Genomic DNA, 71778 nt, shown 5'->3' with positions numbered 1-71778 from the left:
AATTACCTTAAGCTAATATTCAGTTTATTTGTGCATTTCAGTACATGGTTTTCACAAAAAAAAAAAAAGCATCGCGATGTCACACGCACTTTTCGCTAACATGCATGGTTACTGCTGTTTACAAGCAAAACCGACTGCGGTTATCGTGAACGTAGCTTTGCGACTTTGATTTGCATCGTTAACCGATAGCGCCTCGGTATGGAACGGAGTCACCGGTGTTCGAGCGCGAAAAGTGCACGAGTTGTATGATTCAGAGTAGCGTGCATTTTTCACACGAAATCATCTCCGACGGCGCTTCTATATGCAGCCTAAAATGTCCAGCTGCGCAGCTCCCACGCACGGCAGCATCGTCTCGTCTTCACAGCGTTTGCTTGGCGTGTAGTTGTAACACAGTGTCGAAAAATGTCCAGTTTCCGCAGCATCACGAAAGTAGGCGAGAAGTTCGCAGCGTTCACAGCACCGGATGCTACTAGCTTTCCGCTGTATGCCGCCCGTGAGCGCCCGTGAACGGCAGAGCGCGCGGGGCAGGTAGCGCTTGGCCGTGCGCTCCTCCGTGGTCGTCGCTAGGCCTATAGTTTGTTTCGCATCGAAATATCAGTGGGCGGCGTTTTCGTATGGCCAGCTTAATCGGATATATGGCTCACTTGTGGCACTGCCTTGAGAGAAATGAGAATAATGATAGAAACGTGCAATTCAAATCGACGACTCCTTAGGAGCGTAGCTAGCGTATACGTGTACTACAAGGGTGAGCTGCGCCGCGCCGCCGGCGACGATGGCTCTGAAGTAGTGAACAGAAGTTTGCTTGTATCGCAGCTATTACTCCTGCTAGCGACTCGGTACGGGTCAACGATCCCCAACAAGGATTAATTTCTGACATTGCTTTACTCCAGGGATTATTATTTACGGGAAAAACTAATTCTCGCACACTTTTCTTACGCCGGTGACAGCGGGGCCGGATGCGCCGTAAAGGTGCTAGCTTGGAGCTGGCGGCTTGCGGGAGCAAAAGCGGTGCTGTCTTCGGCCGGCGCTTGAGCGAAATGCTGCCGTGTCAAGTGACGACGCTCTAGAGATTGGGTTACAAATAACTCCAACTTCGTTGATGCAGCTTGAGATACCGCCTACCATCGAGGTGCAGCAGCAGACGAACGCCTTTCTCTTAGCGCAAGCACTTAGAGTGAGGGTAGCTGTTCAAGTGTACGCATTGTTTTTAGTTGGTGACAGCTTAAATCCCTTGCCTAATAATAGAAACGCTCATAAAATTACGATAAACATTTCAAAACATTGTCATTCTCAAAAAATGTATGAGTAATATGAAGTGTCCTGCTGTCGAGACTACACACTCGCCTGCCGGACAAAGTGTAGTGAGTTCCCCAAACTCACTTTGCGCTGAGTGTGTTCGGCAGCGAGTGTCATTAAAGTTCATCGTGTGGCACGATGCGAATGACACTAAAGGCGAGTGCACTCGTTGAAAGTGACACTAAACTTGCTCGTCTAACCTTGCCACGTATCAATATTATTAATTTTCAATTTAGAGGGTATGTTGTTTTTTTCAGAATCAGAGCTCGTCCTTTGCATAATATAGCCGCGAAAAAAGAATATTAAAATAAATAGTCACCCTTATACCCTCTTTACACGGCCGGCTTAACCACGGTTACGCTTAACCGAGGTTACTGAACTTAACCACGGTTAACCGCCAATCGCGGTTAGCTGTGCTTACACAGCTCGCCGCCGTTCTCGGTTACGGCCGCCATTGCCCATAAAGTACAACCGAAGCGACGCGGTGATCTGAGGAACGAAGCCGCATTTACAAACATTTTATTTATAATGTAGTTTCCGGAGTGCCGTCCGGCAAGGCGTCAACAACGCGGTGAAGCCCCGCATGATGGCAAAACCTCATTGACCATCGTAAACACCGCCGCGTTGGCCCCTCCTCCCGCAGACCGTACGCGAACGACACGGCGGTTCGCTAGCGCCGACGTCAGAAACAAAGCGTGCTAAATTTATTGGCACCTGGAATACTGAGCCGAATATCAGAATTGAATCACTCCTGATCAGTGACCAGCGGCAAATTGCTAGCAAGACCGATAACCGCGATACTACCAAGTTTCTGTTCAAGACAGCTGCCGCCGGTACTTACATTGCGGCTCACCGTTCTGCTTATACTAGCTCTGCGATTAATGTATCGCCAAAGTTTATCATATCGTTATTTTACGGCGGCAGAATAGGATCCACAATAAAGATGTTTCATGAGTGCACCATTTCGACAGCGTTGATCAGTTCCAAAGCACCGAGCGCCGCGGCTTCGAAGAGAAATAATTTAGTCCTATCGACGACTAGGGGGTTACGCACTCCGCCGTAGTTCGCCGCGCTCGCTCGCTTCACCGCCGCGGTAAGTGTAACGTACCTCAGCCTGCTCGCAGCATCCCGCACTGCAAGCGTTGCAAATTTGTGCACTTTCACTATAAAGCTAAGACCGCGCATTTTTTGACGTTCCGCGCTCAGCACCAAGCCGCACAAACGATACTGCAAACAGGACGGGGCTTCAGTGCGCAGATGCTTGGCTGTAGGCCGTAACCGCAAAGACGCCGGGCGGCACAGTAAACACCGGATATTCAATACGGGCAAACGAGTACACTGCTGAAGCAGACACGCTCGTACGCTTCGCGCACTCGAGTGCCGACGAGCAGCCTCCGTCAACAGACGCCGCCATCGACGCAAACCGAGGTCGCCAAACTCGGTTTGCGATAACCACGGTTAGGGGTGTAACTGTGGTTTGGTCTGCCGTGTAAACGGGCTAACCACGGTTTCGCGTAACCGCAGTTACGCTAACCGTGGTTAACTCTGCCCGTGTAAAGAGGGTACTTCTACAGTCACACGCGCCGTGTTAATGTGGCGAAGAAGCCTAGCTATTAGGGTTATTTTGTCGACAATTGTAATTTGTGCTACAATTTCCTGAGAAACGTTTTTACGCGGCTGTACTATTTACAGCCCACGAGCTCTAATTCTGTAAATACAGCATACCCCTTAAAATAAAAATTAAGAAAGGTAGTCAACATATTTAAGTCATTATAATACTAATTTAGGCATTCTGCCTTGCACCTGGTGTCCGCCATAGCCCCAAAATGGATAGCCCTGGGACTAAAACTAATCTGAGGTTAGTTATTTTTTTTTAATTTTGGACCTTCTAAAATAATGCCCGCTATAAGATAAGAATGTGTAACGCATTTGCCTATATTAAATTCAGTTCTTGTAAAACGCTTATAAAGCATATTTTTGAATATGACGTTATAGTCGGGAGTATCAAAAACTGTTAACCAATTAGAGCATGTCCAAGGCTGGCAGTATGGTTTGTTTGATTAGACTAATTCATTATTCACAACCAACTACAAGCGCTGCCAATCTATCAATCAAGCAAATTTAAAAACTACTTAGAAACTACTTAGAAAACTTAGAATCACTGAAAATTAAAGTTTTTGTACCTCGTATTTCACGGTGCCGTTAGATATTATTTGAACAATACTGACACTCTCCTTTCCAGCATTCATACAGAAATTCCCACATCAAATTAGCTCGAAAACTGTAGTAAGCAGTTCAAATATATACCAGATAGCTGCTTGTGGCTGTCATTTCATATCAGAAGAAATTGCTACAAGATGCTGTAAAGTGCACATCCGTAGATTAAATGGTAATCGTATTGAGAAAATAGATTTTATGATTGATCTGCCCTTTTTTTTTTTTTCAGTGTATTTAGAAGAAAAGATATCAACAAGAATTTTTCAAACACAGGTACGGGGCAGAAGAGGTCTTATATATGATAAATAAATGTCACGCAGTTGTTCTAGCGCAGAAAAGGAGCCTGTTTAAGAGTAAGCAGTGCAGTTTCAATGGCAGGCAACGATATTCTGGTTCAGGCCAAGGCCAAACATATTTCGGCTAGCTCTGTCAAAGGAGCTCATGCCCAAGCAGTGCCAAGTCAGAGCAAAAACATCGGCTTACTCATGTATATCTTTGTTTCTCATATCTGAGTGTCTGAACAAATAACAATCCGGGTACGTATAAGTACAGTTTGTACCAGGTATGCAGGTAAGCGCAGGCTGATTACCATAGGGTTGCTGAACTGCCACGCCCTATGGCTACTGCGGTCACGGGTACGCGCTCATTGTTATAATGTTGTTTCTGTGCTGTGCTTTCCGCGCCATAAGTCGCCAGGATGGCTCCTTTTTTTTACCCGGGGGGAAAATGTACTGTGATAGTCAGCACTTCAGCCATCGACATGCACCTGTGCGTTGTGCGACGAAGATAAAGAAGAAGTACGCTGGGCTCGCCGTTGCAAGGTCCTGTCCTCACAGCTCTCCATCTGAGCGTCAATAAACGTCCTATTACAGTATGTATTTACTCATTTTCCTTCTACATAGAGAAGCGGGGGGGGGGGGGGGGATGTCAAAAGGAGGAAAAATTTATATAGGAGAAGCACTCTCAATGGCGCCCTTTGATGCGGAAGAAGTGTTATTCGGCGACAGTATACAAATATATTTGCATACTAGCTGTGTGTGTTATAGTAAATTATCCCCTGCCCCAAACCGCCCTTCCATGTATTATTCTGTCTTATGCATGGTAGGCATAATACATCTGTTGCGCTGATCGTGCAAACTACATAAATAAAATGGACGAAGCAGTTGTCAGAGCTTCACACAATTATGAGGGGAGCTACAACAAAGCAAAAGAGTGCAAGCCAAATAAATATAACAACGCAGGGAGCAGGCGGAAGGCAAAAAAAAAAAAAAAATCGAGAAGAAAGGCGGAACATGGCTCAATCACGGCCGGATCACTGCTGTAGTATAGCTGTAGGCAGCGGCTGCAGCGGCGCGCATGGAGGAAGGGCACGGCATCAATGGCGTAGTGACTGCTATAGCGACCTTCTCCCCCCTCATCTTTCTTCCCTCCCCCTTCTCCCACTATCTGCACGCTGGCGGTGTCAGCTCCGCCGGAGGGTGTTGCCCGTGCACTCCCCTTCTTCATCAAGCAAGCAAGCCTACCCTCGCCTGACGAGCGTCTCCCCCCTTTCCACACCTGACAGTTTACGTCACGCAAAAGAGGCCTACACAAAAGTTGCGTGCAGCACGTTTTGAACCTACGAGCAGCGCGTGTGCATTGACAGCGAGGCCAAAAAGGCAGTGGCGTCGCGAAGGGAGTGCGGTCCGCACCGGGTGCAATGCACAGGGGGGGTGCAGCAGTTAGATGGGGGAAGGGGTGGGTGGCGAAATAAATTTTGTGTAAAGACACGAAAAGCCGCGCATTGGTGGAGACACTGAATGACAAGTGTGATCTCCTCGTAAAACGAATTATTCTGTTGTGAGGAGAGCTTGAAAACACATTGCTTAGTTTATGCTAGAGAATCCAAGCCATTTTAACGTTGGACCAGGCCTATGTACTGCGTGTACCCTGGAAATACTAGCCTTAACCCGATACCCATCGGGAACCCCCACACCCGTTGGCGGCTGCGCGGAAGCACCCGTAGGCAGCTGCGCCGCCGCATCGCCTCTTTTTGTTTGTGTGCACCTCACTCTCCTTTCCCAAGCTAGGACCGCTGGCAGCATCTCTCCACCAGTCTTTTGTATTTTGTCTTGTTCATTTATCTCCTGTACCTTTCTCGCTCCTCGGCCCAGTCACACATCCGCCTCACACTTTCAAAACGCCGAAAGGCACGGAATGCCTGTTGCTCAGGGGATGGCAAGTCTGATCACTACGCGCTGACTAGAACAAGAGAGAGAAAAAGGGTACCTGTTATTTGCACCTGTGGTGTTCACTACTTGACCAAGTCAATGCTGCGCAACTGTATTTGCAGACAAAAGGACTATCCCTTGAAAAAGTAGTAGCAAAGTTGGAGACCCTAAAGCTTTTTGTCGAAAAGGAACGTGGTCGCCTAGTGGAAAATGCTGTTGAGCAGGCGCTCATACAATGCAATTAACTTGGAATTGCAGTTGAGAGGCGTGTCAGGTTAAGGAAGAACGAACAAGCCAGAGATTCGGGGCTTTCGTTGCAGGAAGAAAATAAGAGGGCGATGCTGGAGTGCATTGATAGATTTTATGCCGAGCTCTGCACAAAATCCAAAAGCGATGCGAGATGTGGCAACTCTGGACCTGTTGAAGCAAACCTTCTTTATTCAGCTGAGGAAGAGCTCAATGTTTCTATTTCGAAACTTACCGAATTCTATGACGGACTGTCTGACACCACTCTGCTTATCGAAATTGCTAGAATGAGGAGACACCTCAAAGCAGCCGAAATTGCCCTCGAAGTCCACAACAGTTGGGCAGCATTGGACTTCTTGGCATTCACTACGGAGTGGGATTTTGAGATTGCTGGAAAACGTATCAACAACATTAGATATGCGGATGATACCACTTTATTCTCAGATAGTGAAGTGGAACTCAAGAGACTTCTGATGCGCGTACAAGAAGAGAGTGAGAAGTTTGGGCTTAAACTGAACATTAAAAAGACAAAGATCATGGCGTCTTGCCCTATCAAGTCCTGGAGCATCAATGGACAAGAAGTGGAAGCTGTGACAGATTTTCTCTTCTTGGGCTCCAAGATTGCCTCGGAAGGAGACTGCAGCCATGAAATTAGGAGACGCCTGCTTCTGGGAAAGAGAACAATGGTTAGCCTTGACCGCCTAGTAAAGAGCAGAGACATTACACTGCCAACCAAGATCCGTATAACTCGTGCTATGATCTTTCCAGTTGTGATGTATGGATGTGAGAGTTGGACTGTGAAGAAGGCTGACCGCCGAAGAATTGACGCGTTTGAATAGTGGTGCTGGCGAAGACTCTTAGAGTTCCTTGGACTGCCAGAAGATCAAATCAGTCGATATTGTCGGCCATAAACCCTGACTGCTCATTGGAGGGTCAAATTCTAAAGTTAAAGCTCAGCTACTTTGGTCATCTGATGAGAAGAGAGGAGTCGCTGGAGAAAGATTTGATGTTGGGAAAGGTTGAGGGTCGCCGGAGAAGGGGTAGGCAGCGAACGCGATGGTTAGATGGCATCCTCGAGGCACTGCAGATGAAGTTATGTGATGTTAGGAATATGGTGAGAGACCGGAAAGCGTGGCGTGACATGGTCCATAGGGTCACGAAGAGTCGGACACGACTGAACTGAACTGAACTGGGATTTTGTAGACTCCCTTCCCAACCTGTCATTAGGGCTGTAGCTATTTCTCACGGTATGTGTGTCTGTGCGAGAAAAGTTTTTCCAAGCTGAAACTAATGAAAAACTATTTGAGATCTACAATGAGTCGTTTTAGGCTACCAGATCTGGCATTATTACCGATTGAAAGTGAGCTTGCAAAAAGCACCGATTTTGATCACGTGATCAGCAGCTTCGCAGTCCTGGAATCCATGCAGGAAAGCAAAATTTTGATTTGAGTTTTGATTTTTCTTTACACTCCGCGAAAATCTGCTTTTAATATAACAGAGATTTTTTTTTTTTTTTTTGTTACAACTTCCATGAACAAAAATGTTTTTAAGTGCTCAAACATTCTGTAACAGTAGAACCTCGGTTATACGAATCCCACGGGGTCGAGAAAGAATTCCTCTAAGTTCCTGTAAGAAAGAATTCCTATAAGAATTCCTATAAATAATTCCTATAAAACGAAAGAGAATAAGTTTGCACAATCAGGGGAAAGACAGTTTCGCAGAGCTGTTTAAGTCTGCGAAGGGTTATTACGGTCGCGCGCTCACAGCCCGCCACTCGCGGCGCACACAGCGCGACAGGCAATCGCGACGTCGGCGTCTTGCAGAGAAACGTGCTCTTCTCGAGCCTTGCCGTATGCGTACAGCTAGAAGAAATATTAAAGGGAACACGGGCGTGCGTTGCCTCCAGGCTTTGCAAAGCGCTGCCACCAACACAAGACGAGAACAGGGGGCACCAAGGGTATGCTCCGAAAAAGCAGCCAACCAAGCTTACTTTGGACGCGTCTTTACCACTGATTCTTATCACCTGCCGGTGACAGCACATTTGAAAGCGTGGAGGCCACGCGCTCTCGTGTTCCCTTTCATATTACTTCTAGCTGTTGTCGCGACGCCGGACGCACAGGGCCGGAGCCGAGGGTAGCGTTGACCGGCGAGGCGTCGAGGAACCGCAGAGACGTGGAGCTTTCATTAGAGCTGAGTACAAGTAGTTTATTTACATGCGTACACTTTGAAGATTTCAGAAGGAAGCCCTCTCCAGATGTCGGACACCAGGTTTTCTTCTCTTGGGTCTCCCTAGATCCCTAGGCAGGGAATTAGTTCATCTTTGGCACGGGCCAATCGCAAAGCGCGAGGTGACAGTTTGCGCATTGCATCACTGAGCCCCGCCCCGCACATTCTTGCACGTGTGCCACTACACTTTAACAAACACGTCGCCAGTTCACAAGCGACCCCCCATCGTTCTATTCTCACGGCTTGCCTCTGTTTTTGTCCGTTTGGTCCGGCGCCTTGTGGGTCTCCCCCTCAGCGGCAAACACTTCAGCCAGCAGGCCAGAGCTCGCGCGAAGCCGACGATGGCTTCTCCCTCCGCTTTTGTCCAATGTCGAGTACCGTAACCCGACACCGCGCGGCTCCAACGACGGTCGCTTGCTCCGCCGCCGCCCCTCTGTAGGTCATTCAGGCCAGGCTCTTCTTGGGAAGTCAGGCCGTTTCTTCACAAAGCGACCAAATCGGCACTTCGAAATGGCCATGGGTGAAGACAGCGGCTGTTGAGGCGTGCGTTCAGACCGGGTGGGCATCTGCAGACGAAGCTTGCTGAGATGCCCGTGGAGCGAACGCAGACACACCGACGCCTTCTGAGCAATAAATTAGCTCGGACACAGCACTGTACATACAGCGCGGCTGGCGTAGTGCTCAAGGTTGAGGTCGCAGTTCGCGCGTTCGAGTTCGCATAGTAGCGCGGGAGAGTTACCGGAACATCCGAAATTTTGCACATTGTACACAATGCATTCCGGCCGGGAATTGCGGGAATTCGTATCATCCCAAAATTCGTATCACCAAAATTTTACTTACATAGGTCAGTTCTTGATTCTACTTTCGTCTTGCACTCTGCATGAATGTCCCCTTTTAAAATACCCGAGATAATTTTGTTATAATTTACACGAAGAAAACCGGCCTTAAGTGCTCAAATTTTTTGTATATCGGTCGGTTCTTAATTGTTTCACGAATTCGTTCGAGGGATACGTGTAAGCCTTTTAAATTTTGTATATGCGGTAGACATATTATTTGCTCCTTGTGACTTTTGCACGTGTCGTGCTTTCTAACATGTCCATTAAAGGTCCTGATTAACGGCTTGTCTGTTTCATGTTTCGCAATCGGGAGGTACCGGGTTCGATCCCTGGTGCCGGCGGGTACCCACCGGTTTTTAAATGGGTACAAGCTTTCCCCCGGCCTGGTGCTCGGCTCTTCTGGGGTGAAATGCTTGGGAAAAGGGGTCACGGCCCAAATAGTTGCGCCGATGTGGCAGTGATTCGTTCCGCCATCGGGCAACAATAAGTCCGCCTTGCGCGGCAACAGCCCATTATGTGGCCCTTTTTACCGAAGCGGTGGCCTTGTGGTAGAGCATCCGCCTCGCATTCGGGAGGTACCGGGTTCGATCCCTGGTGCCGCCGGTTACCCACCGGTTTTTAAATGGGTACAAGCTTTCCTCCGGCCTGGTGCTCGGCTCTTCTGGGGTGAAATGCTTGGGAAAAGGGGTCACGGCCCAAATAGTTGCGCCGATGTGGCAGTGATTCGTTCCGCCATCGGACAACAATAAGTCCGCCCTGCGCGGCAACAGCCCATTATGTGGCCCTTTTTTTTTTTTTTTAGGACTGCTGCAGCTGAGGCTCTAAGGGAGCACTTCAGGTGAGGGGTCAAAGGAAGTACCTTTGAAAGACAAACAGAACCACCTTTGCAGGCTGCGAGGTTCGAAACTGGGTTTGGGCCCACTGCGGAGGAGGGGCGCGCAGCGGGGTTTACGGAGCTTCTATATGTTCCAGATGTCTTTGAGTTATAGATTTACCTCTCGAGTTCTTTGTGATTCCTATGCATGTTTCTACGCGCGTAATAACGTGAACAGTCTGGCATTGTTTGTGTTCACTATTCCTTTCCTCTGAGCCATTATTATCGGCATAAGTACCGTTGTTTGTTGCACGTTGGAAACTTATTCTTGCGCCGAGTTCCTGTAACCAGTGCAATAAGCACTAGCCCAAGAAGGACACAGGAGGGCCTTTATATACGGGTTATCACGTTCTCTTCTCCGATTCTTTTTGATAGTCTCTAAATATGTATGCGAAGTTGCATTGCTACTCCGTTATAGTCATTGTAGTATTTACCACTTCACATCCTTGTTATATTTGTGCGCATACAGCTACAACGATTCAAACGCTTAATGTTTACACATTTCTTAGTTCAGAAACCACTTTGTTCTCATGGTCTGGTACTGGCAATTACCTGTCTTAGGCCTCTTGCTCAGTGACTTTTCTCCCAACTTACACGTGCTAATGCTTCTGCCTTTTTCGGATATATGTGCTTTTGATGTTATGTTTTACTGAATTATCAGTCGTGGGGCACGATCACTGCGTATAAGTATTAAAAAGAAAAACAAACGCCACTCGCACTGCTTGACTGGGTGCAAAGCGAACTTCAACGCAAACCATGAGCACAGAGGAGGCAGAAAAGAAGTTTCGATTCGGTGATTAAATCGCGGGGAAAAAAAAAAGGGGGGGGGGGGTGCTGCGCCGCGGCTCGGCACCGGGTGCGGGTAACCCTAGCGACGCCATTGCAAGAAGGTACACGGTGGTTAGCCCCATTCATTCGGAGAAGTCGAATGGGGACGACAGCGACAACAATGGGATCAGTTCAGGGAACACGTGGCACTCGGGGCAAGAAAAGTGGTGGCATACCACGACATCCTTCTGAACGCACTTTTTTTCTAGACGTCAACCGTCTATGCACGCATAGTCTACGCCTCGTGCTGCACTTGCTGCCGCGTCCATGAAAATGATGTAGTACTAGTGCCTTCACTGAAGTGGGATGTGGATTGCGCTTGTTCCAGCAGATACCTATTATAATGCTGCGTGCCTGATTGCCGGAGTAATTACGGATCTGGGCCCAAAAATCGCGTTTTCAAGTTTTCGAGGGTTGAAGAGCAACAGAATGCCTGAATCAGGGCGATACCACGAGCCAACCTCGTTGTGTCACCGCACTCTAGGATAAGTTGTTCGAGAATTCTTCAAATTATAGATACATTTTAAAAATACGATAAACTGAAACGCTGCATTATAAAAAGTATTTAAAACAGGAAGCCGGTTAGAATTGTAGGCAGCGAATGCAGCCTTTCAAGAAAACTCCCTTGACAAGTTGCCGGTGCTATTTAAACAAACTTTAACTTCTCTCTAGGTTTACGAACTTCATTTTACCGAGGCCGACATCGTACGAGAGGCCTCCTACGTTGACAATAAGGTTACAGGACCACCACTGCACCGCTGTCGCATCTACGCCTCCGCCCAGGCGCAATCCCATCAAAGTTTCCACAATGTCCGTCTGATCTTTCTAAGACCCAGACTCGAAGCGCATGCGTCTAGATGCTGCTGCTTTGAAGAGACCGCTGAAGCATTCCGGAAAGAGCAGGAAGCGGATAAGATTCTAGACCTAAAGGATGGAATTGTAGCAAGCAAAAAGTCTACATTCTGGCATGCTATTGAAGGAAATTAAGTCACGGACCTCACGCTTGAACTGCTCGCCGGTGACGATTCCTCGGAGTTTGGCACCTGTGAGTATGTCCACAAGTGTGAACTTGTATTGAAGCGCCTGTTGTGGTGCAGCACAAGAATTTTGCTCAGAAACTACTGCTGCAAGAAGAATGACAAGATTTTGGACGCTAAGGCAAAAAAGAGGAAAGCTGAAACTGTGCAGAACATGGCAGCTGTCCCCTTCTAAATAGCTACGTGAGTTTTTATAGGTCAGTTTATACACCGACTTGCTATGTCGTAAGCAAGCAGTGTACGGTAGTGTGTGTGTATCTCTAAAGCAACTTTATTCATTTGAAGTATAATCTTGTTTGGAATAAATACATGTGTCTCCAATAAAACTGTAGATATGCAGTGGTGAAGCTAATCGCGTGTCGTCTACTTGTCATTTGCTGCGCTCCATAAAACGGCGTTGAAAAATGCAGAAGAAATATATTTAAAACAATCGTAAATTTATTTAAAATAGTACATAAAGAAAACGTTTACTGAAGAAGACGAGAAAGCGCAGCGCGATAGAGTTGTTGACATATCAGTGCCTATACAATCTTTGCACAGCTGGTTTGTGGCTAGTGGCTTTAAACTTTAAATTAATGACGCGTAAAGTGCCTGCTCTTCGTTCTAGCATTTTAACCGAAGAAAGAGTGTGGATTGATCAACGGAAACTTGTTGCTGCTAGGTGATACCAGTCGCGGTTTCTTCAACCCCAACGAAAGTGGTGGTGACTGTGGACCTTTTCCGTGACGTCACCGGAGCAGCACTCAAGCATTCTCAAATTTTCTAGACGGTGTTGTCACTACAACCACCTCAGACGACAACGCTTCCACATTCTCCTCATTCCTACCCGGTCCCGTAGGGGTTGTTGGATGTATCCCTGCAAGCTCAGGAGGCCGCGTAAACCCCCCTCTTCTTCATGGTAGCAAGCGGTGCTCATGGATACACGGATGCGCGCGAAAGGCGAGCGTCTCTTTGCGAGCTGGACCGTGCTGTGCCCAACGGCGGCCACTGCAAAGGAACCGGACAGAAGTGGAGAGCCGCCGAATAAAGGAACTGGAAAAGGCAAGAAAAATATACACTCCGGCCATGAGGCGAAGAGCGCGCACCGCCGCGCCCTAAAAAATAAAAAAATGGGTAGTACGCATGCACCATGTGACCAAGCGAACGCCGTTGCGTTGTCGGGAGAACGAATGCCGCGTCACGCCTCCTCCTCTCATACGTCGCCCTCGCCGCGAGACCCTTTCCTCGCGTCGGGCACCGCATTGGTCGCATAGAGAAAGAGATTTTGGTCGTGTGCCGATCGAGGAAAAACGAGAAGAGCGGCATGCAGCAATCGGAAACTTCCTGACTGCTGGTTGCAGCCATTACAGCGGGAACGAGCACACCTAGCCGGCCAGCGTATCGCGTCAAGTATACCTTCAAATTTCAACGAGCATCACCACGTCGCTTTGTGTTTGCAAATTTTGCGATTGCCATGCATGCCACTACTACGGCCCGGTGCACATGGCGGCAGCGGCGATGCAACGGTTGATGCAGCTGCCCAGGAATTCACGCCGCGCCTGAAACCCCTTTGACTCAATATCGTGTGAGTAGCGACAGGTTTGCGTTGCCGTTGTTTCACTTGGTGCTGCAACGTTTAAGTCTCCAGCAGTCATCTGTTGCGCGTTTCCGTTGTTACGGCTCTCGGACGAACCACTCCGGGAGCTCCACTGGATCGCCGATTCTTGAACGCGTCGGTAAGTCGATCGAAGCAAATATAAGGTTCAATGTCCAGGAGCAGTGCTATGCAAATAGCCGAGGTATGTTGGGCAGACATGACAAACGTTTGGTGCAGTTTTGTCTTTATCGTTTCCAGTGTGCTAATATCAACTTGCCAAGCATATTGCGTGGCGTCTGTAGAGGCATAGTTTCGGATTTGCGTCTAGCGCCTGCAGGAATGTTGGTTCGCGTATAGCTGACCCATTGAAGCCTGTCGTATTTCACGTCGAATGTTGTCAGATAGAAAGTCAGTGCATATGAGATACGAGCGCTATTTAATCGCAGTGTGCTGTCGACCAATTTTTCTGGGGAAAATATGGAGGCTCCAGACAAGTAAAACCTACGCAGCTCTGTTGACAGTCGTGTGGGCTAGCCATTTTGCAGTATTTACGGTTGTTTCAGCCCACATATAGTTAACTAGGAGTAACTATATAGGTATGCTGTAAGACTCGTTAAATATTCGCTTTAAAAAGAGGTGTCAGTACGATGTACGGTAGTAGATCACCTTGGAAAACGGCCAGATAAAATATTCACGATCAGGATTCAGTACCGTTTCTGAAAAAGCAATAATAGTCACATCTGGATACTGGGCTGCATGACTCAACTGCACTCAGTAGATTTTGTCGCTAAGGACACTCTGTCTTTAAAAACTTGGTTAAAACTTGGTTAAATTTAGCTGCTATGCCTAGTATAGACGGACACTCGATGGAAACTGCTTGCAAGGAAACGAATCCACATGCAGCTTTTGTTCATTGCGCGAAAGGGAAAGAATGTGATGCCAGCTGCCCATATATATAACTACCATGCTAACGGCATACTTTTTTCGTTGTTTTACCTGAGGCTGCTATCCGCTCAATGTTACTGGTACATTTCTACCTGTTCGCCCTTGTGTTATGCGTAATCCCTATATTGGAATGCAGATGTGACTTATTGCTGCTTAAAAGTTTTATTCCACACAGTTCACCCTGTCCTGGTGCATGCAGTGTTCTGGGAAGATCATTGTAGTTTAATTTAGCCATAGCGTATGAAGACCCTTAATAACTAAAAGCAGATTTTAAAAGGTTTTGCACTCTGAGCTGATTTCATAATTAAAGAAGCTTTCAGAGAAATGCAGTTTGCAAGTACAAAGTGTTGGTGGCATCAGATATACATAATCGTTTTCCTTGTCGTGAGAAAAATTGACGTTGGCTGCATTGGTATGCCACATATGAAAAATGAAGCTAAATAAATGTGCTGTTTGATAGTATGCACTCAAAATTAAAATGTTAGGCAGCAGTACGCTAATACAACCATTGCTGATTAAAGCTTTGATAAAAATTATGGTAAAATATTTTGAAGTTAAGCTTGCAACACGATATTTTTTTTTCGAATTACATAAAAGTTGTTTCATGAGACGTGAAATTTTCACTACCCTGGCTGCAATATACTTGTTTTAGCTGAAAAAAAAAAAAAGATTTTGCATACCTGCTCTGAATAAAAGTTTATATCAGTCTGCCTGGTATAAAAGAAGCTTTTTCGGGAGGTGTTTCTCTTTGGAAGGAGTTTCTCTGTTTCATATATTTTGTATTTGTAAATACAAGGAAGGGCAAACACATGTACAGATATATCTGGATATGATAGAAGAAAACATTGTTATAGCGTGTGTTAGCTGCGCAGTTTCCACATTAAGTTTACTGACCTCAATGCACGAAAGCACAGCTGTTCCTCCTTAACGTTTTTAGCTTCCAACAAAACTCGCATTAGTGCACAAAACGAGTCCAATATTTATTATCAGTTGTTAACGTAAGTGATCAGCAAGTTAAATAACACTATTCACTCGCACATGTCCTCAGACACAGCAAAACTCAAGGCATGATAAGTTACTGTATGGGTGTGTGTAATATTGTATGGCATAAGCGAAAATTGAAAGATGCATGCAGACGCCCATTAAGCATGAACAGCAGCAAGATGCCTTATATGCATTAACCTGGGAGCAAAAGGACCAGAAAACAAGCAGTCATCACTCTAGTAGAGATACAGTCTTAGCAGTGCGAGAATGTTTTTGTACATATGAGCAAGGCATCGAATGCGACCTATATTGTATTGTGGGTCGTCTGTTCCAGTGCGGAGTTATTTGGTCAATTGGGCACATAATGTTGACGCACTGTAAATAACAGCCATAATTATGTAAAAATCCCAATTGTATGTTTTAGGCGGTACAAAGAAAAATGAGTAAACTTAAAGATAAGTAAAAATGAGCATGCAGAAAGCAATGTTTCCTGTTGAATAGAAATTAATATTTTCAGTGCTTTCCATAACCATTCATCGACACCACTAAAACAAGACTATCTGATATCATTCTGAGGCTGAAATACTATCAGTAGAATTAAAAAATTTTACTTCACAAGCCGAAAACTAACACCAATTTAGTTTACAGGTGGTCTGGGTATGAGGAGATTAGGCATGCTTGCTAGAAACGGTTGCGCACCGCATTCTTCTGTCCATCACCAAAACTCACCGCTTCAAGCAATGTTACAAGTTACTTCAAAAAACTGAAAACTTGTGTCTTGCATATTTCTTGGATGTCTAGGAAAAGTAATAGATATACAAGTCATATCATAGCAAGTCCAAAAGTGCATTCGTAATCATGAAATTGCAAACGATACACATGGCTCACCAGTGGGTCCATGCTTGATGAGCATGGTATAGAAAGAGGAGTTTATTCAATTGCAGAATATCATCTTTAGTTAATTTTTGATGGCTCTGAACCTCTTGTAACGCTTCTCATCCATGGTGAGCAGCATTTTTTCAGGACAAAGCTCTAAAGTACCTGTTGCTCCTGTTGTGCAGTGTTGTGTTTTTATTTTATTGTCATGAGGGCACAAGGTGCGGCCTGCTGCATCGGCCGAAACGGCGGGAGGCACCTACTTCCCGTCCCCGCCGCCGCGGCCACCGTTTGGGTAGAGCCGGGCGCGGAGAGCTGCACCTGGCTGCACTTTGAGTGTGGTGTCGGCGTGTAGGAGCCTGTTATTTTAAGGATATAAAAGCTCTGCTTTACACAGTTTGGGAACACGAATACGTACATACTGTCATGTCTAGTGTGAGCATGTCAGCCCTTAGCGCTCGTTCTGTAATGGTGTATACTGGAAGGTACAACGAAAAACTCCTGTGACAGTAGTTCAATGCCACTCATTTGGAGTGCTCGCATTACAGCGATGTTGCATTCGGGTCATGCGGCTGTAAACAGTTTGAAGCTGTTCAGCAGCCACGGTAGCCTAATGCATAACCCTTTCAGTCACTTATGTCGCGAATTCCATGCATTTACTCTTTCCTGTGTACAGCTTGTATACACAAAATTAATGTCAACCTGTTCTAAGCTGCCAGCGCTATCCAATAAAAATGTGGTCCTACTGTACTATCGATCATATCCTGTACTGTACTATCGATCATATCGATCACGATACTATCGATCATATCCATACCATCAATCAGGTGATAGAAAAATGCTCGGAATATAACCAGCCCTTATACATAGCATTCATTGATTACGATAAAGCATTTGAGTCAGTTGAAACCTCGGCGGTGATGCAGACATTGCAAAATCAGGGGCTGTACGTGAAAGTGCTGGAAGATATATATAGTGGCTGCACAGCAACCATAGTTCTGCATAAAGAAAGTAACAAAATTCCCATAAAGAAAGGTGTTAGGCAAGGAGACACGATCTCCCCAGTACTATTCACAGCTTGCTTAGAGGAAGTATTCAGAGACTTGGAATGGGAGCAGTTAGGGATAAGGGTAGATGGAGAATACCTCAGTAATCTGAGGTTTGCTGATGACATTGCCTTGCTAAGCAACTCGGGGGATGAACTGCAAATAATGATTGGTGACCTAGAAAGGAAAAGTAGAAAGGTAGGCTTGAAAATCAATATGCAGAAGAATAAGGTAATGTTTAACAGCCTCGGAAAGGAACAGCAGTTTACATTAGGTAGCGGAGTACTGGAAGTAGTACGCAAATATGTCTACTTAGGACAGGTAGTAACCGCAGATCCGGACCATGAAAAGGAAATAACAAGAAGAATAAGATTGGGATGGAGCGCATTTGGCAAACACTCACAGATTATGACTAGCAGCTTGCCGGTATCGCTAAAGAGGAAAGTATATAACAGTTGCATCTTACCTGTACTCACCTATGGGGCTGAAACGTGGAGGCTAACCAAGAGAGTTCTACTTAAGTTGAAGACAACCCAGAGGGCCATGGAACGAAAAATGGTAGGGGTAACATTTAAGAGATAGGAAGCGTGCAGAGTGGGTCAGAGAAATAACTCAGGTTACATACTAGTGGAAATTAAGAAGAAGAAATGGGCATGGGCAGGGCATGTAGTGCGAAGAGAGGATAACCGATGGTCGCTTAGGGTAACAAACTGGATTCCAAGGGAAGGAAAGCGTAGCAGGGGGCGGCAAAGTTAGGTGGGCGGATGAGGTTAAGAAGTTCGCAGGGTTCAAGTGGATGCAGCTAGCACAGAACCGGGTTAAGTGGAGAAATATAGGAGAGGCCTTCGCCCTGCAGTGGGTATAGTCAGGCTGATGATGATGATCATGACTGTAAGCAGCCTCTGTGAAAATGCGACTTATAGCCAACCTTTCTATAGTCTCATTCTCTGACAAATGTTTCGGTGGAAATAGGAATGTGTTTATTAGGTAAAATTTGGACGATAACCTGGGATCTTCGACTTAGTGGGAGACTTTAGACTTTGTACACCAGAACGCTATCCGTCATGGCTGTCCGCATTGTACACGACCAAAGTAAGCGCGCTTCAATAGTGCCGATCTGCTTCAGGGCGCTACGTATATGAGGCCGAAAGCGTTTTATTCCTATATTTATTTGCTTCTCGCGAACCCATATAATTTTGCTGGTTTGCAATTTTCAATGGAAAAACGCGCATCCAGTGTCGCAGTTGTGAAACTAATCGTTACCTGCGATCACAAGAATGTTTTGCTAATATTGAGCACATTTCCACGGAATATCACAGATGTCAGGTGCCATAAGTTATAAAAATAGATTTAGTACTGCGAAGTTATGAAACGCTTCTGCGCGAAACTGCAGCCGAGCTTCAGCCAGTAGCTCGGTACATTTATTTCATGACGCAAAAAAGGAAGAAAATTAACATTCACAGACAGAGAACCCTCCTTGAGAGAGTTTTATGTCATAGTCTTAAACGCCGCTCCACTGTTGAGTTGACATTTCCAGCTTAGTTTGCTATCAGTGGGCGCATCAACTTACTTAAATTTCACAGATTAGCTGCGGACACTGTGTACATTGAGAAAGAAATGCTGAAATCAAAAGTTTACACGGCTGCTGCTTCGCCGGACCTCTTGAGACTTCATTATCAGGTTAATGAAGGTGGACGTAATTAAGCTGAAAAAGCTCGATCTCTTCCTTTGCGAGAAACATCAAGCCTCCATTGTCCTTGTTTTTTTATTAACACGTAACTGGTCTAGTTGGCCCAGGTTCCCTGCAACAGGCTCTAGCACGACTGACATGTGGCCTGAAAACTATTACCAAATATCGCATAAAGCAACAACTTGGTAGTGATCAACAAAACTGGGAGTTCTTGACTCCCTTTGCGGATCCTCGTTAGCGTACCAGCACTATGCTACCTGCTCATTCACCACATCACTTAATTACCGCCTCTGTCGCATAGTTATTAGAATACAGTCATAAGCCACCACATTATATGAAATAGCACCCGACACATATATAAAGCCTCTCTTTACCGAAGCCGTACGAACGTGCATATGTACCCTATAGGAGTAGTGTGCCTTACCTGGGATCTAAAGGTCCCATTTTCAATTCCCATTTCACCCTTACATCTTGTTGACTCTCTCGGTTGGCAGCTCCTGCTACCTTGAACATAAATAAAAAGTTGTAAGTCTGTGCTCGTCCTCTCTACTTCTTCCTGTATCGTCCTTTGCGTGGTTTCAGTTCTAAGTTCATGCATCACCAACTAGCCCCCCCCCCTCCCCCCCCCCCCCCCCATCGTACACTCTTGAACATGTCATGTGTTCTCATTGCACCACAGGCATCCGGCCACCACCAAAAGTGCCTCTTGCCAGAGAGGTATTTTTCCGACTTTTCGCCGACAGTGCGGGCACCGGGTTTTCTGTGGAATGGGGCTTTTCACTTCATCACATCGGCTCAAACAGTCTCAATAGCATGAACAAATATTCTATACACAGGCTTCTTTTCTTGCAAATTGTATGCTCATATAAAAAAAAGTGTTTATACCTTTTCTTGACATGTCCTCACAACATAACCTGCAAGAAAAGATTCTGGTGCCACCTCAACGTGTTCATCTGCTTCACTACACATCGTTGAAAATCCTAGTTCACTGGCCAGCTCCCTGGAAACTATAGGTTAACAGTGCAAACAATGTGATGGGAACACAGGAAAAGAGAACGACACAAGTAGCGCTGTTATGTCATCTTCTCTTGTGTTCCCCTCACATTGTTTGTGCTGCCAACGTATAGTGAATCACCTACAAGCCCTATCTGCTGTCCCTGGTAGAAAATTCAGCTGGTAGGGCATTATGTTTCAGCATCTGGACTTGTTAACCTCAGCGCAGCTTTCATTGCAGAGGAAGTGGATGCATGCACAGCACAAAAAATTAGGCCTCTTAGATGTCTCTTATGAGGAGAGGCATTGTTTACCACAGTTACAATCATTTCAAGTTGTCGTTTGACATATTGGTCGTTTCGTAGTCATTAGCAGTAAGGATGAGTCATGCAGTTATTGCAGTGATTAACATACATCGCTAGGCATTTTTACTCATTTCCAATCAATTGCGGTCATTACAAGTCTTAGTTTTACCTATTGGTCATTACAAGTAATTTTACTCATTATTAATCATCATTATTAGTGATTAGCATCAGTCATTACCTCTATCGATGTCTATTATAACTTTTATTCATTACCTATCACCATTAATCATTTTCATTCTTAATCTTCCTCCTCACATGTCTGATTTTTTAAATTGACACATTAGTGCACAGATGTGACACACAGATCACGCGCACAGCTTTGCGCAGAGATTTTCGCTCCACGCGACTAGAAAGACATTTGCATTAAAAAGCAAACTCATCCCATCTCGTCGATAACGCGCTTGCACACAATAAACTTTACGTTGACCACGCAGATACGAGACAGATACGTCCAGAAAGGAAGCGAACCGCACGCGCATAACAGTGGTGCCCTCAGCAAAAATAGCGAGCGCAACTGTAAACTCCCTCAAGATGCACTTTCCAATTTGGCGGCGCGACACAGTATGAAAGCGATAGGGCTGCGAGGTTTACTAGTTGCAACAAAGGCTACTCAACTCTCTTGTGAAGACAAATATTGTAGCCCATTCAAAGAAGAAACTGGAGCCAGGAAGTTTTGAGAGTTACTATAGAGCGTGCAGAATGATAAAAACAACTTAAATTACATGGAAGTTTGTTTGAACAGTTATGCGTGCATTGTTTTGCTTGATTAACTGTGCTAATTTTCATACAGTGCCTGCAGAGATCTCCTCCTGACAATGGGATTAGAACAGGGGCAGTTTGATCTAAGCTGTGCATATCCCCCCCAAAAGGGCTCCTGCATGGTTAGCCTATGTAAAAACTTTCACTAGAGGGGGTAGGAGGGCGGTGGCCTCCCTTCTCTTAAATCCACTCCTGCCTGAGATTTGCCCTTTGTTAAATGTGCAAAAGGGGTGGTTTATGAAATTCCACTGACATGTGGAAAGGCCTCCATTGGCCAAACAGGACGCTGCATTAATGATTGTGCAGGGGAGCATGAACGTACGTTAGAAGATAGGGAGTGTAAAACGAATTTTACCGAACAGTGCCAAAAATGTAAATGCTGGCATTTGCATTTTCGGCATTGTTCGGTCAAATTCGGCGAATGAATGAGGTCAAGATTCTTGGCCGAGGCAGCAACACCGTGGCACATGAAATAATGCACGTGAAATAATGGAATCGTTTTTGATGAAGAGTGCACAAAATTTCGTCAGCGATACGTTTCTTGCTATATACAGAGGCAAATGTGTCTTGTAAGGTATATTGTTGTGTCACATCTACCAGGCAGCCTGAAAATCACTGATGATGGTAGTAGTTCGTTGCCAAAAATAATTTTGATTACTTGATTTCATACAGGATACCCCTTACTATGTGGGAAAAGGTACAGATACATCCTTTTACCTCTTTTTCTATCCTCTGACCCATTAAATCCATGTATGATACCCAGAAGTCCTACCTACCCTATATAAAAAGGTGCCTGTTCTGGACCTGAATAAATATTGCCACAGTATTCAATAGAATGAGGCCATGGCTGCTGAACATTTGTGGAAGTTGACTTGTTTTTATGGACATTTGGTGTTTTAATGTGAAATCATTAAGATGCCATGAAGGCAAAAGATGTCCAAATTGTATAATGTCTGAAGTGTGTGTATATTTGCTTGGGCCACTATAAAAGCAATTTTTCATGGCTCGAAAGGTGGCATTTTTCGCAGAGTTACGTTTGACATTTTTTCCTTGTGACCATGTCGATTATGGTAACTGCTCTGAAATATTTTCTTATTTTCTCTGCTTTACATGTTATGTAGCTGTGTGAAAACTGTGCCTCTCTGCTTTGGAGACTTTTCAACAGAAAATTCCAATTTCTTTGCTTTTTTTACACTTTTTTGTGAGCTGTATTTCTAGTGTTATGAGTGAATTTACAATCTTCTGAAAGTCTCTGCAATCCTCTGGCCATCCATAAGCATCATAGTCAGAAACTTGAAGCACATCCACAATAAAGTGGCATCCACTACAACCTCTACCAATCATATACAGTCAAATCCACTTATAGCAATACCGCTTAGAACAATATATGGGATGTCACAATGGGCTAACATGGCACCATCAGCTTCTTGATGTTTTCTATGGTAAAATAAACCGGTTATAACAAAGCTCTGTAGCAAATTATTGGTTACAACTATTAACCCTCTCATGCATACGGGCCTCATATAAGGACAGATGTTTATCCTGCTATCAAAATTTTTCCCTTGCTGGGAGTATGTCGCGGCCGCATGGTGCCCTCAACTGAGGACATATCAAGGATCTTAAGGGGGGATGTGGATCTTAAATTTTTTTTTTTTATTCTTGGTCCAATCTGAATAAAACTTCACAGCCTTGTGCAGTTTTTTACACTGATTTCAAATCTGTAATTAGATTTGTGATAGCTGCACTGGTTCATGAAATTTTGAGGCTTAAAAGGAAACCTTAGTGGTAATTTCTTTTGGGACTTTTTGACAATTTCGCCTTTTAAAATGCAAAAAGCAAGTATGTGGCTGCAATGCCAAAGACATGCTCTAGGGGGTGATGCTATTTTTATTCATTTTAATGCAATTTATAGGCAGAAAACTGGACCAACATTTACAGTGAATAATTTCGCTCAGATTTCTTCTCATTACTATCCTAATTTGTAATTAGCAGAGTAATGCTAAAATGATATAAATAGCATCACCCCCTAGCATTTTAACTCATGATTACAGTGATACCCTATTTATTATTGTCACTCAATGACAACACAGAAAAAAGGCCCGTAAGATTGAGTGCGGTGTCCAAAAACATCGAACTGAGAAAAACGCATTTGAAGTTTTAGACAACTGTAACTTTTGCTAAAATGCAGGTACAACAATTTAAATAGCATCATCGTGTAGCCCTGCTTTTCAGAAAGAAGGCCATACTAAATATGTAACTGTAGCTTCTCATAAAATTGGCAAATCCCAGCCATAAAGCCATGTACGTACCCCTAGACCAGCATAAGAAACTGAATTTAGCATTTGAGGTGCCCGTTTCAGTGCCCTCCAAGGTAAATAAATGCTCAAATTGTGTAAGAAAACAGCCCTGCCATAGACAGACAAACGGCAGGCTTGAAGGTACAAACAATCCGAAAATGAGTTTTTCTCAAAATCGATTTTTTGGCTATTTTTGACCGTTCTAAGACCCGCGTCCCCCCTTAACATATTTCACAGATGACACAAGCCTTCAATGTTTTATTTAAATACCAGGTTCTAACGGGGAGTGGGCTTGCTTGAGGCCATCGAATATCCCCAAGAAACAAAAAAAAATAATTCATCAAGAGCCAGTGGTGTTTTCAGAGTAAAAAAATATATGCGCAATGTACAACTCTTATTTAACGCTGGCCAGTTTTGTTGTCGTTTTTTCTTTTTCCTTGGCTGTGGCCTGTATGTACATATGGTAACAATCATGTGTCCTGAAATGGGGACATCATGCATGAAAAGAGTAGCCTCATTTATAGCGCTACCCAACAAAAAATTACTTGCAGAATTCCAGGCCTGGGCTTAATGCGCCTGTATTTTTCTGTGCTTGCCATGCGCGGTGCAGACTGTTTTGGCAAGAATTCGGTTGTGTGGAAGGGCCGCACTTCTATTGACCGCAAAAAAAATTGTAGTTTTCTAAAATGCTTTCAAAGCGAGGAGTGTCCAGGGAGGAAATCAGTGCTCTTTTGGACCTCTAATTTGACTCCGATGATAATTCTGAACCGGATTAGGGAGAAAGATATTGCCACTACAAGCAACTCAGAAGAGGAGGGTAATGACAGTGAGCCTTTACATGCTAACGGCGCTTCAGTAGATTCTAGCTTAAGGGCTCGAGGGCCACTTACTCAATGCGGCAGTTGCGGATGCCTCAACAGCATCCGCCCAACCACTGTTTACCCGAGGACATATGTACTCATTTGTGCACACCCATGCATTAATCCGTGCTTCTTTTGGCCACACCGATTGTCTACACTTCAGTAACTGCGCACAGCTGCTTTTATCCTTTTTTATTCTTTTAGTATTTAATCTGGCAAAGACATGGCAAGTTTTTCGCATCTGCCTTGTTCCTCTTGCAGCAGCCCTCAGAGACAGCCCCTGAACCATGAGGGGTGCCAACCATTCGTCTAGAGCTTCCCACCAGTCCAACCCAACACAGCGTGGTGCTGGTGCCCATCGCGATGGCGGCGCGCATCGTGGTAGCAGTGCTCATCGTGGTGGTGGTGGTGCCAACCGTGGCGTTGGTGCCCATTGTGGTAACCGAGCAGCCAGGTCAGGCTCGCATGTACCTAATGGAGGAAGAGGCGGCAATGGCAGCTGGCGAAACCAAAGGGGCACAGAAGACCGTGGCAACAGGTGCATGAGGCAAGTACCAGAAGTGGTTTTTGGTCATACTGGAATCAACACGAACAGAAAGGAGGCAGATACAGAGATCTATTTTTTACCGCCGATACCGTTTGCTGCACATATGAATATGCATTTAATTCCCTAGGCTGCTTTCTGAAAAAAAAAAAAAAATGTAATAGTCAAGTGTCCTTCGCGTTTCGGTTCAAATGCTTTGCCTAACAGCAGCGTCACGAACTTGTCACTCTGTGTTGCTTGTTTTATGGCTTGTATAAAAAAAGAGAAACATACATGTGCACAAAACCACCTAAATCAAGCTAGTAGCCGACTGCTGTCGAAATTCAATGTCATGTCCACAGAGCACGTGCATTGTCAGATAATGCAGTTGTGAACATAGCTTTTAATCGCCGCAAGCATGCATAGTTGAGATTGAGCGGTATTAGTATAGTAAACATGCTTTCCGTTGACGTGTGGAGGGAGGCAAGGATTTAGCCATCTGCTATAGGACAAAGGGAAAAAGCCATATATTTAGTCCCGAGTTCTCTGCAGCTCTAAAGATATGAACAGGTGGCACCATAAACTTTGGTCCTCCCCTCACGGAGAACCAGTGAGAGATTTTTAAGTAAGATTTTTAGTATTCTCCTCTGTGACCTGATAGTTTGGGAACAGAACAGACACTCGTGTTCTTTTTTTCTGTCTTCAGTAAAGAGAAGAATTTCGTTCATGATTGACTACACAGCTGGAAGACACTTCATAATTGCAAGAAATGTTATTTCATAATTTCTTCCCTACTTAAGTGCTGTGGTCATCCAGTCCTGGTAATGTTAAAGAATAAAGCATTTAATTCCTAATCTCTCAAGTACACCACAGTTTTTGGAATACTTGCTGGTGCTGACATCGTCGGGTCATAATGTAAACGTTGCATTCTGAAACTAGGGCAGCAATCAGTACAAAGTGAAGGAGGTAAGAATTCTAATCCACTCAGTTGAAAAAAAGATTTTATTAGTTCAGTAGTTAAATTATTGCTGCACTATCAAAGAAGTATAAACATATAATATACTCTCAATGGTGTTGTTACCCTGTTGTAAAACAACAAACTACTCGCATCAAATTGCAGTGCCAGTGCCAGCAGTGACCAGAAGCAGCAAGGCCAAGCCCACAGTCGCCATGCAAGGGGAAGAAGGGGTCACCTTCCGCGAGGCCACATTCACTCCAGGGGGCGGGCTCATACCTCAGCACATTGGAACCGGGGGCATGGGTTCAGTGCTGGAGAGAACCTGCTCTCCTTCAAGCGAGCTTTGCGCTTCACTGCAGGAGATGACACAACATCTGTGCTGTCTGACAGCTGTGCCCTCAGTTCCTCCGAGTATTTTGACGCTGCGAGTCAGCATGGCGAAGACAATGGCCTGTTCTGCGACGAACCAGATGTTAAAAGCAGCAGCGCTATGATTGATAACGACTATGACTTGTCCTACGACGAACTGGATGTGGAAGAAATGGGCGTCACTTTGAAGGCTGAAGACGTCGAAGACCTGACAGACGCTGTCTTGTCCACGGGCACTGGCGGGGTTGCCGCACACGTTGAGAACTCCCAGGCAGTTACGGCTCTTCCAACTAGCTTGCCATCGATTGGCATGATCAGTGTCTTCTGGGACATTGAGAACTGTGCAGTGCCCAGCGGAGTCGCAGCATACAAGATTGTGCAGAAGGTGCGCAACAAATTCTATGCGGGTCATCGGGAAGCGGACTTCTTCGTTGCTTGTGATATAATCCGCATGAAGCCCGCAGTTGTAGACGAGCTTAGCGAGGCACATGTGACAGTGATCCATGTCCCTGGAGGCCAGAAGAATGCGGCCGACGAGAAGTTACGATTTGTGCTGCGTCGCTTCTCTGAGTTATACAAGTTGACTAATTCACGCATTGTGCTCATTTCGGGGGATGTGGACTTTGCAGTAGAGATTCATGAGATCCGTTACAGGGACCTCATTCACGTTGTGCTCATCCACAATGATCAGGCCAAGAGGTCGCTGACTGATGCAGCGAGTGAAAGTATCCTCTACTCGAACTTTGTCAGTGATCTCAGGAAAGCTGCACCGACTGTGGACAGCGAAGCCAAAACCCCCAAAAAATCCGCCACGAGGGCAGTTGAAGAGACCACTCTCTCTGTACAAAAAAGGTCTGCAGAAAAAAAATTGCCTGCAAGTTCTCAGAAGGACAGTGCCCGAGTACTTCGTGACGTAGCGACTGCGAAGAAGACCGCTACTTCTACAGATGCAGCGAGTTGCCTCAATGAAGCAACAAAGTCGGAAAAGAAAAAGCAGCCTGAAACAGGCTCGCAGATTTGCGCAAAGGTTGGTTTGCTAGCTACCAAGCATCCAAAGAACGAGGTGTACTGGAGAAACCTCCTGTCCACGGCGAACATTCCTCAAGACTATGGCATCGATGTTGAATCTGCTGGCAGAGGCATCATATGCCTGGTTTACCCTAGCACCAAAAAGGCTAAGAGAGCGGTTGCAGTCCTTAACAAGCTGGTTGCTGGTGGTGGGAGTGACGTGCCCATTTGCCTAGGAATACTGTCCGGTGACAAGATGCTGGCAGAGGACACAGTGGTCCCTGGGCCGGATGCAGCTAGCTCCGCGAAAAAAATAAAAGCTGCCATGGACGCCCACCAAGCCAAGATCGAGGCCATCAAGAGGCAGGTGGCTTGCCTCAAGAGCAATGACCAGAAAGCAAAGGATGAGCGCTTTGCCCTGCAGAAACTTGCAGACGCCTATGGGTCTCAATTGAAAGAGTTTATGAGTACCGTTTCAAAGCTTCCATCATCTCCACAAGAAGCAGACTCGATTACAGCAACTGAAGTGGCAAGGTTGCGCAGGTCTTCAGCTGTTTATGGCGTCAGATCCAAGTTGCTCGATGGTTTGAACAAGCGGCAGGTTGTATTTCTGATGACTTCCCCGGGATCTGGAGCGAGCCTCGAGGTGCCCTCATACCTTCAAGACATAGGCTGCCGGGTGCTGAGCATTCAGCCCAGTGACTTTGCTGCCGAGCAGTGTGTGAAGTGTGCTGGAAGTATAAATGCACTGGGGCCAGCAGAGTGCTGGACAGTTTCAGGACAGCAGCCGAGCCAAAAGTCGAAGGTGGTTTTCACCTCTGCACGCCACTTCTTCTACGAGTTCTTGCGTTGTGGAACGGCATTAGCAGGCTTCCAGGCCATTGTCATTGACGGGTTGCAAGAAGACAGTGCTTACCAGCATGTTGCCCTAGCCGTGCTCCGCAAGCACTTTGTCTCCCAGGTTCGTCTGGTATTGTGCAGCACAGAGTCAGATGTATCCGTGGCCATCCAGGAGTCCTTCTGCCTCGGGGCCCAGGACATAGTAAGGTGCGTCCTTAAGTTTCCCGTGGATGTCATCTGGAAAGAGCAGCCTACGAACACGGTTGCTGCGTGCGTCACTGTGGCGCTGGAGTTCTGCCAGAAAGAAGGTTTGGGGGGAGACATTCTTGTATTCTTGCCTTCCCTGAGAGATGCGTTCACTGCTGATGAGATGCTAGAGCACCAAAAGCACATGGAACAACTACAGGGTGACGTCCGCCATGAGGTATTGTACCCTGGAAAGGCTTTGGTGTCAAAGGTCAGTGCACTGCCAAGCGGTTCTTGGAGGGTGCTCTTCGCTGTGAATTGTCCTGATGCAAGCGTCAGTGCGCTGCAAGTGCGTTGCGTTGTTGACAGTGGCCTTGTGCGGACAATTGTTTCGCGCAGCGGTGTCTTGGTTGTGCAGCTCGCTTGCATCTCCGAAGCTGAAGCCGAACAACGAAGAGCCTTGGCTGGAATTCACCAGCAAGGAACTTGCTACCGCCTGTACAGCCGAGACTTGTTAGGCGTTGCTCTGTCGGTGGAAGAAAAAAGCTCTCGATATATAGAGGACATTGCCTTTCGTGTAGCAGCTCGACAGACAAGCACTACGTCTTCATTTCTTGAAAAGGTACCCAAGGAACTGCTGAAAAACGCCAACAAGGCACTTGAGAAGATTGGGGCTGTAGACGCGAATGGACAGTTGACCAACTTGGGTACTAGGCTGTGCAGTACTAGCTTGGAGCCCAGGCTAGGCAAGTTGGTGGTGGGATCTCTTGGCAGAGCTTCGTCACTGCATGCTATCCTCCTCGCAGTCTTGGCTCTCGAAGACCTGCGCACTGCCTATAGGCTGCTGAACAAGGATGGCACTGAACGCGCTCTTCCGCTGTCTGAAGGAGACAGCGGCTTTTTACGGATCATAGAAATGTACAAGAACTGGCTCGCTGTGCCAAAGAGAATGAAAAGCATGTGGTGCGAGGTAAATGGCATCAGTGAGGCTTTTATGAATTACTTGCACAGCAGAGCACAAGTGATCCAGTCGGAATTCGATGTCTTGAAGGGCAAGAATCTGTGTGCCAGTTTGGCCGCTGAAGAGAAGAATGCCACAGTCACCATGAGTCAACTGCTTGCCGAGTCTTTTCCGGAAGGCCTGCTTCAGGCTTCGGAACGGGGCTATTGTCACCCGACTCTCGGAAGCAGGCTGCAGGTGTCATACCAGTCCTTGTTTGACAGGAGGACAAGCCAGGTGAGAAGCGCCACCTGCTGCCTCTTCTGCAAGCCAAGAGATGCAAGAAAGCTGCAGGTCCTGAACTTCTTATCACTCGCTGAAAAGGCTGAGACTTTGCAAGGCGAACCTGCTGCACCGCTGCAATTGGGCAAAGCAGCAAACCAGAATTTTCAGGAACGATTTGGTCCTATAGGAAATCTGATCTGGAACCACCAGTTCGTCTCTGCAAATGCGCTGAAGCTGACGGAAGAAAAGCTGCAGAATTTGAAGGACAACGTGAAAGGGTCACTTACATTGGACTCGGCAAAACAGTGCATCGTAATTACGGGCCTCAAGCGATACTGTGTTGAGGCTCGCCAATACCTGCGGAGCATCGTCGAGGACCAGGTGGCGAAATTGGCCAAGAAGGACAGGGAAGCAGTTCTTACACCATACGACTCGGCCTACAACACTCGGCTCGTGCTTGCAGTCATCGGCGTTGGAGGTCGAGTGGATGAGCTGCTGTCACCAATGAATTTCCGCACTGTCGTCGTGGGTGATGTGAAAATCCCACTTCCTGAGTTCCGGAAGAGGGTGAACGAGCTTGGCAACATTGTCCAGTACTGGTTCCTCAAGAAGGAAAACGCCTTCCAGATCACGTACAAAACTGCAAAGGAAGCCGGTGCTGCTTACAGTGCCCTATCCAAGCAGGATGGTGAACTGAGAGTTTCCATGAAGGGTCAGGCTTTGGAGTATCGTGAGGAACAGAGGAACCATAGGCCGGCATTTCATGCGCAGGTCTCCCTGCCACGTCGGCGCTGTACGGGTGTCGCTTTTGCTGAGCTTCCCGACCAGGCATCTTTTGACCAGATTGCTGGATCACTGCCAATTTGTCTGCAGCTTGACGGTGCTGCGGTAACCTGCGAGCAGAACAGGAAGGTGTCATGCCAGCTATACATAAAAGGCCTACCACCTACAGTCACTCAGGTCACCCTCGAAAAACTTTTGCTGGCGTCTCTAACGCCACGGCTGAAGAGCATTAGACTCATCCATGAACCGGCATGTGAGACGTCTCGAAACCAGCTTCATGCATTGGAAGGGGCCGTAGAAAAGGCCTTCGGAAGGGAAGCAGGCATCAGCAGGCCTAAGGTCACCTTCAAGACTCCCAAGTCTGGAGATTATGTGTTCAAGGGCCGGATGTCCTTCGACGATGCTGTCAAGGGTCAGAGCGTTTGCACTCTTCTCAAGGGTGCCCCAGTTACTGTAGACGGTGCCACTCTGCCACTCTCCATCCACCCTCTTGTGGAAGGGGTCTTTTTCTTTCCTTGCTCCTTCTTTGCTGCCATCCAGGGAAGGATTGAAAGGGAGCTAGGTCGTCAAGAAGGGCTACGTCCTGAGGATAACCTGAAGTGCGATGCGAGACCATGCGGGGAAGCGGTTCGCATGAGTTTGCGTGCCAACAACCTGAACGACTTTCACAAGGTTGTGCAGCTTTTTAATGGGCTGCTCACCTTCGAGACTGCACACGTTGAGAGTTCGTTGAGCACAGAGTTAGTGGCAAGTATTGTGAAGACTGCTGCACCTGATGGAGGCATCTATGTGTACCGCAAGCCAGGCACTACCAGACTTGTAGGCGAGAAGGAACTTGTCAACACTGCCAGTGAGATGCTGAAGAAGTGCAGCAGAGCAGAGGTGAGCATTGAACCTTTTGCAAAATTAATGGCCCTTTGTTTTGTCACTGCAAACAACGCAGTCGGGCTGATATGGCATCTGCGGAAGTCTTGTAATGTTTCACAGCCGTAAAGTGAGGTGCACAGCATGACCTTGAAAGGAACTTCCCTTGGACTCTTAACTTTACGCAGAGGCTGTACACCACGACGTCTCAAACACGTGGGCCGCATATCTCTTCGATGTGGCCTGCTGGCTCAAGAAAGAATTCAGCCTTTGTTCTGAAAGACTCATTTTTGAGATCAAATAACTAAAAGTCCTTGTTGCTCGGTATTACACATTCTTTGTGTAAATGAAAAGAGTTATTGGCCCCTTAATCTGCTGCAACTTTGACCCGAGGCCAGGTGCCTTCAAGAGTGAGATGCCGGACAACCTGCTCTCAGTATTATCTTCTAGCATGCATATTGTTTTTTGTCTTTTAAGGATAAGCAACTGTGATATGAACCACTTCACCCTTTGAGTAGCTCTCTCAGAGTCATCCTGAAGTGGCGACAGTGACGCCAAGTTAGAAAGAAGTATGTGCCCCTTTTCTTTGCACAAGGGATGCTCAATCATAGTCTAGGAATGAGATGTTTTAATTGTTTGTTGTTTATTTGACATGAATTTATATTTCTTATCGATTTTAGTTACCATTTATATTCATATTTTTCCAATTTTCCAGCTGTTGCTCCACGAGGGCTGAAACTTTCTCAATGTGACCCGCATAGGCATTAGGAGTTCGAGATCTCCTGCTGCATGCGGTTGGTTGTGAAAATAAATTTAGCCTGCTTACGGAAGTCTTAATTCTTTAAGCTCCTTGTATCGCTTGCAGACCTTAAGCTGCTGCAGCACTCTGTGACACGGTAAGATTTGCAGATGGAAAACATACTGGCTATCCCAGCTAAGACTAACGAAATTTTTTAGAAAGACCGAGTGTCCTGTGACTGGTATCGGCAGCGCTCAAGGAGATTAATGCACATACTGGGTGTGCATTGCTTTCATTTTATAATGTCTGTTGTCTGATAGCTGCATCAAATTCCAGGATGAGTTCATAGAGGGCTGCCTACAGCTTGAAGGTTAGGAGAACCGAAATCGCATTTGCCAGAGTTTCCCAGGTATTTTATTTGGCAAACATTTTGCCAAATAAATTGTTGCTTCTTCCACCCTTCTCGTCGACATATCACCTGGAAAACGGGAGTGGGGGGGGGGGCTAAGTTGAAGGTTTTCAAATCTAAGCACTTTGGGCATCACAATCGTGAAAAATGGGGGCGCTTAAAATTGAGTCAATATAGTATTGTTGGTGTTAAGAATGAAGTGTTAATGCCAAAGTTGTATGTTGCCTTGAAAAACAGCTGGATGAAATGCTTGCACTAAGTTACTATTTCTATGACACACTTTTCACTGGCCTTAAGAGAAAGCCTGCAAAATACAATATCAATTGTGCTAGTCCAGCGTCAGAAGACAAGGCGCAGGAAACAAAGTCTACTTTTCTGGGGAACATTGTCTCCGATGGGGCTTTGCATGGGCAAGTGATATGCACCAGCAGCTGTCATATGGCAGCCTTTGTATTCCTGGGTCCTTCCTTTATGGGCTGTAAATGTAAATGGTACCTTGGTGCAACAATTTTGTCCAGCTGTCTTTCGGAACAATCTGCATGTTTTGAATCGGCAACATTCCTGGAACCAATGTTTAAAAGTTGTCTAAGTGGCCTTTACTCTTTTTGTTGATTGGATTTGGAGAAAGAAAAACAGGGACTCTAGGCTAAGCCATGCAACGCTCAGCAGCACTCGCTTGTTGTCACTTGTTAAAGGTGTTCAGAGATTACTTTTATCTGCGACACCCAGTACACATTTCTTTTAAAGAGTTTGTTATCCCTGGATGGTAATTGCGTGGTAATGTCCAGCTGCTGAAAACATCTAACATTAGCCTATTTTTTTCTGGTACTGCATTTTGCAATTCTAAGTGGTGTAATGACTTGACTGAGTCTCTGTCTTGTCTCACGAAGGCCTTTGTGGCACAGCACGGAGGAAGGAAGCTCCAAAATATTTTCCCAAAACCTTTTTTTTTTCTTTTTTTTTTTTATGGAGCACTACTTGAGAGAAAGTTTTTTGAAAGCCCAAATGTTATATCAAAAGGTGCAGGCATGCATAAGTGCAAACTTCGTCAACGGTTATTGGGATTTGTATGCCTACAATGAGTGCAGCGGATAAAGGAGGCCTCACAAGATGTATGGGGCTCCGTGATAAATGAATCACATTAAATCAGTAGATAAAGGTATCTAAGACAAGTAGAATAGCTTTGAAGCATAGCAAACATTGGTTGTCAAAATCACCTGATGTACTAGCATGATGCTTGATCTTATATTTTTTGATGTCCAGAGTAAAGCTTCGTGGACAAAATGCAATCTTTAATATTCAATTGAAAGTGCCCTAAAAGAAACGCATTCATGCAGAGTGCCGCACCAGTTTTTCATGCTATTGTTATGCCCATTTTTATTCATACTTTGCTGTTGTCTTTTTTTAATCTCGAACTGCCCAGTGTGAGATGTCAGTTGTTGTGTGGCAGTGGTGATCATTACTTTCTTTCAGAAAAGGACCAAATTTTTGCGTATCAGTGAGGTGTTTGATAGGCTGGAGCCGATTCCTTGAGAGATCGCACGAATCACTGCCAAACAAGTGGGATGTAAATCTCTACTACTTGCTTCACGCTACAGTTGCAGTCAACTTTTGGTGCAGAGTTTTGCTTATTCCGTTTTTTATTACCATTTTCTTAAAGAAAGTAAATCAGTACTTGCACCATTCAGCAAAAAGGGGTGAAACATTAAAGGTTAGTGCTTTTAACTGCAAAAAAAAATTTCGAAGACAAATGAAGGCTGCCTACGTGTATGGATGCGGAAGCCGCCAAGGACCAGCGAGAGAAATGTTTTCGGGCGAGGTTTTCTACATGAATTGAGTTGTTTTTTCTGCTGTTATTGTATCCAGCATGTGTGTGTGCATATTCCTCATAGGCTGCCATTCTTCGCGCTGTTTTGGAGCCGTATCACCAAAAGCTCCACTTGAAAGCGTACAACTAGAGGTGAAATATAGCTCCGTTATAGCGAAGCCACCTATAGCAAAATAGTGGTTGTAAAGAAGAAGAATGTTTGCATTTTCAGTACAATTTAGATATGGTCTGAACAAAGTAAATAAAAGTGTCTCAGTGGGTATAGTGAAGAGATTTTGTAGCAAATGACGAAAAAAAAATGGACAATTTTTACCCTTCAGACAAATTACGAAGGGGAAACCTAGACATACAAGCCAGCTGACAGCCACACGCGCATTGCCGTCTGCATTCCCACGAAGCAAAAAGTTGCTTCACTGCATAGCTTAGGTCACTGCTCCTGTTGATGCTCAATTTCTCGGCTATATCGAGCCTCGCAAGCTGGTGACCACCGCAGCAGCTGACGCTCTACAGATGTTTCTGAGGAGTTCGGAGCAAAACATGGCTTCTTATTTAGACGACGTGGAGACTGTGATCCTGAAATCGGCGCTTACAAAATGTGTTCATGGAACACTGGACCACCTCTTCCAGCGGCTCAATTTGCCCATAGTAGATGACCGATTTTTCGGGCTCTCGCTAGGGACTGCAAAAACATTCGAAATGTCAAATTTTATAGAAAAAAAATTCCTTTACATAAACTTCCGATTGGCACATAGTGGAGAAAGGGGGTCAGCAGTTCTGTGCCCATTCCAATGCTCGACCGACTCACCGCACATTGTTTACGCACATGACGAGCGGCAACTGGCGTTTGATGGCTGTACTGCCCTCGACACGTGGCGGGCGAACGTGCGGTCTTTGACGAAGTACAGGCACCAAAGCGGATCTGCCATGATGAATTCGCTGGATCATTGCATTTTTAAAGTGCTTCATCGCATCGCCCTCACAGTCTATGCAATGTACCATGCACTGCTAGCTACTGCATCACACTGTGACAAGGGCCGCAAAGGCACAATTTTAGAGCTGTTCTTTTAGGAGCTCATATACATTAATGCTATAGAGCATGTCAGAAAAATCGAGGATTGGAATTTTCGGTCGGCGTCTATTCATTTCCTTTTTTTTTTTTCAGAGTCCAGGTATAGAAAATAGTGGATATAACGAAGTCATTTCCAATTCCCTCAGACTTCTTTATAACTGGGCTAGATTGTACTGATGTCATTGGCTCATATCTCCCTGTCGCGAACTAGCCTCCAGCTTGATTGACATATATGCAACAAGCAAGCTTGTGACATACCCCGGGTACAGCAAACAGTTGTGTTACAGTTATGGTACAGATGTCGGAGAAACTGATGCCACATGGAGGCCTGCCAGTGGTAAGGTTATGAGTAGGGGTTGGGCTTTTTGGTTTAAACTGAAAACACCGATAAGGGTACGCCGAAATCATTTTAAAAGGTTCGGTTTAAACCGAAAAAGGTCAGTACCTTTTCATGCACACCGTGAACTCTCGATGGCGGCAGAAAATTACAACAGTGTTCAATCCAGAGGCATGATGCGAGACAGTGCTGATCGTTGGTTTAAGTACAGTGGTTGAGGATTTTGAGGCATTGTTCATGGCCTCACGAATGGGGAAAGAATGGCAGCCGTGCTTCCCACCCCTCATAGACATGTCAGGCATTCGAGAAGGGGCGCCTGCAGCAAGGCAGGCATTTCGAGGGGTGAAGGGCAGACCATTGCAGCACAAGTGTATCCAGGAAATGGTGGAGGCTTTTGGCCACGTGACACTTCTTAGACACAAGCCGAGAGAAGCGCGTTTGTTTTTAGGTGATTTGGTGTATGCAAAAATTTGATCGTAATAAATAATATTTCACTTACTCTTTTGTGAAACGTGTGAATTTATTTTCTACACATGCGATTTGTCTTAACGTTGATTTTCATCATGGCACTAGCATTTTCTTCCAGGCTCTTGGCTGTATATATGACCAACTGTACATTAAATAAAAGTGCATAAAGTACAAGAAAAAAAAAGCCAAAATGTACACTACGCCACTTTTAACTGTACACAGATGCATTTATCTCACCGGGAAAAAAACGATATTTCTTCAGCATAAAATAATAACCGAAAAAAAAAGGGACATTGTGTTTGCAAATAAACACCAAAAAAAGTCAGCCGAATTCTGAGAAAATAAAAACCGAACACTCCAACTCCTAGTTACGAGACAAACGGCATGTATCGGATTGTCTGACGTGACGGTGGTCTCTGTCAAGAATGGGTCTCGATGTTTCTAGTGATGCATCGTGGATGCTCGGCTTGGTGCGTGCGTCATATGGCTGCTTGACATAATGCATTTTCCTTGTCACCGCTATAATCTTTGCTACAACCTGTGGGAATCTCCAGAGAGAAAAAAATGATGGTTTGCTAACATTGCTAATTGTCCGCGTAAAACAGAGTGCCCAACCCACATTTCTGCAGGGAAAGTACAACAGGAAGACCTTGACACTTGTCGGTGGAGGGCTGAGCATGCTAAGGTCCTTCATCGCCAGGTTTGGAAACGGCATTACAGACTTCATCACAGAGTGCAAGCTGGATGCAGCAGAGTTTCAAGAAGGCTTCAAGTCTGTCAAGGTCGTTGGCTCAGATGCAGCTGTTGCGCGAGTGAGTGGTACGGGGCATCTTGAAAGCGAAGGGTCTCTACATTTGGCTCATTTAACTGCACAAAGGGCTAAGCTGCATTTTGGGACGCTTGTATGGATGTCACGTTAAGCCTTATGCAAACATTTATGTGGTGTGGTTTACAACTTGTCAAGTCATTCCGAGCCTTACCATCTTGTGCACTTTCTTTACTGTAAAACTGGGAGTATATTCGTGGTCACTCTGTGTTGTCAAAATCTGTTCATGTATTGATTCACTGATCTGAGCAGCATCCAAAGGTGCAGCGTATTGTGATGGATACCATATGCAGTATGTGCATGATTTATGGCTTGATGTTTGCATGCCATAGTAGCACTGTGAGTATAAGCTGTGCCACAGCAAAAGGCTCACTATTAATTTCAATCTCCCGAGGCAAAACTTGCTGGTACCAAACCTTGCATGAATTCTGCCACGTTGTCTAATGTGCTTGTGCGTTACTCACCATCTCTATGCGTGACTTTCGCATTTTATTTTTAGTAATTGCAGCCGCCGTGGCTAGGATTGATCCCAAATACGCCGGTTAGAGTGGTGTAAGCTGTCTGGTTTTCATAAATTCATCTCCTTCTATATTTGTTATTATGGTCTATCATAGCAATTAACATTGCATATTTCAATATCTTAATATGGTTGTGCATGTACTCCAGAACACTTCATGCTGCTGCCTTGATTGGCTGTGTAAGGCATGTTTATACGTCCCCGCAGTGCTTTTGTGATTCAGACAGTTTATTTGCACTCCTGTAGAGCAGTGTCCGCCAGTGACTTATACACATAGAAGTAAATAACTAAATGGTCTTCCCAGGCTGAAGAGGTGGTGCATCAGCTAGGCAAACGCCACGTGCAAGCTGATGCGGCAAACGATGCTGAGGACCGCTGCCCACTCTGCCTTGAGCCCCCTGGCAAAGGTGAGGAGGACCTGGTGCCAGGACACCGCCTGGAGCTGTGCGGACATTGGCACTGCGATTCATGCCTGCTGCTGGCATTCAGGAGTGGCCCCCTGCCCCTGGCATGCTTCGAGGAGGTGCGTTGTTGTGCCTCTGGTGCGAAGAAGTGGGCAGTCGTTATTCTTTCCAGATGATTTTTGTAGTGGTAACTGTTCAGTTACCGAAAGTTACGGAAAGGATTCTACTTAAGTTGAGGCAACGCAGAGCGCTATGGAACAGAATAGGAAGCATGCAGAGTGGATCACAGAAATAACTCGAGTTAATGACATTCTAGTGGAAATCAAGAAGAAATGGACATGGGCAGACCATGTAGTGGGAAGAGAGGACAACCAATGGTCGCTAAGGGTAACAAACTGGATTCCAAGCGAAGGAAAGCGTAGTAGGGGCCAGCAGAAAGTTAGGTGAGCGGAGGGGGTCAAGAAGTTTGCAGGGGTCAGGTGGACGCAGCTAGCACAGAACCGGGTTAATTGGAGGAATATGGGAGAGGCCATCGCCCTGCTATGGGTATAGTCCCACACATATGATAATGATGGTGAACTGTTCAGAAAGGAGTATTGATCACCAGATAAGGTAGTCTGGTTTTCTAACTGGCAGGTTGCTCCAGGTGAATGTGCAAATGGTGGCGTGGAGCGTATACTCCTAAAATTTGTGCGCATAGCGTTCCCATCATACTAGTGGGATTTCCATCACAGTTTGCATTGCACAAGTAGCATGGATGCCTGTATGTTCACCCGCTATCTAGTGAGACTGCAAGGAAAAAAGCACAGTCTCTGTGCCAGCTGCATTCATACAACCTGGATATTTGCCTCAATTACAGTCCTTGATGCCTGTAAGAACCTTGTGGACACTAAACTACGTCTCAGAAGTTTGGCTGTTTACATGGTCGTTTTGTACCCAAACTGATGCCCTTGCCTGCAGGATTGTGCCTCCCCATGGGCTGTCTCCGATATTGGTCATGTGACTGGCAATGATCCGGGGCTGCTGAGCGCCCTTGCCCGCAGGTCATTTGAGCACTCCGCCACGGCGGACATGGGCGGTCGGTGGTGGCCGTGTCCGACCCCCGAGTGCCACTTCGCTCTGGATGCCAGCAGAGAGGCTGAGGAACAGGGCGTGTGTATCCTGGGGGACGTGCATGTCTGCCCCGGATGCACAAATGCCGTGTGCTTCCGGTAAGTGGGGAGTGTGCAAATGGGAATTCTGGTCCCGTTTTGTTTTTTTTGTGTTCAGCAGCTATACACACAAGCTAAACATTGTAAAATGTGACCCCATGGTTCTGTAAAACTAGGGCTGAGTGAGAATCAAAATTTCAAATGCGAATCAAATTGGAATGTGAGGAAAAATGTTTGCGAGCAAAATTAAACTAGATCTGTAAAGAAGTGCATACCCTACTGAGTATAAATTTTGTACAGGATTTTGTATACCAGTTTATTGTACAGGAAGTACCAGCATGAAACTGGGTGATGCTGTCATATCGCTGATGAATGCAGTAAACTCTTAATAACTCGACATTCAAGGAAGCAGAAAAGATCTTCGAATTAACCGAAGGCCTGAATTGTCGAATGTGCCAGAAAAAAAATTTCAAGAACCATTTGTATCACAGTGCTCTTAGCAGACAAGCACCTACGCAATGGTTGTCTGCATTCAAGACGTAAACCAACGTGAGAGCAATCGAATACAAATCCGAATAATAATCATATTCCATTCATATTCGAAATTTCAGATATTCGCACACCTCTGTGCAAAACTGATGGGGCCCCTTCTTTTGATCCTTGTTTATTGGACTAAACCCATGCTACGTTTATGGTTATGGCTGCTGGTCTGTAAGATCAGCTCGTAGTTAACCAGTCCTCAAGCTGCTGTGTAGCTACTCCCATAAGTTAAATGAAAAAAAAAACGGAAACTGTTTTGCTGGAACTCTTGCTGTGTCTCGGGAACCTTTGTTTTGGATCTGACTGACTTCGCTCTGTCCAGTGAACAAAGCCTCCAATATGTTCTGCAGGTGCTGTTCCTTGTACCACTTTGGGCTGTCGTGCACTGCCTACAGAGCCACCATGTCACTGGATCGCATCTCCGAGAAGGTATACATGCGTCTAATATACGGCACGGCTCTCATTCATTGTCACTTTCCCATTGTTTGCATTCGTTTGAACACCAAGCGCAAAGGCCAAGGAAAGCACTGAAGCATATTCTAATGTGCACATTGCGAAAATGCCAGCATAGACGCAGGCAAGGGCTTTGGAACAACTTTTTGACTAAAAGACAGAAAGGTAGGGGGGGGAGTTGAGTTTTTTTTTCCTGGCATAATTCATGTTCATTCCGTTTGTTAAAATTGCATTTATTTTTGTTTTTCTTTGGCGCTAATTTCTTAACTGCATAATTATATCTTTACTGTCTACTTTCAGCTGCTCTAAAATTAATCATATTTTATTCCTCCTCTCCTTTCAAGCAGGACATGGCAATCTCAGTTAAAATATTGCTACTATAATCTTGCAAGTTTAATTTTAGGAAACGGTAGATTTAAATGCTTCTAATTTTTGATCATACCCCCAGAAATTTATTTCGACGAAGAGCCCGGAAGTGACTCTAAAAAATGTTTATGTGACCATGGGTAGCAGGAAACTGGCTGAAATTTCCTTGAAAATGGGCAATTTGTGAGTGCGATAATACCTCTGCATCTGCGCTGCCTATTAAAACATTTTACACACTGGAAAGCTCGTGTCACCTAAGTAGTCCTCCTGATATAACTGCGTGTCTGTAATATAAAATGAATGCACAAAATGAAAATTGTGGCGGTCTCCACAGTTATTGGTTAAGGGCTGACTGGTAAGGCCTGTGACATGACGCCCAACACTCCACATGTTGAATGGCTGCTGATTTCTGCGCCAATCCTAAGGTCGTCTGCTTCCGCAAATGCACACGCTTTTGATTACTTGTCAGTAGCACTCAAATCTGCTTTAACTGTTTTTGTCAACTCCTTTGTTATGCGAGGTTGTTTTGCACACTAGAGATAGAGTGCTGCATGATCCAAAAGTTCTGGATGAAGCAAGCACACGTAAGGCGGAAAGGCAAGCCTGTGATCCCGAAAAATTAATTTATTTATTTACAAATACTATAAGCCCGTCATTTGCAAATGACGGACCAAACCGAGGACTCGGCCGTCACCAGTGGTGGAAAAGGTCATCATGCCCTGGCCCTTCTGAAGGACAAAGGAGCGGAAGCAAAAGGATGTGGACATTCTGTGTTGTTCCAACCAGGGGTGCAACGGCTCAAATAGGGTTTGTAACAATTTTTGGGGTAGTAAAATCTATATTTGGAGCAGCTCAGAGGCAAAAAAAGTACTGCACTTTGAAGCACGAATTCAAATTTTGAAGCCATTAAACATAGAAGAAACCTTACTTTCGGCGCACGAAATGAAAAGACGTGAATGTCGGATTGTATGAATGTGCTTCAGAGGAAATGCAGCAAGGGCCACCTACTACTGGCGCAGCGTGTATCTATTTTTGTAAATCAGCAATTTGTACTGCAAGGCATGCTATCACATTAAAAAGAAAATGTGAGCCATAAAACCGAGGAGGTTAATTTTTCAAACTTCGGGGACTGAAAAAACATGGTAAAAGCTAGAGAATATGCTTTTTTTTGCATCTAGCGCGGTTTGACAATCTTAACAACGTCATCTTATCTTGCTCACAAGACTTATCAAACAATGGTTTACTGTCTGCGAAATCCACAATTTGTGTCGTGCGAGGTCAGCTCCAGAAAAGATAAATTCGAAGCCATGACTGTAATCAGTCTGTTGGGCCAAAAGCTGAGTCCAGTAAAAAATAAAAAATAAAAACAAAAAGAGATAAAAGGAAAAGAAAAACGGCAACCAAAAACAGATAATAAAGCAAGTGGTAAGCAAAGAAAACTGACGAGCAAGCGCGTCTTCAGCTTGTGATTTATGCTTTCTATGGGTTGGCGATGACTCGGTGGTTTTAGATAGAATATTTTTATTCAGGGGAAGTGGGCAATGACTCTGGATACTAGGTTATGTATTTCGTCCACAATCATCATAAAAGTTAATTTTGGCAGTCTTGGGCTACACTGCAGCATTATGGAATCCGATGCTGCTGCGTGTTTCCTGACCTGCTGACGTCCGAAATAAATTTCACATGCACCACCTTAACACTAACTCAGAAGCCATTACTGACGCACTTTCTACACTATCCGACGACGGTAAAGTAAGTCTATTGACGAGACAGCATAACAACCTTGCTGTACATGAATGGCCCACCAAAATACTGAGAACTTCCAAGAGCCGCATAAAGAACTATAGCTACACCCATTAAAAGCATGCAGCGCTTAAAGCAGAGTGTTGAAGTATTGCTCCTAAATCACAAGTACCACAATGGCCTTTTTCGCAGAGCGACAGAGTAGTAGTGATGCCGATTGTTACAAACGGTCCCTTTTCGTTATGGAGACGCATCCTCAAACTGCAACAGTTCAGCGTACTCAAAGAGTGGAGGAAGCATGTGGATGCAAGAGAGAAAACTATGAGTAGGCATTAGAACGGCACGATGCCATCTCAAAATGAAACTAATTGCCAGTGACGCACATTGCAGTGTCTGAAGCGTCATGTGGCCATATCACGGCCGCAGAAAGTTGTCCCCGAGTGTGGGAAATTCTTCCGGCTTCTCAGGCATTTTTGGCGCAATGTTGCGCAAATTTAACAAATGTCACGTGTATGGCGCAGGTTCGTGTTGAAATATGCAGCTACATCAAAATGGTGCAATTGGCACAGCTGTTGCACCCCTGTCCAACAGCACCATGCCCTCCGATCCTCCATGACAGATGCTCACCATATGCTTATGCCACCGATGCTTGACACGCTCAAATGGTCGTTTTCTCTGCTCAGAAGGAGCTTTCCACTGCGATTAACACATGGAGTTTCTGCTCCAGTGGGGTGCAACGTTCTAATTAACTGCTACGTTCCAGGCTACAGAAACTTCTGTTGGATCTGACTGTCTGTTCCCTTAGTGGTTGCTAAAGATCCAAGTGATTTTGTCTAGTCAGTCGTGCCAGACTCTACAGGCTTAATTGTTAGTGAGTAGAAGACCTTTCGGTGGCTTCAAAATGCTTGGGTCTCCAAGGTTCTGTCTACGTCAACTTTATAACAGGTGCTCTTTTGTGCACAGCCATAAGTGTTCTGAGGCGGTGACAGCCAATAACTAGTGTGGACGTTATACAGAGAACCTTTGCTGTTCTGTTTGTGCCTTGGTCACATTCCTACCTTGTGGGACTGAGTTGCCTAAAACAATGGATTTTGCTGAAGTAAGGAGAAACTAGCTAACGCAGCGGTCAACCGGTCAAATATTGCATATTCCACACACTCTACTGAACAAGGGAAACTGAAAGCCTCACCTATGCCTGCCGAGAAGCAGTGTCACTCCTGGTCTCTTCTTGATCAGAGCATGGTCAAAGGCGTGCGTCCCAATTGTAGAAGTCTGCGTCACTTTCACGACAGCTCGTCTGTTTGCACTGCAGCAAGTTGCGATCATTGTACAGCCAATTTTGTTTGACCCATCATTGTCACATGAGACTTGTCTATGATGCTGCGAGCATTTAAAACTCATTGTGCAATGTCCTCTACATGTTGGCATAAGCATACTTTTATACAGTTAAAGATTATGGCTCTTTTGACGTTTTCAACAATGCAGAGAGCTCCACAATTTCAGCTTCAACCATATTGCGGAAAGAGATGCCTGCAAGCACACTGCTACCTCCTTACTTAACTAGCTAATTGCCACAGTGTGTGATGACTGTGATGTATCACACATACAAAAATAAAACAGTGCTTTACACTTGCTCTTGGAACAGCGCACTTCATTTTGTCCGTACCCCGGTGTCTGTATGCTGCCTCCTCTGCCTGTTGCCATGCCCGACTGATTAGCCAATGTTGGTCAGATCTAATCCGAATGCTCCCGCACTTGTGTAGACAGCGCGAATAAGAGCACTGCTGACTGCGTTGATGCTATTTACGAGTGCCGTTGGTCGCCGCAGTGTTTTATTGTAAATTTACTGTTACACGAACTGCTGCTTAGTGCTCGTGCTTTGAAAAGCTTTGCTGTATATATCGCAAATGGTGGCAAGACACATGAAAGCACGAGAGACGGGCTCTTGTCTCAATTTGTTTCTTTTCCTTCTGTGCGCTCCTCCATCTCCATGCTAATTATTAACTAGCAGTCTTGAAACTCTTCCCTCCCTCTTCCTCCTCTTTTCCAACAGTGTTGGTCGCTCAAAGCATCAGCAGAGTGTGTTGTATCCTGGTCATGGTTGCTAGGTCTACTTTCTCTGCCTTCAAGCAAATCAAGTCGAGGCAACGTGAGACCTTTTCGTGGCTGCTGCCCTCTCCCACTCCTTATCCCAGAGCTTTCCCTTTACTGTCTACCAAGCTTGAAATCCCGCAGCAAAACCAGCACGAAGAAACTATGCACTTCTACCCCGTTGACGAGTTTTCGTCTGTCTTTTGCAAATTATGGGTAGTATCACACGCAGCTGACGCTGTGCTCTTTGGTGTTGCAGTCGTGGCTGGCTATGGACTCTGGCAAGCGTATGGTATGCCCGGCATGCAACACTCGCCTAGAGCGTGGCAGCTCTGGCAACAGCAGCAAGGTGGGCGCTTGCTGGGCCTGCCAGCGCCTCTTCTGCTGGCACTGCCGCCTGCGCTTCGAGGACGACACGGCAGCCGCCAGGAGGCACCGCACACAAAAGTGCCACCAGTAATGGCGACAACTACCATGCCTGTGCCGTGTCTACGCCTTGCGTGAAAACTGGAAAGGCATTTCATTCTGAAAGTATGAATTCAGCACCTGCTCGAAAATTTACTAAGTTTGGAGGTCCTCGCATGCCTAACTTGTGCCTGGTTGGCTGGAGCATTAGCTCTGGATAGTCAGGACAACCAAGGTAGGAATACATAAGTAGTGGCCAGTTACAAACACATGTTAAAACCGGAGACATACAGAGAGCTGTGTGAAGCTTGGCCTTCTTTGTTTTTTCATGTTTTTCACTAATAAGGATACAGTGCCATTGATCCTTCATTTACATTGGTTTACAGTGCCGAATGCTTCCTCGTAACAGTAGTGCCGTTGCGTGAATTTTCCACTCGTTTGGGAGCCAAGCCTGGAGCAGTCTTTGCAGTTGTTGGCGCATCTGTCGCATACATGCATGGACGCTGAATTAATGTGCAGCGTGTCAGTGCATGTGTCGCAGTGTTGCCAAAAAAGGGGGGAGGAGCCACGGCCATGCAGCTGCAGTGTGACAACTGGAATAGAACAGTGTCACAATGCTGTATGCATTGCTTTGCACGTTGGCAGTGTACCAGCAGCTTGGCCTACTTGACTTGCCATGCCAGTAGGGAACTGCGGTTCTCACATTCGCTTTCTGCCGGGCAGCCAGCACCCTGCCTATTCCTTTTTTATTTGTCGTGTTGGTTACTGGCTTCTAATTATCATACGACTGGTTCCTGAAGCTGCCGACCACATGTGACACAGTGTGACGCATGTGTAGGTACATTTTTATGTTTTGGCAATAAACGGCTTGCCAACAAGCGTTCCTGCTGCAGTCCTCTTTGTTCTGTGGTTTCAATGGACAAATATTTGCTGAGTCTTTCTAAAGAAATAGCCACCTGCCTTCACGCTGTCATCCTCTGCAGCAGTTGAGGCAGTGATGGTCCGGTGTCGAGTGTTAAATACGACAATCACAACATGCAGCAGCCTTCATCATTTTAGGTTATTTTGCTGCATGGCGTTTCAAGGATGTTAATGATAGGTTTGGGGCCATCAGTGTTAGCATCAGAATTGAGAGCCATAATAATGCACCCTGTCACGTCACCGCAAGATTTATAATTGAATGCAGCCATCTAACGATAGCAAATACTTGTCCATCGATCACCACTTAGGATCTGACAGATACAGAAACACTCTTTAACTAAAACTGCAAGAGACCAGATATTTTTGCTTGAATTATCATCAGCCAGATACCCACTGCACGGCGAAGGCCTCTCCTATATTCCTACAGTTAACTTGGTCCTGTGCTAGCTGCATTCATTTGACAACTGCAAACCTCAGCCGCCCAGCTAACTTTCCTCCACTCCTTGCTACACTTTCCTTCACTTGGAATGTGATTTATTACCTTAAGTGACTATCAGTTACCCTCTCTTCACACTACATGCCCTGTCCATGTCCACTTCTTAATTTCCACTAGAATGTTATTGAGTTATTTCTCCAGCCTACTCTGCACGCTTCCTATCTCTCAATGTTACCCCTACCATTTTTCGTTCCATAGCTCTCTGCGTTGTCCTTAAGTAGAACCCTGTTCGTTAGCCTCCACGTTTCAGCCCTACAGGTGAGTACCGGTAGGATGCGACTGCTATATAGTTTCCTGTTGATACCAGTCAGCTGCTAGTCATGGTTGAATTATCAGTTCGCCTTACAAGCGATAAAGAAGCAAACAAGAAAAGAAAATGTTGCCTTGTATCAGTAGGGCACCTCGTTTTATTTGCATAGACCACTCTAGGCGAAAAATACTTTTCCAAACTGGCAGAGACAAAGCATAGAGGGCGCTGATTGCAGACACTGCACTACACTAATTTTTTCTAAAACACAATTTTCTCATGCTTCTATTCCTGCCAGAAAAATGACATCACCAAAAACACTCCGAGAAAAATTTTTTTACTAATAATAATAACTGCATGAAGTTTTTATTGCATCATATTGCCATAATTTAAAACTGCTTTGGTTTGCTTTTATGGGGTTTATTGTCCCAAAGTGACTTGGGCTATGAGACACCGCAGTGGAGCACTTGGCAAATTTTGGCCACCTGGGGTTGTTTAACGTGTACTGACATCGCAGAAAAGAAGAAATTGGGCATAGGCAAAAATCAGATTTATGTGCTAAGGGATAAGGCAGGCAATGTCATCACGAATATGGACAAGATAGTCAAAGTAGCTGAGGAGTTCAATACTGATCTCTACAGCAGCCAAAGTAGTCTGGACAATAATGCCGGGACAATAGCGGTAGGAAAATGCAGTCAGACGTTCCGCTAGTGACGAAGGACAAAGTTAAGGATGCACTAGAATCTATGAAAAGGGGGAACGCAACTGGAGAGGATCAGGTAACTACAATTTGTTGAAGGACGGGGTGGGGGGGGGGTGGGGGGGATATCGTGCTCGAAAAACTGGCCACCCTGTATACGCAATGTCTGATGTCATCAACGATACCGGAACCATGGAAGAACGCACACATTATCTTAATTCATAAGAAAGGGAAGGCTAAGGACTTGAAAAGTTACAGACCAATTAGCTTACTGTCTGTTACGTATAAGGTATTTACCACAGTAAGCGCTAATAGAATCAGGGCAACTTTAGACTGCAACCAAGCAAAAGATAAAGCAGGTTTTCGGAAAGGATGCTCTACTATCGATTGTATCCATACCATCAACCAGGTGATTGAAAAATGCTCGGAATGTAACCAGCCCTTATACATAGCATTCATTGATTACGAAAAAGTACTTGGCTTAGTAGAAACCTCGGCGGTCAGCAGGTATGGCGAAATCAGGGTGTAGACGAGCCGTACGTGAAAGTGCTGCAAGATATATATAGAGGGTGCACAGCAACCACAGTTCTGCAAAAAGAAATTAACAAAATTCTATAAAGAAAGGTGCCGGGCAAGGACCCACGATCTCCCCAGTACTATTCACAGCTTGCTTAGAAGTATTCAGAGACTTGGCATGGGAGCAGTTTGGGATTAGGGTAGGTGGAGAATACTTCAGTAATCTGCGATTTCCTGATGACATTACCTTGCTAAGTAACTCAGGGGATGAACTGCAAAGAATGATGATCTAGACAGGAAAAGTAAAAAGATAGGCTTGAAAATCAATATGCAGAAGACTAAGGTAATGTTCAACAGCCTAGGGAATGAACAGCAGTTTACGTTAGGTAGCGAAGCACTAGAAGCAGTAGGCGAATATATCTATTTAGGACAGGTAATAGCTGCAGATCCGGACCATGAAAGGGAAATAACAATGAGAATAAGATTGGGATAGAGCGTATTTGACAAGCATTCCCAGGTTATGACTAGCAGCTTGCCGGTATCGCTCAAGAGGAGAGTATACAACAGTTGCAACTTACCTGTACTTACCTATGAGGCTGAAACGTGGAGGCTAACAAAGAGGGTTCTACTTAAGTTGAGGACAATGCAGAGGGCTATGGAAAGAAAAATGGTAGGGATAACGTAAGAGATAGGAAACGTGCTGAGTGGGTCAGAGAAATAACTCAAGTCACTGACATTCCAGTGGAAATAAAGATGAAGAAACGGGCATGGGCAGGACATGTAGTGCGAAGAAAGGATAACCGACGGTCGCTTAAGGAAACAAACTGAATTCCAAGGCAAGGAAAGTGCAGCAGGGGGTGGCAGGAAGTTAGCTGGGCGGATGAGGTTAAGAAGTTCACAGGGGTCAAGTGGATGCAGCTAGCACAGGACTGGGATAATTGGAGGAATGTGGGAGAGGCCTTCGCCCTGTAGTTGGTATAGTCAGGCTGATGATGATATCTCACCGCACACGGGCGCCTTGCTTTTCGCCTCTATCGAAAAGTGGCCGGGATTCGATCCTGCATCCTTCGGTGCAACAGCCGAAAGCCCTAACAACTGCACCATCATGGCAGGGTCATAATTTAAGACTGGATGGGATTTTCTTTCAGGACATCATAAGGAAACAAATAGTACAAGGAACCTTTTCTCCATATGGAACCAGCAATAAGCTAAATATTAGATATTGTCGTTGAAAAGCACTGAATAGCCTATGCAGCCAGCAAACTACCTCCGACTAACGAAGTGGCCGTGAGGAAGGATGAACATGGTTTCCCAACAGAGTACCATATAATATTGCACTTCAAGGGCTGAAAGAATGCCATACTGTCCAATGATAAGAAACATGCAGCCCCTAAATATACTTCCAGAAACCATCTTTCATTACGGCAAATTTGCCTGGTGAAGAAATGAGCAGTTCTGGTCCGCCCACTGAAAACCAGAAGGCAATGAAAATTTTTTCTATGTAACAAACGTGCTGCAGCAAGTTGACCTAGATGTAATGAACTAGCTGCACCGACTATGTCAGCTAGTGGCGAGTTACAAGAAATTTGACACAGCCATGCATGTTTCATGACAGTGAAACACAAACTGACAAAAAGGAACGTGTACGATTGCAATGAGCGAGCGCAGTTGATTCAACACACTATACTCCAGTGCACTCACAAATGCACCAGTCTATGGCGGCAATTAAGCAGCTGTCTCCTCTACTTCCAGCTCAAAAGTAGAGAAAAATAAAGGAAAAGGCACAGGGTGGCACTATGCACCCATTGGTGCCATGCAGTGCACCCATTGATGCCATGCAGTGCTCATGAAATTTCGATGCGTTAGCTCACGCACGTCGGTAGGAGCGTGAACAGCGAAGTGCGCCAGTGATGAAAGGCAAAGTCCGTTCATTCAAGAGCATGATTAAAGGTCTTAAGCATGCTGGGTCTTAAAACTAATTTTGTTATTTACTTCTCAAATTTGATGAGACTTCATAGAATTGTTTACTTTTTTCTGCTGACTTCAAGTATGCAAACATTTCCCTTCTACAGGGGTGGAAGCAGGCTTGAGCATTTGGGAGTAGCTCGGGGAGCAGTAATAATGCCATTTTGCAGCAGCTTTGGAGCAATAAAACGACTTTTAGAGCATGCTTGAGTGAAATCTCGTTACTACAAACACCACATTAAAGTATTTTTTAATGATACCAAGCAAATTTCCTATGTTTTCAATGTAAAATAATTTCAGAGTTACAAATTTCAAAATAGCATATATTTCACAATAATGTACGTGTTTTATTTTTTCTTCTATAATGCAGGAACATCACTCTTCCGAACTTGGCTAGAATTAACAGTGGCGCTGACTTCAGCTTCTGCAAGCGTGCTAGCATGGCGTATTCACTATTCCGTCTTGTCGGGACATCTATATCACCTCCAGTGGCTCCTCTGTGCCAGTTCTCCTTTGAATTTCTTACAGTCTTGTTCTTACGCTGCTGCTTCATTTGTAGAGCCCAAGGATAGCCTGTGCTTTTGCATACACGCTTGCAAATACGTTGCTTTTTTTCTTCTCGTCCTGAACAAAAAGTTGCAGAGTGTGCACGAAACAAGCAATGTGCACCCAGGGCATTGGCCCAATCGCGGACACAAAGTTCCGAGCAATGCCAGTCACTACACAGCAAGGAAGGTCCTCAGGTATGCCCCACTCTTTCAAAGCGTCCATGAGTAAACAACGCAGGATCTTTGCAGTATAGTTTACACGCAGGTGGCGGCATGCAAGGACAAACCTGTGAGGCATGAAGTCGTCGCTCAACACATTGCACGTCACAGACATGTAACTGTCCCCAGCTCGCAACGTCCAGCCGTCAGTTGTGATAGCGACAGAGCCTACATCCGTGCTGACGACGCCGTGCACCTTGTCAAGGACGGAGCGTTTGACAGCGTTGTACATTTAAGACACAACGGTCCTTGAGAATGTCGTGCGACAGGGGACCTTGTATTCGGGCACCGTGAACCGCATCAGGTCTTGAAACCCTGGCTCTTCGACAATAGAGTAGCTATGCAGGCGACTTACAATGAAAGAAGCAATTTTCACCGTAAGTGCCTTGGTGCAGGGGCTCTGAGGGCTCAGCTGTGGCTTGAAAAACGAACTAGTACTTGCCTGTCTTGTCTTTGATGTAGAACGCTGCTGAGCAGCAGATGCTCCGCTCTCATACTCTTTGCGGGCTCCTTGATGCCGTCTGAGGTGGTTGATCAAAGGCATCGTTGTGTTACTTGGCCTATTGAGAACCTCTCCGCACAAGACGCACTTGACAAGTCTGCCTCTACACGTTCGTAAAAAGCCCAAACACTACTGCGTTTCTGTGGGCATGTCGCAGTCACTGTTTCACCTTAATTCATGACGAGGCAGCAAGGGGCGTCGCAGCAGCAGCGTCGATCGGCGCGCAGAAAGCAGCAAGCGGAAGCAGACCTGTATAGTTCCGTTTTACTTTTGCCGTGCGGGTAGGAGCGGCGGCGGCGCTGTGGTAGGGCGCTATAACTCGTCGAGTAATAGATGCGACGGCAAAAAGTGAAATGCTGATCTCCTCTAGGGGGTGCAACCACTGATCTCTATGCACATTGTCAGTTGCTGGTTGTTTTTATCTGCAACAATTACGTTTCAACAAGTCTGTTAGTTAGCTAGCTTGCATGATGCAATATATCAAAGATTATGAATGGCTGAGCGGCGCTTCCGTCCGCGAAACCCGAGGAACTTCCCCTGCTGTCGGCTCTTCAAACCAGTTATCGCCGAGCGCGCGATCTCATCGTCATCTTCGTTTCATTGACTTTCATTGCTTTCGTTCTTTCTCTCTTAACTCGCGTGTTCCCATTTAGCTGGCGCAAGGCAACCGGAGATATAGTGAAGAGACGTACGAGTATGAGCTGATAACATTCATGCAACTCTCGTGGCATGCACCGCTCGCATAATGAACTCAACCTCAACTATTGATGATGAAAGTGAATCAAATTTTTGCTGAATAAACATGTAGCACCACTTCTCGGCAGATTAGAGACGTGTGAGCTATAACAAGACTATGAGATATGGCCTCCGCGATTGGAGATAAGTGCAATCTTTAATGTCGGCATTATGAATGTTTGCATACAAATAGACCGTGCCGCGGCCATGCTGAAGCCTGTAGACTTCCTAAAACGGTATCTCTTGCTTCTCGCATAAGGTGATTGCGGCAGCAAGCTGTTCCTGCTTGGAGCCGATGCTGCCTTTGAGAGAATGGTCGGAGGTAACCGAGGCGTTCTTTCGTGCCAGTTATTCGAAAAATATTCAAAAATTATTCAAAAATTTGAGGAGATATTTGAACAGTTTCGAATAATTTTCAATTTCTACTGCATATTTGATTCGCTTAGCGAATTGCATATGAGGACATTCGATTTGATACTCGAAAATTTTGAATATTCGCACACCCCTAGAAAATTTTGCACATTTGAAATCAGCAGAAAAAACTAAGCAATTCTGTGAGGTTTCATAAAATTTGGGTAATAAATAACAAAACCAATTTTAAGCCCCATGTCCCCCGTTAAAGGGACCTTGAAATGGTATTTATCACAACGTATATCCTAAAGCAACAAATTCGTAGCAGTGGCCTTTGTAAACATTTGAGTCAAATTTAAAACCCACCGAGTAGGGCAGCATCTCATCACACGTTTGTATAGCCACAGCAGCAGCCCCCCCCCCCCCCATCATCGCACTCAAGCAGTGCGAGTAAGACAAAGCGTGATGGGGCAAGAGTGCCAACTGTTAGTGCAAATGTTCTAGTTTTAGTAAACAGCTTTTAATGGCCTCTTTAGTAAAACAGGTACCGCCGTGTTTGGCAGCAGCACTAACCTCCTCTCCCCACCCCACTCGTAGCCACTTTGTGTGAGCTGCACCGAAGGTGATAATAGCTGCTGCAGTCACTGCTTTTGTAACTTTGAGTAATGGGGCTTACTGTCCTCATTTGCGACACACTTTTCTTTACACATTCTGCATTGCGTGTGTTCACAAAAACTTGAATGTAACAAACAATCACGCACTTTTCTTCAGTGTCGCTATAATCAGGTTAAGCTATAAATGCCCTACTTTAATCAAGCCGTATGAACACGCCTGCTTGGCCTAAGGGCACGTTGTCCACCTCTGCACTCAAGGATTCCCGTCGGGTTCAATTCCCATCTCATCCTCCCCAAGGCTCCTGCCACATAAGCTTTCGTGATGTCACATTACTTGCTGAACACTCAGTGTACGACCACGCAACCTGCCCACTACCAACTGCCACTGCCACCCTCCGTGCGCCGACCGTCATTATGCCTGCTGTTGCACATACATCAGAGCTCGCTTGGCAAAAAGGACATTTGAACGTCCGCTTACCACATTTGTAAACGACGGCAATTTTCACATGATGCGGCAGAGCTAATCAGACATGAGGCACCATGGCCACCACCTCTTGTCCGCCAGAAGCATGAAAGACAAAATAGTTGAACTAAGCAGTATGTGTCGGGTGGCGTTAAAATGCACTAAAAATATAGCCGGCCAACCAAACTTTTTGAAATCTGTTTGAATGAACTTTTGAAAGCGTGAATTATTAGAATTTGAATTTTCATTCCTCTACTGCACCTAAAATGCACTTGGGCATCACATACTCTCGCATGCATGGTCAAGTTTTCTGAGCGCTGTTATCTTGTAATACGACTCATTCTTATGCGTTCTGAACATGAAGAGTAGTGTTTGTACAACACTGGCACACTGGGCAAATTTTTTCGAGTAAATTGCTGCAGCATATCAGTAGTTGTGATGACCAATGACTGACCATAGCCACATAGCCGAAACAATAATACACTGTCAAAAAAGTATATGAATCCATTGACGAGCCTATCGTGGTTGCCTTTCTGCTGTCCTGTCTCTCCTGTGAGAGCCTGCTCTTTTCTTTAATAGGCAAAACTTTGCAAAAAGAACTTAAAACTACCTCTGAAACACATCAGTGCAAAGCGTGCACCTAACGACCTAGTCTGCTTCCTTCCCTGTGGCCTTGGCATTAACGAATCTTTAGTCATCTGTGCTGGAGATATTACAAAACCGGTTGGACAAGTTATCACTTCATTACAGAGGTAGAGAAGTAGTTCCCTCCAAACGAAATGTGTAAATTTATAACATCACTGGCTGCAAATAGGTAAGTTAACCAATACCAAGGAGGTCAGAAAGGGGCAAACAATGGCGGATCAACATATTTCTTTTTTTTATTACGCAGCTACAACAACCCTGGCCCCTATCACATTGAACGCGTCCTGTGGTTGAGCACCTTGTACAGGAAGCGGATGCGCTTGTTGAGGTTGTGGAAATCGCGGGGCCGCGTCTGTCGCCAGTGGTAGACAATGGGCCGCTTGCGCAGCAGCATTTGGAACTCGTTGCCCTGAAAACCCCGCAGCCAGCCGGGCACACCCTTCATCACATGGATGGGCTTCATATCCCCATTGCCCAAGATGTCTGCACCAAGAGAGAAGGAGAACAGACAGAAATCGCTCGTGAGAAAAGAGTGGAAAAAGCCAGCTTCTGTATAGCACAAATGCTGAACAAGAACATGCTTATGGGTACTGATCATAGGACATGAATGGTAGTAAAAAAAAAAATGCAATGTTTCACAATGGGGCAACGCCTATTTTGCTCAATCAGATAGCATTTGTCTCATTTGTGTGAAATTTCAAAACTTGAAACAATTTCCACCACCTTAAGCTTCAATAATCAGTCAATCATAATCATCATCATCATCAGCCTGACTATACCCACTGCAGGGCAAAGGCCTCTCCGATATTCCTCCAATTAACCTGGTCCTGTGCTAGCTGCATCCACTCGACCCCTGCGAACTTCTTTAACTCATTCGCCCACCTAATTTTCTGCCGCCCCCTGCTACGCTTTCCTTCCCTTGAAATCCAGTTTGTTACCCTAAGCGACCATCGGTTATCCTCTCTTCGCACTACATGTCCTGCCCATACCCATTTCTTCTTCTTGATTTCCACTAGAATTCCAGTGACGACTTATTTCTCTGACCCACTCTGCACGTTTCCTATCTTTTAACATTATCCCTACCATTCTTCTTTCCATAGTCCTCTTTGTTGTTCTCAACTTAAGTAGAACCCTCTTTATTAGCCTTCATGTTTCAGCCCCATAGGTAAGTACAGGTAAGATGCAACTGTTGTATACTTTCCTCTTGAGCGATACCGGCAAGCTGCCAGTCATAATCTGCGAGTGCTTGCCAAATGCGCTCCATCCCAATCTTATTCTCCTTGTTATTTCCCTTTCATGGTCCTAATCTGCGGTTACTACCTGTCCTAAGTAGACATATTCGCCTACTACTTCCAGTGGTTCGCTACCTAATGTAAACTGCTGTTCCTTCCCTAGGCTATTGAACATTACCTTAGTCTTCAGCATATTGACTTTCAAGCCTAACTTTCTACTTTTCCTGTCTAGGTCATCAATCATCTTTGCAGTTCATACCCTGAGTTACTTAGCAAGGCAATGTCATCAGCAATTCGCAGATTACTGAGGTATTCTCTATCTACTCTTATCCCTAACTGCTCCCATTCCAAGTCTCTGAATACTTCTTCTAAGCAAGCTGTGAATAATACTAGGGAGATCGTGTCTCCTTGCCTAACACATTTCTTTATAGGAATTTTGTTACTTGCTTTATGCAGGACTACGGTTGCTGTGCAGTCACTGTAGATATCTCTCCAGTTCTTTCACGTACGGCTCGTCTACACCCTGATTTTTCAATGCCTGCATGACCACCGCGGTTTCTACTGAGTCAAATGCTTTTTCGTAATCAATGAATGCTATGTATAAGGGTTGGTTATATTCAGAGCATTTTTCTATCACCTGGTTGATGGTATGGATATGATCGGTAGTAGAGTAGCCTTTCCGGAAACCTGCTTGATCTTTCCGGAAAGGGCCAATACTACGGATCATTTTTCTCGCTCGGATGAGCGGGCAACAAAAGACGAACTCTTAACGGCATCAAGTCGACAAATAAATTACATAATAGAAAAACAAAATGCATCTCGTAAACAAAAACTATTCAGACTAACCAGACAAAGCCACTAGACTCAAAAACACTGCAGAACAGGCAGTGCCACTCCAGCAATCAACAGGGTAAAAAAAGGAACATATCCAAAAGCACTGTTTGAGTAACACTAAAGCACTGAATTATGACAATGACCAGTAGTCATACAATTCATGCAGTTTGGCAATGGGTTACCCCGTGTCACTACAGTCGAGTCCACATATAATGGCCCCACTTTAGACGAATGCTCGCTTATGACGAACAACTCCGGTGTGACCGTCAGAATATACATTAGGGCTATGACGCACTGTCTTGGCTACCACGAACGTCCGTGAGGTCTAGCCGATTGGCAACAGCGAACGCCTTAGTGCCTCGGACCACTTTCCATGTGGTGAGAGCTGCCGACCCTGTGCTGTGCAACCCCCGACAATTGGCTTTCCAGATTCTCCAGCGGCGGCCCGGTGGCATCTCGCCGGAGACAAGGGGGAGCGGCGACATGGCAAGGAGAGTGCCGTCAAAAAAAAAAAAAAAAAAAAAAAAATAATACTAGCGAGCCTAGCACGCGTGAGCCACGTGAACATGCAGGCAAGCAGGTCGAACAAGGTTGACGACTTGTTCGACCTGCCAGAGTCGTCAGTGCAGCGGTGAAGATTGGTACCAATCGACAACATAGCAAGTGATCACATGCACACCAGATTTTTCTTAGTCAATTTCTGATTTTCAGTTATGCGTAAGGCACAAATACACTTAATCACATATTTTTGTTACATTTACAGCCAACAGAACAGACACCGAGAAAATGTTACAGGGACCATGAGATGCAAATAAAATGTGTAAAAGGTACTATTCCCACGACAGTTATGTGCACGTTGTTAGCACTGGCTGTTAAGCAGTTTATAGCATCCAGACCAACCATACCCAAGATTTAGCTCGTAAATCCCATTTAAATGAGACAGCATTGAAGGGCTCCATCTCGAAAAAATCTGGCATCAATGTTGTGTGCGAGATATCTCGGGTACGGTGGCTAGAATGGGAGGTGAGAGCATTGGCCGGCGCGGAGTGCAGCAAGCGATCATGCTTGCAGCGGCGGCGCTGCTGTCGACACTTAGATCGCGCTCGGCTGGCTCGGCGGCTCGCTCCCGCTGCTCGCTCCCGCTGCTCGCGCGCTCTGTGAGCGTGGTAGTTTTGCGTTGTTTGAGCATCGAGGAGCATGTGTGACGCTTGCCCACCATAGGAACATAGAATGTTAATCGGCCGAAGTGGGCAGTTAAAGATAACAAGCCTAGCATTACACGCAATCATACTCAATGCGCGAGTAACCCCGACGGGTAGGAGGCGCTCGCCAAAAACTTTTATTTTTAGCTATTTCTGCCTGTGAAAGAACGCATCAAGTTGTTGCCGAAAAAGGCGCCGCATTTCTCTTGTCTGTGAGCCAGCGTTTCGTTCTCAAGCAGGAAAAAGCACACAGGGATCTTGCAGTTCCACACAAAATTTTATTGCAGGGACAGACAAGTATGTGGGCAAAGACGGCCGGTAAGGGCAAGCAAGTGATGCTGTCTAAATCAGAACACAAAAAATTAAAACAGCTTGCAAGGGACAACACAGCCTCAAGTAACACGCCTCAGCTTAAGGTGCCGCATTCTCTGCCTCTTTCCGTCTCTAACCTTGTTCTCTGCTCGTACTAAAAAGTGTAGCCTTATTAGTGCATAAAACTTCACAACATGGTTTGTTACTTCTGTGCTGTGTTTGTCACAGCCAACTGTGTTTAACCTGTTCCTTGCTAAAGAAGAAATCAAATCCATCACGCTGTTGGCCTTCAACTTATTGATGCTGAAGCAATGTGTGAATGAATCCTCTAGCTTCACAATCAATTTCTGAAGCTCGTGAGATGGATAGAGCAACCCTCCCTTATCAACCTCTTGTGTGAGGCCAGCTTCCTTTGGAAGGTTACAGCCAGCTGGAAGGAGCAGTGCTCTAGAGCAGTCATGGCACTTTGTTTTGCTCATCATCTTCCGAGCAACATATCCTGCGACATAGTAGGATATCCGCGAGTCGCTCCTTATTGCAACAGTCGCCTCATGATCAGAAAGTAGGCCGCGTGATGCAAGCACCTCATGCACTTCGTTGAGGCATCCAATATCCATCAGCTGATCAAGTTTTCCTTGAATGTTTCCTGGCCTTTCACTGCTTGCCGAGAGCAGGCTCTTCATTAACGAGGGCGACACATTTCCATTTGGCGGGGCCTTCGCTAAACTACAAAATGACAAACAATTGACTGAAATCAAGAACTGTGACGGTGTAGGGTGGTCATTGTTGCCTGACATTTGCCTAAGGATACAGAATAAATTTTCTAAGCGATCCTGACTCAAACGAGAAGTCATTAGGTACTTGTAGTCGAGCTTTTCTGTGAGGTAATCAAGAAGGGATATTGTGCTTCTAAGCGTAACGCGAAGCCCTTGAGCTGTGCCTTGCGTAAGAAAGCCTACCTTTCCTATTTGTGCTTCCCAGGTGTCTATGTAGTCTAAGAAATCCTTCACCTCTGTGTGACTTTGGGAACCAATGAGCATAGCACCACGGCTGCTCCGAGATGTCATAGCTGCTATAAGCTTAGACATCCGCCTTACAAATGATGCTGCTGCTGCACTTGAACCAGCACCGCACACTCGTTCAATGTCATCTTGGTAAGTATAGAGCCCTCTCAGTACCTCGTCGCTAAATAGTGAAAAAGCAAAGTTGACCTTCATCTTCTAAAATCCATTTGGCTCAATGACTGCCCTAGTTACATGTGGCATGGCTTTTAGCCTCACAACATCCCTGTTGTCACATTTCCAGGCTTCTCTTACAACATCCATTCTAACGTATCCTTCTGGTGTGTGAAAGCCTTTGGACACAACAGAATTACGTACACATTTAACAAGATGCGGAAAGTCCGACAAAAAGTGTAAGCTTCTTTTGTCATCTGCAGGGTGCTTGACCTTGCAGACTGTCTTCTTGGCGGTCCCTTCGATGCTGAAAGCACGCCACATGCTCCTGTTCCATGATGCAGCGTCTGTTGTAACAAAATCCACAAACAGGCCCGACTTTTCAGCTGCTAATGCGATGTCAACCACAATCTTTGAAAGAACATCTGCTTTCACATTGCTATGTGAAGCAAAGGTGGCAAGGATCTGCTGGAACTTTCCAGAAAATGGCTGAAATAATACCACTAGACCATGGTCACAGGTCTCCTTGCTTTGGTCTGGAGAAGTATAGGCACCCAGATCAACGAAGCCCTCAATAAAACCACTGTTAGTCACCTTCAGGCTTTCTGAAAGCTTCATTTCATCGATCAGAATGCCCCCATGCCTCTCAAACTCATCCATGCTCTTCGTTTTTTCCGCGATTGCAGCAAACATATTCTCATTGAGGTCAAAAGAGCTCTTATAGCTCTTCATATACTTGTGCAGGCAACTCTTGCTGGGAAGTATCATCACCTTTTACTTACGAATGTACTCGTATAGCTTGAGGCTCCTTATTTTCATTAGGATACACTCCAATACCCATTCTTGGCTATATGTCATCCCCTGAGTGCCTTTTCTTCTTGAAGCTTGAAAGAATGCTTGAACTTGCTGCCGCTGCTTTTCAGGAAGTTGAGAGAGGCTCTCCTCCAGCTTCCCCTCTGAAATAGAGGCATTTTCTTTTTTCACTGCTGTCATAATTGCTTTCAGCTTAGCAACCTTCGCCTTTTCGCGACGCAGCTTCAGGCTGCACTTTACAAGTTTTTTTGATGTGTTGGAAACAGGAGCCGCCTTCGCCTTCCCTTCTTATAGCAAGCTTGATTTACTAAAAGCTTCCGCAGGTACTTGCACTGAATGCATGGCTTTTCGCCTTGGGACACCCCTCGACAGCCTTTGCTGTGCAGCCTATTTCCGTGCATTTTGTAATTTACTCGGCTACGACTTTGATGCTGTACAATCGGCGCCAAGCTCTGCTCAAATCCAGGACATACATTCATTTGATCAACCAACTGAAGCAGGCTTTGCACACCTTGAGGGTCAAACACATCGACTTGTTTCACCGCCGCGCCTTGCACGAACACGGCACAGTGATAGTGTGTATCTTCCGCCGAGCACAACACTAGCTTTTTAAAGCACACGCTGTCACCAGCCTGAGAAAGAACACTGAATGCAAGTGACTTGGGCGCTTCCGCGACAATGTTCCTTGACCAGAATTCACTTGGAAGATTTTCACCTGTTAACTTGTCCAGCTTTTCCCGGCTGCAGGCGTAATGAATCGCTCTGCCATCCGCTGCTGTGTCGTCGTCGGTTGCCACGGAGTCCTGGGTGCTGTCAGCCCCGAATGAAGCAACCTTGCATGGAGAGCCGTCGCTCCCTTTTATCTGTTTCCCGAGAACCTCGCCTCTCGATGTTCTTGACTTCCTCTTCTCGGGCAGCCTCTTCGAAAGATATGCCAGAGTGTTCGGAAACAGAGTGGGGACGGCGTCTTCAGACAGGCATGGCCAGCCGCCGGGAATCCTTACGGTCTCCCCATTTACAACGTGGATGTAGTCTCGTACGATGAACCTTTGCTCGAAGTGCAATTCACAGAGCACAGATGTTTTCTCCAGGGGTCTGTCTGCACGTGGTGCCGCACGTTGCCACACTTTCAGCCTTTCTTCGTCGCTCGGGGCAGCAAAAGTGGACTTTCTTGCCTTTGTTCCTGGCGGAGACGTATCCTGACGCGCATCCGGGCGCAAAACAATGCGTTTGACGCTTGACACGTCTCTCCATTATACCCGTGTACTCAGGACATGTTAAAGCTACACTGGGTAAACATAATCAGGAAACAAAAAAGATTGCTAGCAACGCGGCGAGAAAACGCACAACAGCACAGACGCGCATGCACCTGACAAACGTCCCCCAGCGAAAAGAGGCATCTAAGACGCTACGCGCGCGTCACCTGTCAACAGCATGAATCACTACGACACATGCATGCATGCGCGGCCCGCTGCGAAACTCTCACCTCCCATTCTAGCCACCGTATCTCGGGCTTGGCTCTGGCGGGTGGTATTTGGCAGGTGACATGGTGGGTTGGCAGGAGATGCCAACTCTGATTTCATGTTCGAAGTGGGCGGGAGAGATTGGAATTTAGCTCTCCAGAACCGTTAGATACCGGAACAGACACACCTCTCCCAGGCAATGCGGGAACGCTTGCATGACTTGATGGGTTGGTATGTTGGCTGGTCTTTAGCAATGTGGTGTCTTGCGGCTGAATGCTTATGACTTTGTGTGAGATAACAGGGGCACTAATTGAAAGATTACTGGTTAAGCCAGCACCAAAATGCATGCACATGAATGAGGACCGGTAAAGGGAGCTGGAAAATGGAAGCCATGCCCTTAAAGGCAGAGTTTAAAGGGGAATGCTAAAAGATTTTTTTTTTTTTTTTTACGCAAGCTTGTCATAAGGCATATTATAGAAACTCATGTAAATTATTTTCCGTAAGGAACCGGAGCAGGCTCCCGCTCTTATCGTTGTCAGCGAGCAATTTAGAGAAGTCCTCTTCCCTTGTTTTGTTCAGTCCCACTTCTCCCGCAGAATCTGTGTCTTTGATGCCCTTGTCCCTACACAAGTCCACAGCAGGTGGCGAACATCCACTTCTTCAGCTGGTGTGGAACACTTCGGGCATGTGGTTGGTCCGATGTCGGCTTGAGAGTTCTATTGGCATGTTACCGACGGGGTAAGGGCTGTCCCAGCTCTTATCCTTCTAAGGGAAACCTCCTCCAATCTCGTTAAGGTATGAAGGAGGGGGGAATGTGCACAGAGGAATGAGGGCATGTGTACTTTTCCTTAAAGAGCATGCTGAGATGGGAACAGCGGAGCGGGCATCAAAAGGGAGCCTGGTGGGGGGTGCATTAGTGTTTGGAACTTCGTGTGTGAGGTGGTCAACTTTTCTCTGCTCAGCCTTCTCAGTATCGTCTTGTGCCCAATGTATCTGGATGCATATCTTTGCTTTTTTTTTATTGAGTGCGTGGATTTCCTGGGTTACACATAGCGTATTTGTCAATTTCTTCAGTTGTTTTATGGCGGCTAAGGAGTCTGTATAGATGTGGGCTTCTGTTATAGAATCTATTTTATTTATGGTCTCCATAGCATCGTGGATTGCATAAGTTCCATCACAAGCGAGTCCGGGTATTCTGAAACATATTCTTTATGTGCCTTTAGGTCACTGTGTGTTGGACTAGTAGCTGCTGTTCTACTGCCTTTTTCTAAAATTGATGCGTCCGTATATGCAATGCAGGTACCTGGAAGTACATCAACCAGAGGTCGAGATGTCAGCTTTTCTTTGCGACGAAACCGAGTGGTCTTGTTTGTCATAATAGTCGTGAATTCCCACGGAGGGGGGTCAGCCATTGGTGGTGTTTGAACCGTCACTTCGTTGTACAAGAATGCTATGGGCATAACATACTTTTGCTTCATATTCCTTGTTGCCTTTTGTTGCTTAATTAATTCTGTCAACATATTTATTTGTGCAAATTCTTGGAGAATAGAGAGAGAGGTAAGTCTTGGTAAGCCCGTGATAGTGCGCATTGCGTTTCTATTTACTGTTTCCAATTTCGCCCACTGTCGCCTCGCGATTCGTTGGAATTGGGCCTGGTATAGTATCCTCGGCTGTAACACCGATTGTACAAGACGTCTTGCCATGTCCGCTACATCGGTAGGCAACTTTATTATTTATGAATAGATCTGAACCAGATTTTCATACTGTATGTATCTTAAGATGCTGAATCTAAAAGTGCCAGTATTTCTGTCATAGAACAAGTAGTTTCTGATATACTATAAAAATAAACTGCAAAATCTGGGTTCTTGCTTGGAGAAAAATGAGAAAATCACCAGCACAGTTGTTAGAATACAAAAACAATTTGGAATGTTTAAGGAGTATAATATTGTTACGTGGCGGCAAGCGATGACAACAGGAGAACAGAGGACAGAAAGAAGATGCTCGATGGTCGTGAGATGACGTTTAATGAATGATGGCGAACCTAACGCGCGTGCTCCTGCCCACGCCACTGCCCTCTTCTTCCTCCTTCGTCTGTAACATGACCCGGGGCCACCGAGCGATCGTCCCGATCGTAGACGAGGAAGTTTACCGACGATGATTCCATGGCATGATGATGGGCATGTCTAGATGCTTGACAAGAGGAAGAAGTAAGAATAGAACAGCTTGCCGGTACGACGTCTGATGCGTGGGTGATCTGTCTCTCCTGGAGCTGTCAACCATTCATCACCAGAGTCCATGGGACCGATGGATCGAGGTCACGTCGGGCAGCTTGAGCGGGGGTTGCGCGCTCGTGTCCATCGGTTCCTTCAGGTCTTTCGTCTCGGTTCTGATTGGTCTGCCTGTTCTCCTTGTCTTCAGGTCCGGGCTGGGGGCTGGGCGGTGGTAGTTGGTCAGGTCTGGGCTTGAAGGGCTGGGGCGAAGCTGCTCGGCGATGTCCCTGGCCCTCGGTTGATGGTTTCAGCTTACAGATGGCGTCGATGCTCCAAGGCGAGGATGGGGATGACGTACGTCGCACCTCCAACCAAATGTTATGCGGCGGCAAGCGATGACAACAGGAGAACAGACGACAGAAAGAAGATGCTCGATGGTCGTGAGATGACGTTTAATGTGCTCCTGCCCACGCCACTGCCTTCTTCTTCCTCCTTCGTCCGTAACAATATGTTAATAAGCCAATGTTCTATGTCAACATCAACTAGAGTTAGAACTCATCAAAGTTGCTAGAGAAAAATGCCATCATTGCATGTCAAACACATCACCCATTTCAAGAAATTCTGAAACAAATAGTGCACTAAAAAACTGGCATACTGCATACTGCATGCATTTATCTTTCTGGTAAAAAAAAAAAAAAATAAATTACTTTGATGGGTGAAACAGAACAGATGGTATTTTCCCTCCAAAATTTGAAATGCGTTAAAGCAGTTGTTTTCAGAAATTGAGTAAAAACATGTCAAAATATATTTACAGTTAAACCTCAATATAACGAAGTCGTAAAAATGGGCAGTTTATTTCGTTATACAGTACAACCTCGATGTAACGAACTTAATTTAACAAACTCCCCGATGTAATGAAGTAGTTCAGTTTCAGTAACTTTGGGCGCATAGAACACAATGTATTTTTAGCCCCCCTATAACGAAGTAAATTTCGGCGAACTTTCAATTTAACGAAATTTAGTTGAAGACTCAATGCCTGAACAAAAGTGTACCACGATCCTGAGTGGTTGAGAGCAGCGCCCATCAAAGCGCACGGAGCCTGAAAATAAGCGCAGTGCGGCCAACGTGAGTCAGCCTTGGCGCGGCAACGCAGCAGAGCTGAGCGCGCTTAAAAATATGACGACGATGATGATACGTGGCATACGCTGCGCCATCTGATGTACTACGCGGGAGACGCAAACACGGTGTTGAGCAACTCCACTAGGTGGCACGAGCATCGGCCCAGTTTTAAAGTCACCCAGTTTAGGCGCCGCAGCGCAGCATGCAGGCTCCCTACCCAGTCTATGCCTATTTTTTGCGCAGTGCATGTCGGCGTGCAGCGTGTGTATATTTGTTTGTTGTCACATTGTCGCGTGACTGGTGACCTGTCGTCGTCATAGTCGTGACCACGGTGTAAGAATAATTTAGGTGAGAGGACGCCGCCGATCTCCGCTCCGCGAGAAAGCTCTGCTTCTAAAGTTCTCCAACAGATGGCGCTACCAACTCAGGCCCGGTCGCTGTGTGGGCGAAGTCACGGTGCAAGAATAGGTGGGTCAAGTAAACAAGAAGCCAACTTGGTCTCGCAACGATGACGTTGCGAGGCCAAAGTAAATCATCTAGCAAAATAAATAGCATGACCTTACTGCCTTCATGTCAGCCCCTAACGTTCGGTTTTATCTGCAGCGAAGGCGAAACAGCTAGTTGGGGGCTAAGTCCCGTGCGTCCAGTCGATGCCAGAGAATGCGTTAGGTAGTTTCTCTGATACCGGCTATCGCACGAATAAACGTCTGCAATGTTCACGCTTACCCCAGTCACCCGTCGTAAGCGGTCAAGCGTACCTACAGTTATACACTGAGTTTATATTCCACCACTCACGAGTGGCCCGTTATAGCAATAACATCGTAAATTGGTGATAAGCGTGAAAGGAAAGGGAATTCACAGGAAGCAGTCGCAACATCCTAGCTCAGAAAACGCCTAACAAACTGTGATAACACTTGCAGCATTATTCTTCTGTGTCTAACAATGTGTCGGCGTGTCATTGGGAACTACATATTCGATACTATCTGTATAAGTTTGTATTTCTAACTTAAGATACATACAGTTTATAGCCTTGTTCATGAGAAGAATGCATACATTTGTGTGGATGGCAATAAGGCATTGACCTCATAAATTTCATTTATTTACAAAAGTGAAAAACTACATTGGTAAGTATGACAGTGTACATCACACCACACGCACACAAAACAAAGTTTAGACATATATGCAGTACACATAAGCACACATTGCGCTCGTCCTGGACAAAGAAAATCATACAAGTTTAGACAATTTACGCAAGTCTTGGCTTTTCTTTACATGCTTGTTCTTCAACTGTCGGCAATACTGTCGCATTCGCAGGCACACATAATAGTGTAAGAGCTTAGCAAGCATTTCTTCTTTATGAGCAGCACATGGAAATGTGAAGTTGAAGTTTTCTAGCACAGCGTCAGTCGTGCGATCATATACATCCCTTTCGCCGGCATGTTTTGCGAAGTGCTCCTCGGCCTCTTTAAAAAGAAGAAACAGGTGCACACTCGGATGCATGAGCCCTCCTTTCGTTTTACAATTTACCAAGTCAGCTTCAGGTAACTTTGAAATACCCTTCTGTCCGACCAGAGCCTCCTTACAAACTGTACAGGATGTATGAGTACCAAGCTTTCATGACACAAATCCTGTGACATAGTACACAATGCAGTCAATAACTGCAGCATTTGAATAGTCATGTTCAAACACATCATCGCACTCCCAGGTTTCCTCACTGATAAGGCCATCCAGCTTCTGCTTGAGGTCATGCATTTTATCGGTGTGCTGAATAGCTCCGGATTTAAACACCTCTCTAAAGTCACTGAGCGTGAGAAAAGCAGATTGCTCTTTCTCGGAAGCTACACAGTTGCCGAACTGTGGTGGCCTCAATAATGAATAAAGAGAAAGCATGCGGTAAAGCTGTAGGAATGTCGGGAATGTGGGATGCTCATTTTGGCCACCTGCTTCTCTTATAATACCGAAAAAACACTCCAAGGGGTCCTGATTCATTTTCGCTGTCAGGACATACTTGAAGTCGCACTCCTTCAGAAGAAACACTGACAGTTCCTGAACAGACTTAAGGGTAACACGTAAACCTTCGGCTGTAGATTGTGTTAAGAAAAGATCTTTGTGAATATCACCCCTCACAACTTCCTGCTCCCAGCTATCTAGCCACTTAGACGCAGACTCGAGAACATGGAAATCTTTGCATCCAAGTGTGAGGCCTTCTGCGGGAAAGCGACGATTGAGGGCGTCAAAAAGGTCATTCATCAAGAGAGTAAACTCCACAGTTGGCTCGACATTTTCAAGCCGAGGTGCGCCTCTCCGTGGATAGAAAGATATTCCCTTAGCAACTGAGTGGCTGAAAACTTGTGTGGCTAGCCTCACCCGCATTTTGAGCATATGTGAAGGATTGACATGGCAATATGTCAGCTTTGGACACACCCTAAGTTCAGCGGCATTTTTGGTATCTGCCACAAAAAGTGCATCGTAGCACGACCATTTCACTAGTTGCCCATTTACTTTCAAAATCTTTTTGTCATAGAGACGATTCCTGATGCATTTGAATAAATGCAGTGTGTCTGCCACGACATAGACTTTCCTTGAGGCATCTAGTGGATGTTCAAAACAATTAACAACATGTCCTAGAGTGCCACTTACTCCGAGCTGCTTCCACATGGCCCTGTTAGTAGATGCACCATCGCAGACTACACCGTCAACAAATATTCCTGCCTGCTCTAAGTGCACAATGCACTGCAGCAACAGCTGGGCAAGGACTGTTCCCTTTGTTGCTCCTTTCGAAGCAAATACTGCTACAGGTTGTAAATAACTGTCAGCAAAAGGTGCAAAGGCAAACACTAGACCATGGTCTGCCAGCTCATTGCTTTGCCCTCCTTGGTCTCCATAGTCAACAAGTCCAGAATACGTCATGGTCTTCGAGTTTACAGCCATCTCTTTCCTGACCTGTATCTCGTCTAAAATCACCATCCCTCTACGCTGAAAGGGCGTCTTCCTTGCCAGTTTGATTTTGAGAGCTTTAAAAAAATTCTCATCAAAACCACATTTGAGCCCAACCATGTTTATATACTTTCTTATGGTTGATATGCATGGCATGGGCAGTATGTTATTACTCCGAAGGAATGAGTAAGTGGTGGGGCTCCTGATGTTCAGCAAGAGGCATAGGAGTAGCCAGTCATCGGTGTAGCGCCTATTATTCTTTGTTGTGCACTTGGCTGCGGACATACATTCCTGCACAAGAAGGAGCTGCATCGGTGGAATGTTAAGAGCTTGCAGTTTCTTTTCGATGTCTTCCTCTTGCAATTTCATTATTTCACCTTTGCTCTCTTCGAGTTGTTTAGTTATGAGTCGGTTGCGCTTCAGTAGCCGCGCCCGTGACTTTTGCAAGACAGCCCTAGCCCGACGCAAGGCGTCAATCTTCTGTTTTTTGGCAGGTGACACAGACAGCCTGATGCACTTCAGTGGTTGCCGCTGTTTTGCTCGAGCAGCTTGCCGGTCGGCATGGATTCTGAGAGTATCCGATAGGCTACTGCATGCACGACATATAGCTCCCCCCGGTAACAGCAGTGGGCATCGTTTATGCCTCCATTTACGCTGGCAGTCAACAAAAGCACATTCAGGAGCCACAGAAGGAAAGTCCTTCATATTAGGTCCTCCACTGCAAATGTGTAAGTTGTGAACCGCTTTTAGAACATCCTCAACTTCAGTTGTCGACACAGCAAAATTATTTATGCCTACAGCACTGCATTCAACCGGCTTGTCGAATATGTAAACTTGCAAAGCCATGTCACTTTTCACATGCACAGACTTTCGGTTAAAAAACACACATGCGCCGTCACTTGTGCGTAGCAAGGAGGCGTCGTGGAACACGAGGTCACGGAACCCTTCTGCGTCGATGCGATGCACCGCCCAGGACGGTGTCAGAAGGCAGAGAGTTGATGCTGTGTTGAACATTTCTTCGAACGGCGATGAAGTGCAGAGGTCACTTGCCCCGACAACATTGCTGCTGTCGTTGACTTCGCCGTCTGTGCTTTGAGCTGATGGTGTTGCTAACAGGGTTTGAAGTCCGGTACCTCCACTGTTGGGCCCGCGCGTACACGCGGAGGAAGGTGCACGATAAGCCTGCCGCCTTGAATTCTTGCGGGGACTTCTCACCTTTTTTGACAAGTAGCTCGGCGCTCCCTCGAAAATAGTTGGCAGAACATCCTTGGCAAGTCCCGCTTTCCTGTTGCCCGACATCAGAACGCGGCCATCAATAGCAGCGGACCACGTTTTTAATAGGAAGTGAGGAGCGAAATGTTTTTCACAAACACGGTCCGTGCGCTGCAGTACTCGGTCTTTGCGAGGGATCGCCCGTCTCCATGCGTCGAGCCTTGCTTGGTCTTGCGGCGGCGTAAAAAGCGATAACTTCTCTTTACAGGACTTATAACCCGTGTTGCAGTACGGTACAAAGCACTTCCCCATCGCGTAGCATACCAATACGTAAAACAACCAAACAGATCGAAGCGTAAACACACGTGCGTGCGAACAAAGAGCAGGCGCAGAGTGGAGAACCCGCATGAATGAGCTGGCGCAATGGACTTTAGCGGGCACTAGTTTCGCGCGCCACCTCTCGAAGGCTCTTCTAACCAGAGCTCAACTCTCCTCTCCCCGGGAAGCGTCGCCTCCGCGCCGTCCTCTCACCTAAATTATTCTTACACCGTGGTCGCGACGCTTGTCTGGCGGCTCCGTTCCAGCAGCATGAGTGGCAAACGAAAAATGCTCTCTCTAGAAGCAAAGGTCAGCATACTGGATGCCGTCGCGAAGGGCGAAAAGAAGAAAGATGCTGCCGCAAAGTTCGAGATACCGCAAAGTTCACTTTCCACGATTTTGAGCTCCAAGGAATCCATCATCGACTCCTTAAAAAGGGGGGCAAGCAGCCAGCGGAAAAGGTTGAAGGCAGCAACCTATGAAGACGTGGATAAAGCCGTTTTCAAGTGGTTCATGCCAACCCGGGCGCAAAGCATTTCCATCGGTGGTGCGGTCCTACAAAGCAGAGGATTTCGCATGCCTGCTTGGTCGCGATGGCTTCCAGGCCAGCAGCGGCTGGCTGCATAGGTTTCAGGCTCGACACTCGATCGTTGGCAAAAGCTCGAGCGGTGAGTCGTCATCGGCTGCCTGGATTACGAACACTATGCCAGATATCCTCGAGCGCTACGATCCGGCAAACATATATAACGCCGACGAGACGGCATTGTTCTACTAGATGCTGCCTAATCGCACACTGGCTTTGAAAGGTGATCGTTGCCACGGCAGCAAGCATATCAGGCTACGGATCACAGTCCAGGATGGATGGTGCATCAACATGGATGGAAGTGACCGAGCGTTTGCCGCTTGTTATCGGGCGCAGCAAAAAAATCACACCGCTTTAAGATTTCGTGGCAACTCGAGATTGCCTATACATCGAACAAAAAAGCATGGATAACCCGCACTATTTTCCGCAGTTGGCTGCAAGATCTTGAAGAGGACATGAAAGAATCCGGACGCCATGTATGCCTCATCCTCGACAACTGCTCCGCGCATCACGTTGACGACTTGGAGCTTGCACATGTGGAACTGCAGTTTCCCCAACCAACTGCACATCACTCATCCGACCGCTCGATCAATGCATAATTAACAGTTTGAAATGTGCCTATCGCCGAAGATTAGTTAACAAGCTGCTCCTCGACATTCGGCTGGAACTGTCAACGAAATTTGATTTTTTTCAAGCGCTCGAGATGCTGTCCGCATCCTGGAAAGTAATGCCAAAGAAAATCATTGAAAACTGTTTTCAAAAAGCAGGCCCTTAGAGCAGACGCTTCCGCAGCAGCTCTATACCTGAAGGTAGTTTGTCTACGCTTGAAACAACAGAAGCGCAGGCACTTCAGGAGTCTTGGTAGCACCTTCGCAGCGGTGGTGCTGTGCCGGAGGGCGTCGAGATTGACGATTTCGTTTTTGGTGATTCATGTGTCCTCGCGACAGAAGAGAGGACCACGGAATCAATCCTGAACGATGTGGTTCGGGAATTGCAAGGCGAGAGTGACGACGAAACGGACAATCAGGACGAGTGCGGCGACGTCCCCACCTCCCGTGAAGTAGTCGATGCGATTGACGTACTGAGGCGCTTCGCGGACTCTACAGAAGAGGAAGAGGTTATGCGGTCGTTGTGGGCCTATGAACGGTGCGTAATGCCGTTGTTAAATGCAAAGAAGATTCAAAAGAAAGTGACAGACTACTTTACCCACAAATAAAAGTTCTTCCGTGTGTGCTTTGCACCAGCAACACCATTTGAGAATTTTATTTGCATGTTATGAGCCTAATTTCGACGTAATAAAATTTTAATGTAACGAATTCAAGTGCCGATTTTACCGACTTCGTTATATCGAGGTTTAACTGTAATGAATTTTCGTTGTATTGAAATTCCGTGCCAAGCATGCGGTAACATTACCAAAGTACTTGCCAGTTGTAAGGACTTCGTTTTTATTTTCTCTAAGCGTAATCCGGGACCTTGTTTTGCGTCTGCTTAGCTGTCAGAGATGGCCCCACACTGTGCTCATAGGCCCACAGGGATTGCACCGCTTCTTGCTGTCCTGTTAAACTCGTGTAGCGCTGCAGCACATCAACTGCGTCGAGCCCTTCATGGTTGCTTGGGGCTTGGTTGTCTCTGGCGTCAGTGTCACTGCCTGGGTCCTCCTGCGTATTTTCCCACATATCTTGCACGATGGAGCCGTCCGTCACTTCCTCAGCAGCAACAATGCAATTGTCGGCGTAGAGAAAGTCCTCTAAAGCGACACCGTCAGGAACGGCCCCGTCACTTTCCAGGCATCTCCATGCTTCTTCAAGGCCAGCCTGATCGTCTCCCTCGTCGTGCCCAAGTGCATGGGCAATGAATGAAGCTCCTTCATTGGCCTCAGCGCTGTCGCGTTCTTCAGGGGCACTCGTTCTAGCCGCAACGTTTTCAAACCCTGCCTTTCGGAAACAGTTCTGAATTACGTCCTTCGACCTCGCCTTCCAGGATGCAGCGAACATCTCCAAAGCTTGAAAAATGTCCACCTTGGTGGAGCGTTTCGAGCAGAGATTGAGCAGTAGCTTTTTGATCAACCAGTGACGATACGCACACTTCACACTATTTATTATTCCCTGGTCGAGCGGCTGAATCAGTGATGTACAGTTTGGTGGGAAAAACTGCAGTTCAACATTTTTCAGCTCCACATTGTCGACAAGATGGGCGGAACAATTGTCCACAAAGAGGCAAACACTGCGGTCATCACGCTCCATTTAGTTTTCAAACGCCCGGAGCCAGTCACGGAAGATGTCGCGGGACATCCACGCTTTCTTGTTCGAAGTGCACTCAACTTCCAGCTTCCTAGCGTTCTTAAGGCGGGGGTCCCACGGTGGCCATCTTGGAATTAGTTCAAATTCTGCCACCAGGCTACGCCACTGATTCAGGACTGAGAAAGTGCTTATCGGCCTTGCCCCCAGTTGGCCGAGGGACCCAACCGTTGCTTTGTAGAGAAGCTTTCTTTTGTTAGAGGGTGGGTTTTCAAAGCCCCATTCTTCTCCCCGCCGTGTGCAGGGGGAAGTGTTCACCTGTTCTTAGCTTGACTACTGCGGATAGCAGGACTGCGGGGTGCTAGCTTGCCTTACCACGGCTGAACTTGAGCGGCGACACGGACCGCCGCATGTGCGTAACGTAAATGAAAAGTACTCACTGTTCTGGATAGAGTGGAAGCTAGAGCGAGTTGATGATACATCGTCGACATATGTTCACGATAGCTCAAGTGTATACCAAAAATGGAAAGGTGCGATATGATGGAAGATATTTATGTGGCCCTTGTATACTATACTTTGACTCACAAGAGATTTGCACCACTGCTAAAGGCAGGGGCTCCCTGGCCCATTCAAATGCGCACTGTAATAGGTAATTGTGCTCCGATGCACCCCTCGAATCGGCAAGGGCGACAGTGGGAGCACAACTGCCTATTATAGGTGGTGTGGATAGTGGTTATTCAAACAAAAGGAAGGAAAACCGGCCGCTTCAACTGCTATCTAAAATCTGAAGCGCCCAAGCTGCAGCCGGCCGGAAAGCAAAATGATGGGGAGAGGAAAGCGAGGGGAAGTGCAGAGGGGAGCTATAACAAGAAATTACAGGGGAGCTTTGTACATTAGTTACAAAGTACAAAAAAAAAAAAGGGGGGAAACGCGTTTACCTCGCTCG

General features: G+C 45.9%; 2 protein-coding genes across 5 annotated transcripts in view; one reads left to right on the top strand and one right to left on the bottom strand.

Annotated features, from left to right (window-relative positions):
• The first annotated feature begins 12999 nt into the window (after positions 1–12999).
• Positions 13000–45280, top strand: LOC146195002 (uncharacterized). 3 transcript variants are annotated; one of them, XM_084597607.1, is made up of 8 exons: positions 13000–13334; positions 24426–24708; positions 25805–30935; positions 36397–36579; positions 37415–37633; positions 38475–38725; positions 39556–39634; positions 44118–45280. In XM_084597607.1, exons 2-8 carry the CDS (start codon positions 24449–24451, stop codon positions 44316–44318), a joined length of 6324 nt encoding a protein of 2107 aa, XP_084453733.1. In that variant the 5' UTR covers positions 13000–13334; positions 24426–24448; the 3' UTR covers positions 44319–45280. The 3 variants fall into 3 exon arrangements, with proteins under 3 accessions (XP_084453733.1, XP_084453731.1, XP_084453732.1); XM_084597605.1 differs by having other exon boundaries at positions 24423–24708; XM_084597606.1 differs by lacking the exon at positions 13000–13334 and adding an exon at positions 13346–13485 and having other exon boundaries at positions 24423–24708.
• An 8116-nt stretch (positions 45281–53396) lies between these two features.
• The window catches only part of mRpL51 (mitochondrial ribosomal protein L51), a 38421-nt gene continuing 20039 nt past the window's right edge, over positions 53397–71778 (bottom strand). For both annotated transcript variants that reach the window (XM_084597602.1, XM_084597604.1), the window contains exon 4: positions 53397–53668. In XM_084597602.1, the coding sequence (XP_084453728.1) occupies positions 53454–53668 (215 nt within the window). In that variant the 3' untranslated portion in view covers positions 53397–53453. The remainder of the gene's footprint in view (positions 53669–71778) is intronic.

This window comes from Amblyomma maculatum, chromosome 3 (genome assembly GCF_055883805.1).
Source record: "Amblyomma maculatum isolate TAMU_Amacu chromosome 3, ASM5588380v1, whole genome shotgun sequence".
Classification (NCBI taxonomy): Eukaryota; Metazoa; Arthropoda; class Arachnida; order Ixodida; family Ixodidae; genus Amblyomma; species Amblyomma maculatum.
This window is presented reverse-complemented; position numbering and strand designations above follow the sequence as displayed.

Bases quoted from the DNA above. Each gene is read 5' to 3' on its own strand.
- LOC146195002 (XM_084597607.1), top strand. From the start codon at position 24,449: ATGAGGGGTGCCAACCATTCGTCTAGAGCTTCCCACCAGTCCAACCCA. The intron at 38,726-39,555 runs GTAAGTGGGGAG...TATGTTCTGCAG, and splicing joins ACAAATGCCGTGTGCTTCCG to GTGCTGTTCCTTGTACCACT. The intron at 39,635-44,117 runs GTATACATGCGT...TTGGTGTTGCAG, and splicing joins TGGATCGCATCTCCGAGAAG to TCGTGGCTGGCTATGGACTC.